We start from the raw sequence: 72089 nt of genomic DNA on the forward strand, positions 1-72089 counted from the left end.
ATATGTGATTATGAATATTGATGCCTTGGTTGTGTGATGTATGAGAAAATGCATGTTGCGATATATGCTTGATGAATGATTAAGGTTGAATTGGTGGGTGGTACCATGTTGATGGTGAGTATGATGATGATTATGTATAATGATGGTTGATTGGAAATGGTATTATTGGAAATTGGGATGAGGAAGGATGTATGATATGATATTGTGTTTGTCCTTTGGCCATTTGATTGAGAAGTGTTAAAATGGTTGGATGTGGTTTTGAAAATTTTGGTAAAGTGTCAATGTGTGAGTTGAGGATGGCTTGATGTTGATTTTGGTACATTTTGATGGATTTCAAAGAAAAGGGATGAAATTAGCATGTTTTGATTGATTTTGAAAAGAGTTGAAAGTGGCTTGTTTTGAAAATGGCACTTTGTGGTTTTGTATGAAAACATGGTTTTTGGGCATACTTTGACGGAACATAACTTGGACTACGGATCTCTGTTTTGTGCCAAGTTTGTTTAAAAATGAAGTTAGATCCGGGATGTCCATGCCGTTCGAAGAACGGGTGAAAAACGATTTAAAATGAGAAAATTATGTCCGTCGGAAGATTGGGGGTTGAATCTGTAAATTCTGCAGCTTTTAACTTAAAAAATTTTTAGCAGAATGACCCTCCGCGCGTAGGCGCACTTGGCGCGTACGTGCCGTTCTTTGAGAAAGCACCATCCACGCGTGCGCGTGGTGTGCGCGGGCGCGTCGATGCGCTGCACCAAATGCCCAGCTATTTTCCTGAGAGTTGTGCCAGAGTTGTGCCATTTTTGTGCCTGGGGCGCAAGAGCACCCACGCATACGCGTGGTTGATGCTCGCGCGTCGTTTTGCTATTTTTCAACCCGCGCGTTCGCGCATATGACGCTTGCGCGTCGATGAGTTTTGTGGCCATCCACGCATGCGCGTGGAGTGCACGTACGCGTGGCCCTGTTTTCATCCCAAAGTTGATTTTTGAGTTTTAAAAGCCAAATTTCATACTTTTAAGCCTCCGATCTCACCACTTATGTCTTAAATCATTATGATATGCCTAGCAATGAGAGAAGGGGCTAGTGAATGTGGTAACTTGCGAGTGAAGCAAGGGAAAATGGATGATCATTGAGGATCAAAGATGATTATGTGAGATGCGAAGAATGGCGGTGGAAGTGCTTGTTATGCCAAGTGCCGAAGTGCCGTAATTGTTAATGAATTGGCTAGTTATGGATTTAACCGTGAGCCGGATGGCTGGATTATTGCCGTGTTACGGTGGAGCCATGATTATGGCTAAGTGTAAATGCATATATGCTGTTGAATGAATTGTGAATGTTTGCACTTCCACCATCGGAGATGAGGGTTTCCCTGGGAGGAAGCAGTGGCTAGCCACCACGTGCTCCAGGTTGAGACTCGAAGCTCTTTCGACCCTATGTCGTAAGTGTGGCCGGGCACTGTGAAATCCCGGATGAGCTCGCCCCCGTAAATATTCACCAGTGAGGGTGATGGATATGGATCATGATTATGATCAAGTTTATAATGAGTATAACTCGAGTTGGGGATGCGTGACAGAGGGACAGTCCAAGGTTAGCTACCAGGACTTGTCGGGTTGGCTCTATAACCGACAGATGATATCATCAGCCACTAGGGACAGGCATTCATCATATGCATACTACATGAATTGTTTGAGATTGCCTATTTGACTGCATATTACTTGCTAATTGCCTAAATGCCTTATCTGTTCCTAATTGTAAATCTCTTGTCTGATATAACTGTGTTTGCTATATTATACTACTGCTGGTGGTTGAGAGGTCTGAAGGAATTGGAAAGGGAAGTATTAGTTAGACTGAAGGATCTTTAGTCAATTGCCACTTACGGTTTAGCTTGTTTATAAGCTTTGATATTCTCTGGAGGAAGTTCTAGGATTGCCTTCGGCTTTCCTCTATTATTATGTATTATATATGTGGAAGCTGTTACCATGCTGGGGACCTTTGGTTCTCACCCATGCAAATTTTGTGGTTTTCAGATGCAGGACGCGAGGCTTCTCGTTGAGGCATGCTGGAGACTTCTGGATTAGCGAAGATCCTTGTTCTCGGGACTCTGTTTTGGTTTATATATCTTGTTTAGATACTTTTATCTCCATTAAACAATACAAACTGTGATGACTCCTCTTATGGGAGATTTTTGGAGAATAGGTTCTCTGTTTTTGTGTCCCTTTGGGTTTCCTTTGGGGTTTCCTTATTTTATTATATGTATATATTACTATGCTCGGACCAGTCATCTTCGCAACCGGATTTTGAATCTTGATATTCCTGTTTTTGACACTCCCTTGTATATATATAATCTCGCGTTAGCTTATCCCTGTTCGTTACGTTATCGATCGGAGTGTTGCGCTTTCGAGTTACGGTTTTTGTTTACCCTCTTTCTACAAAGGCTTCTAGCTATAATCAATCATTCATACTACTATACATACTAAATTTTTGTTTTAGAGGTCGTAATACCTTGCCATCTCTGAATTATGACTTAAGCATAAGACTCTGTATGGTAGGGTGTTACATTATGGAATCAGAGCAGTTCGTTCCTGTAGAGCCTGAGGAATGGACTGACTATGCTTCTGTGCATTCTCTGTATGTGTGTTATGTGCTGTTAGTATATCTACTTGATATAGTTGGCATAAACGTTCATGAGCATGCATTTGGGACTTTGAAGCATTAAACTTCTGATATTGAGACTGATCAACTTAATATCGATTGTTTGGTGTGTATAGGAACCAGATGGCGTCTCGTGTACACGATAGAGGCCGTGGGAGAGGTCGTACTAATGCTCGTGTGCCAGAGATTAACCCTAATGACCCGGTGAACTTTATGACTGCGTTGGAGAACATGGTTGCTGCTATATAAGCCACTGCTGAAGCTCTCGGTCAACAGATGAACAACCATGGAAATGACGGAAATGGAGCTCAAGGACCAATGGAGATCAGAACTTTCGCTGTATTGGTGAACAAATGTGGGATTGCTGAAGAGTGTGTGAAGAGGGTAGCCGCTGAGAAAGAAAGTCACAAAGGATCATTTCCACAGAACCGAGGGAAGAGCTTTGCACCTAGAGGTCTGCCTTTCAAGAGGGGAGGTTCCTTTAGGAGGCCCAACAACAACAACTCCCAAGGGAAAAGGTTTGGGAAGCAGCCTCAAAATGATCAAGCTTGTACTAGGTGTGGAAGTCACCATCCGGGAGCACCATGCAAGGCCGGATGGGGTTTGTGCTACAATTGTGGAAAGGCAGGACATAAGCTCCCAAGGTGTCCGGAGAAGCAGAAACAAGGTGCTGGGGAGGCGCAGCAGACTGGTCGGGTGTTCACCACCTCAGCTAGGGGTGCAGAAGGATCCGAAACACTCATTCGAGGTAACTGTGAAATGGCTGGTCAAACTTTAAATGCTTTATTTGATTCGGGAGCATCGCATTCATTCATTGTATTTGAGAAAGCCCATGAGTTAGGATTGAAGATCGTAACCTTAGGTTATGACCTAAAAGTGTATAACGCTACCCATGAAGCCATGGTAACTAGGCTAGGATGCCCGAAAGTTTCGTTTAGGTTCAAGCAGCGTGATTTTTGTCCATAATTTAATCTGCTTACCGATGATCGGTCTTGATCTTATCTTGGGATTGGACTGGTTATCTGAGAACCATGTCCTGCTTGATTGTTCTACAAAGTCGGTGTACTTTATGCCGGAAGATACAGACGGGCCGGTCGTGGTGAATAATTATTACTTGAATTTGATGATGGTGAACTGTTCTGGAATCGAATGTCAGGGTATCCTGTTGTTAACAGCTGGTGTTTCGGGTGATGATCAAAGGTTGGATCAGATTCCAGTAGCATGTGAGTTTCCGGAAGTGTTTCCCGATGATATTGAGGAATTTCCACCTGACCTAGAGGTCGAGTTTGCTATTGAGTTGGTGCCTGGGGCGGGACCAATCTCAAGTTCTCCTTATAGAATGTCACCATTAGAGATGGCCGAGCTAAAGTCCCAGTTAGAGGAATTGTTGGGTAAGGACTTTATCCGACCAAGTGTTTCCCCGTGGGGTGCTCCAGTGTCACTGGTAAAGAAGAAAGATGGAAGTATGCGGCTCTGTGTGGATTACAGGCAGCTGAACAAGGTCACCATCAAGAATAAGTACCCATTGCCGAGAATTGATGGATCAGTTACAAGGAGCTGGGGTTTTCTCCAAGATCGATTTGCGATCCGGTTATCACCAGATAAGGGTGAGGGGTGAGGATATTCCTAAGACCGCTTTCAGGACTCGTTATGGTCATTGCGAGTACACTGTAATGTCTTTTGGGTTGACGAATGCTCCTGCAGTATTTATGGATTACATGAATAGAGTGTTCCATCCGTTTCTGGATAAATTCGTTGTTGTCTTCATTGACGACATACTAATTTACTCCAAGACTGAAGAGGAGCATGCGGAACACTTACGGACCGTGTTGCGAATTTTAAGGGGGAAGAAACTCTATGCGAAACTGTCTAAGTGTGAGTTCTGGAAGAGTGAGGTGAAGTTTTTGGGTCACGTGGTGAGTAAGAAGGAAATAGCCGTAGATCCAACTAAGGTGGAAGCTGTGATGGATTGGAGGCAACTTACCACAATAACGGAGATAAGAAGTTTTCTGGGTTTAGCTGGCTATTACCGAAGGTTCATCAAAGGCTTTTCGCAATTAGCTTTGTCGTTGACAAAGTTAACCCGCAAAGACACTCCATTTGTTTGGACTCCTGATTGCGAGGAGAGCTTTCAGACATTGAAGAAAAAGTTGATCACTGCATCTATGTTAGTGTTACCTGAGCCAAACGAGCCTTTTGAGGTGTACTGTGATGCCTCGTTAAAGGGTCTAGGATGCGTGCTGATGCAACATCATAATGTGGTGGCGTATGCCTCACGACAATTGAGACCTCACGAAGTTAGTTACCCTACGCACGATTTGGAACTCGCTGCGGTTGTGTTTGCCTTGAAGGTGTGGATGCATTATCTCTATGGGGTTAAGTTCCAAGTCTTCTCTGATCACAAGGGCTTGAAATATCTCTTTGATCAGAAAGAGCTTAATATGAGGCAGAGAAGGTGGATGGAATTATTGAAGGACTACGACTTTGAGTTGAATTACCATCCGGGAAAGGTGAATGTAGTGGTGGATGCGTTAAGTCGGAAGTCGTTATATACGGCTTGGATGATGCTTCAAGAGGAGAAGTTGCTCAAGGGATTCGAGAGTCTAAAAATTGTTGCTCGAGAAGTATCTGGAACCTTGTGTTTGAGCCGATTAGAAATCTCGAGTGACTTTAAGTCCGAACTCCTAAAGGCTCATGAAAATGATGAAGCGTTATGGAAGGTGTTACCGGCCATCGAGCAAGGAAAACAGTGGAGAGTGTCGAAAGAAAAAGATGGGTTATGGAGATTCAAGGGTAGGATCATTGTGCCGGATGTTGGCACTTTGAGGCAAGATATCTTAAAGGAGGCACACAAAAGCGGATTCTCCATTCACCCGGGAAGTACTAAGATGTACCATGATTTAAAGGCGATTTTTTGGTGGCCAGGTATGAAGAATGATGTGGCGGAATATGTTTCAAAGTGCTTAACTTGGCAAAAGGTAAAGATTGAACATCAAAGACCTTCCGGGATGTTGCAACCCTTAGAGGTTCCCCAATGGAAATGGGAAAGTATTGCAATGGACTTTGTGTTGGGATTGCCAAGGACTAGGACTGGTTTTGATGCTATCTGGGTGATTGTGGACCGACTGACGAAGTCATCTCACTTTTTGCCCATTCGGATGACTTACACCCTTGAGGATCTAGCACGGTTATACATAAAAGAGATTGTGAGGCTCCATGGTGTACCTGCTACTATAATCTCTGACAGAGATCCTCGTTTCACTTCGAGGTTCTGGGGTGCATTTTAGAAAGCTTTTGGAACCCGATTAAGCTTGAGTACAGCGTACCATCCTCAAACAGATGGTCAATCCGAGGGGACGATCCAAACACTAGAGGATATGTTGAGAGCTTGTGTTTTGGACCAACCGGTGAGTTGGGATCGTATATGCCGTTAGTGGAGTTTGCATACAATAATAGTTACCATGCGAGTATCGGAATGGCTCCGTATGAGGCCTTGTATGGTAGTAAATGTCAATCTCCGCTATGTTGGTATGAAGCTGGGGAGAAGGTCTTGTTGGGGCCGGAGATGATAGCTGAGTCCACTGAACAAGTCAAGAAAATCCGAGATAGAATGCTTACGGCGCAGAGTCGCCAGAAGAGTTACGCCGATCAGAGGCAGAAGCCCTTGAAATTTGAGGGAGGAGATCATGTTTTCCTGAAGGTTACTCCGACCACAGGAGTAGGTAGGGCGATTAAAGCGAAGAAGTTGAATCCTCGATACATTGGTCCATTTCAGATCCTGGAGAGGATTGGACCGGTGGCGTATCGGATGGCTCTACCACCGCATCTTTCGAACCTGCACGACGTGTTTCACGTGTCACAGCTTCGGAAGTACACTCCTAATGCTAGCCATGTGTTAGAACCTGAATCGGTTCAGTTAAGGGAAGATTTAACGCTTCCAGTGGCTCCAGTTAGAATTGATGATACTAATATCAAACGGTTGCGTGAAAAAGAGGTTTCATTAGTCAAAGTGGCTTGGAGTCGAGGCGGTGTTGAGGAACATGCTTGGGAACTTGAGTCGGAGATGCGAACGAATTATCCGCACTTATTCTCAGGAAATTGAATTCGAATTTTGTGGGCAAAATTCCCAATTAGGTGGGTAGGATGTAAGACCCAGTTAATTAACGGATAATTAACCCATAAATGAGAATTTATTCTAGAAAGCCAAAAATGTTATTTTTATGGCTAAATGTGATAGAGGAGTTTGAGACGAGAATTTCGGTACCAATTTTATAGAAAACGGACCAAGATTAGACCGAACGGGCCAAACCGGGCCAACCAGACCCAAAGTGGGTCCTTGGCCCAACTAAACTAAACCAAAACCCTAGTTTTCAGCACTCTCTCTCCTCACAACACTCTAATTCACGCTGAAATTGATATGGAGGGGGGGAAGAACACTCTCTCAAGTTCTCTCCCTTGGTTGATCTTCAAACCACCATAACTTTTGATCTAGAGCTCCGATCGCCGCACCGTTTACGGCCACGCATTCACCGCGGAGAGCTCTACAAAACCCATACAATCAATTTTGAGGTAAACTACCTTTTTCTCTTCGAAATTCCAGCCCTTGTTTTCGAGTTTCATGGATGAAATATTGAGATTTTGGGCTCTTTGATGTTATAGGACCCAACTCTCTTGAAGGAGAAGGTTAATATTGTCTCCTTGGACCTTGGGTGTGGTAAAATTCTCAAACCTAGTGTAATTTGTTGTTCTATGATGTTTGGATATTGAGATGTTGTGTATGGGTATGATGATTGTGGCTTAGGTTATGTGTATGTGAATATTGGAGCTTGATTGGTGATTTTGGAAAGCTTGGGAGAGGGTTTTGTGTGATAAAATCTGTTCTTGGAGGTGTTGAGACCTTGAGAGCTTGTGGACAAGTGGTTTGGAAGTGCTCCGGTTGAGCTTGGGAAATCGGCTAAGGTATGATTTCGGTTTCTCGTATCTAATATGTAATGTGGTAGGAAATACTTAGGCTAGAGGCCCTAAGATAGGCATTGAATTGATGATGTCGTTGATTGGTTGAGATATATGATGTGATCATATATGTGATTATGAATATTGATGCCTTGGTTGTGTGATGTATGAGAAAATGCATGTTGTGATATATGCTTGATGAATGATTAAGGTTGAATTGGTGGGTGGTACCATGTTGATGGTGAGTATGATGATGATTATGTATAATGATGGTTGATTGGAAATGGTATTATTGGAAATTGGGATGAGGAAGGATGTATGATATGATATTGTGTTTGTCCTTTAGCCATTTGATTGAGAAGTGTTAAAATGGTTGGATGTGGTTTTGGGAATTTTGATAAAGTGTCAATGTGTGAGTTGAGGATGGCTTGATGTTGATTTTGGTACATTTTGATTGATTTCAAAGAAAAGGGATGAAATTAGCATGTTTTGATTGATTTTGAAAAGAGTTGAAAGTGGCTTGTTTTGAAAATGGCACTTTGTGGTTTTGTATGAAAACATGGTTTTTGGGCATACTTTGACGGGACATAACTTGGACTACAGATCTTTGTTTTGTGCCAAGTTTGTTTAAAAATGAAGTTGGATCCGGGATGTCCATGCCGTTCGAAGAACGGGTGAAAAACGATTTAAAATGAGAAAATTATGTCCGTCGGAAGATTGGGGGTTGAATCTGTAAATTCTGCAGCTTTTAACTTAAAAAATTTTTAGCAGAAGAACCCTCCGCGCGTAGGCGCACTTGGCGCGTACGTGCCGTTCTTTGAGAAAGCACCATCCACGCGTGCGCGTGGTGTGCGCGGGCGCCTCGATGTACTGCACCAAATGCCCAGCTACTTTCCCGAGAGTTGTGCCAGAGTTGTGCCTGGGGCGCAAGAGCACCCACGCATACGCGTGGTTGATGCTCGCGCGTCGTTTTGCTATTTTTCAACCCGCGCGTTCGCGCGTATGACGCTTGCGTGTCGATGAGTTTTGTGGCCATCCACGCGTGCGCGTGGAGTGCGCGTACGCGTGGCTCTATTTTCATCCCAAAGTTGATTTTTGAGTTTTAAAAGCCAAATTTCATACTTTTAAGCCTCCGATCTCACCACTTATGTCTTAAATCATTATGATATGCCTAGCAATGAGAGAAGGGGCTAGTGAATGTGGTAACTTGCGAGTGAAGCAAGGAAAAATGGATGATCATTGAGGATCAAAGATGATTATGTGAGATGCGGAGAATGGCGGTGGAAGTGCTTGTTATGCCATGAGCCGAAGTGCCGTAATTGTTAATGAATTGGCTGGTTATGGATTTAACCGTGAGCTGGATGGCTGGATTATTGCCGTGTTACGGTGGAGCCATGATTATGGCTAAGTGTAAATGCATATATGCTGTTGAATGAATTGTGAATGTTTGCACTTCCACCATCGGAGATGAGGTTTCCCTGGGAGGAAGCAGTGGCTAGCCACCACGTGCTCCAGGTTGAGACTCGAAGCTCTTTCGACCCTATGTCGTAAGTGTGGCCGGGCACTGTGAAAGCCCGGATGAGCTCGCCCCCGTAAATATTTACCAGTGAGGGTGATGGATATGGATCATGATTATGATCAAGTTTATGATGAGTATAACTCGAGTTGGGGATGCGCGACAGAGGGACAGTCTAAGGTTAGCTACCAGGACTTGTCGGGTTGGCTCTATAACCGACAGATGATATCATCAGCCACTAGGGACAGGCATTCATCATATGCATACTACATGAATTGTTTGAGATTGCCTATTTGACTGCATATTACTTGCTAATTGCCTAAATGCCTTATCTGTTCCTAATTGTAAATCTCTTGTCTGATATAACTGTGTTTGCTATATTATACTACTGCTGGTGGTTGGGAGGTCTGAAGGAATTGGAAAGGGAAGTATTAGTTAGACTGAAGGATCTTTAGTCAGTTGCCACTTACGGTTTAGCTTGTTTATAAGCTTTGATATTGTCTGGAGGAAGTTCTAGGATTGCCTTCGGCTTTCCTCTATTATTATGTATTATATATGTGGAAGCTGTTACCATGCTGGGGACCTCTGGTTCTCACCCATGCGGATTTTGTGGTTTTCATATGCAGGACGCGAGGCTTCTCGTTGAGGCATGCTGGAGACTTCTGGATTAGCGAAGATCCTTATTCTCGGGACTCTGTTTTGGTTTATATATCTTGTTTAGATACTTTTATCTCCATTAAACAATACAAACTGTGATGACTCCTCTTATGGGAGATTTTTGGAGAATAGGTTCTCTGTTTTTGTGTCCCTTTGGGTTTTCTTTGGGGTTTCCTTATTTTATTATATGTATATATTACTATGCTCGGACCGGTTATCTTCGCAACCGGATTTTGAATCTTGATATTCCTGTTTTTGACCTCCCTTGTATATATATAATCTCGCGTTAGCTTATCCCTGTTCGTTACGTTATCGATTGGAGTGTTGCGCTTTCGAGTTACGGTTTTTGTTTACCCTCTTTCTACAAAGGCTCCTAGCTATAATCAATCATTCATACTACTATACGTACTAAATTTTTGTTTTAGAGGTCGTAATACCTTGCCATCTCTGAATTATGACTTAAGCATAAGACTCTGTATGGTAGGGTGTTACAAATAATAAGAACACCTCCCTGCAATTCCTTGAGAAGACGACCCGAGGTTTAAATACTTCGGTTATCAATTTCAAAGGGGTTTGTTACTTGTGACAACCAAAATTTTTGTAAGAAAGGAATTCTTGTCGGTCTAGAAGCTATACTTGCAACGGGAACTTATTTGTGAAAATTTTAGATCGCGCGAGAGTTTCACACTTTCAAAATGGCGCCGTTGCCGGGGAATTGCAAACGTGTGCCTTATTATTGGTTGTTGTAAATATTTACTTTTTACTTGTTTATTTGTTTTTATTTTTACTTTTTCGTAAATTAAGAGGTTATTACTCTTTATTTTAATTGATTTTTTTTCAAAAATCACAAAAAAAAATTATATCCTTTTCAAAATCTTATCTTATCTTATTTCAAAAATCAAATTTCAAGTTTCAATATTTAAATTCAAAAATTCAAAATCCAAATTTTAAATTTTAAATTTTAAATTTTAAATTTTAAAATCAAACCTTTTCAAAATTTAAATCTTTTTCAAATCTTTATCTTATATTGTTGACTTTTTCAAAATTTAAAAATTCAAATTTAAAAATTTTCAAATTTCAAATTTCAAAATTCAAAATTTAATTTTCAAATTCAAAATTTAAATTTCAATAACCTTTTAATTTAAATTTATTTTTATTTTTTATTTTTATTAGCTACTATGAATTTTCACCCCTTTGGCTATGAGTTTGGTTACAATCATGTTACAAGAAGAGGAGATTACAATGAAAGCTTGGGTCATGGATGGGACAATCAAAGATGGGAGGAGTCACAAGGATTTGATCAACCCTCTTGGCGACAACCACCTCCAAGGCACTATCAACAACCATTCTATGATGCGCACCAAGACAATGGTTATGGTGGACCTCTTCGTGACAATCAACACCCACCACAAAAAATCTATAAACCTCCCCCTCCATGTAATTTTGAACCACCATACTCACAAGTCCCTTACCACCAAACACCACCATATGACCCTAACCTATATCCACCACACCAACCACCATATTAACCACACCCAGAACCACCACCTCAATATTCACCATCTCCATATCCTTATCAAGAAGAACCACCTTCCTATTATGAACCCTTTCTCCAAAATAATGAACCCTCATATCCACCCCAATCTCCAATGGATGACATCCTTTGTGGTCTTCTTCAAGGGCAAGCGAAGATGCAAAGGGATGTACTGGAACTCGCGACTACCTTAACCGAGGTAGTAAATAAATTAGCTTCTCAACATCTGAGCACTCAAAGTACTCCCATGGCTGCATGTGGAGAATCAAAAGAAGAGCGTAGCATGAAGGAGACACTAGAAACTTCGGTGGACAATGAGAAACATGGCTTTGTATTGGAACAAGTGGAGGAAGGCATAATAGTTACAGAGGAAGAAATGGTTGAAGATTTAGGAGATGCTGAACCTCCATAGGAATCGAGAACTGTACAGGATTCCGCCGAGAAGTTTGAATTTGATGTTGAAGAGGGTGTACAACCTCCAAGGCATATCATGGTTGAAGATTTTGCAGAGGTTAATCAAGAGATGGAGATTAAAGAAGAGGAAGCACAACCTCTCATGCCCTTGGTAAGCCATAAAGAAGAGTTTGATTTGGAAGAAAGCTACCAAGAGGAAGAGGTTAGAATTGAAGAAGCTCGCAAAGAGGTGGAAGTTGTCAAGGAAGAGCACAAGGGAATGGAGCTGGAAATCACCTTACCACAGTTGCTGGAGACCTCTTTCCCAAAGCCATCACCATCCATCCCTTCATTCAAGTGGGTAAATCTCTCATCTCTAAGCTTAATTAGCTCACTTGAATATGCTTTGCTTGAAACAGATGGTCAGCTTAGAGCTCTTTGTGGCATTAAGAGTAAGAGGAAGATGGTTAGTGGTAAGAATTGTCCTGCAAGGTTCATTATGGTTGGAAGCTTTAAGTTTAAACGCAAAGGTTGGTGTAGAGCTCAATTGAATGGGTCTGGGAAGTTGTTTGGACGCTTCAGTGAGAATTCTAAGGCTGAACCACCCGGATGGAATCATGATAATCAACTTGATAGAAGTTTCAAGATGAGTTCAAGCACAAACCACCATGAGAAGGAGCTCGCCAATGTCCAAATTAAGAACTTTAACTAAAAGTGCTAGGTGAGAGACAACCCACCATGGTATGATCGTTCCTTTTTCAGTTTTAATTCTAGTCTGTTTTGTTTGTTTTTTAGTTTTGATTGGAACTGGAATCATGCATAACACTCATATTAGTATTGCATTCTGCATACTACATTATAAAAAAATATTTCGCACGCGACGCGACAGCGTTGACGACGCGTCCGCGTCATATGTGCCTCAAGGAAGAAAAGAGATTTTACAGAGAGTCACGCGACAGCGTGGCTGGAGGCGTGCCTTTAGCACAGATTGATCCACGCGACCGCGTCGATGACGCGTCCGCGTCATGTGGGAAAAATGCCTCCCACACGTCCGCGTCACCCACGCGAACGCGTGGCCCTGTGAAATCGGCGTAAACAGGTGTATGGCAGAGAGTTGTGATGGAGTGGGGCTGGAACTATGCTAGAAGCACAAGCCCTGCCATGCGAACGCGTTCCCCACGCGTCCGCGTCATTTTTAAAAGAAAGGTCATTCACGCGTACGCGTCAACCACGCGACCGCGCAAAATGAGTTTTAAACAGAGAGTTGCGCGAACGCGAGGCTGCACTCGCGCCAATCGCACAAATCAGGCCACGCGATTGCATGACCCACGCGTCCGCGTCACCTGATAATTATTGCACACCACCAACTGCATCACTCACGCGTCCGCGTCGCCTGCGCCGCCCAGCTTATCCAAATCAGCGCCAAACATCTTATCTTTTCTTCCCCAATCCTAATTTTTCCTCCCTCCTTTCTTACTTACTTCTTCTTCCTTTCTTTCCCTTCTCATTCTTCTTATCTTTCATTTTATTTTACTTAATTTATTTGCATATTTCATTCATTGCATCTTAATTTTGTTTATATTTTTATTTTCTTTTCTAAATTCATTATTTTTCCTTTGGTGTTAAAATTTTCTTATTTAACTGTTGCATCTTCTCTTGAATTATTTTGGGTGCTTAGTGACTTGTGTTATTCTGGTTAGGTAATATTATTTAAATCAATGCCAATCTTTTATACCTGTATTACTTTTGCATTGACATGAATTTATATTATCTTTCCTTACCCACTCTCTTCCCCATTGTTGCAATTTTTTGCACTCTTGATTTGCCATGTACTTCTACTGTTTTCTCACTTGCATGTTGTAGCTACTATGTAATTGAGACTCTTATTATCTGGCATTAACCCACCCATACTTTACTTATTTTCTTATCTTTATTTCTGGGTTACTTTTCTTCTGTTCCTCCACTTTCAGGATGGCCACCGAGAGGGGAGAGGAAAAACTTCTATATGGAGCAACAGACAAGTTCACCTGCACAATCTTTGGAGAAAAGAAGCAGTTATAGCTAGCAACCCGTCCACATGCACATCTCAGCATGCACCGAGGACGGTGCAATCTTTAAGTGTGGGAGGTCGATACCGACTTCCAGGGGTTAGTTACTTTCTTTTCAACACCAATATTCTATTTTCTTTGTTTGTTCATTGTTGCATTTGCATATTTGATTGCATGTTTGTTTGATTTTATGCATTTAGTTACCACTTGGTTGAAGTAATATTTTCTTTTTCAAGAAACTTTTTATAGCATTTCACTAATTTGAATTAAAATTTTTGTTAAACTTGTTTGAAGAAATATTATACTGGAACATGGTTTAGAGCTCGAACACACAAAACCTGTGAGATTTTTAGCCTATTTGATTGGTTGCATTTTATCAACCAATATTTTATTTTTTTGGTGTGTATTTTTCTCTCTAAAATTGTGATCTTTGTTTTGCTAAATTCTATATTTCCATTGTTTGATGTATGCATGCACTTATATGATTGAGGCCTTTGTTTCACTGAGCTTACATACCCATATGGCCTTACCTTTCATTATCCCTTGCAAACCAATTTTGAGCCTATTTTACCCCTTTATTCTTTACTTTAGCTCATCACTAACTCTAAGCGGAAAACAATAATGTCCTTAATTTGAATCCTTGGTTAGCTTAGACTAGTGAGATGCTTATGATTTAAGTGTGGAAAAATTAGGTTTGGAAACATTTGGTTTGAGAATTGAGTATGTTAGAATTTTATGAAAATGTGAAAGAAATATTTAGGACATGTTCATGCATTCAATAATTTAATCATATGCATTGAGAAAAAAAAAATATATATATATATAGACTAAAAAAAAAGAAAAAAGAAAAATAAAGGAGAAAAAAAAAGAAAAAAAGCAAAAAAATAAGTGAAAGGGGACAAAATGCCCCAAAGTAAATGGTGAAAGCAATGCATATGTACTATACTCAAAATTGGATGCATGAATATGTGAAAAACATGGTTAATGGATAGTTAGATGTGGTATTATGATTACATGGATTGTCTAAAGTTAGGTGGAAAAGTTTAAGTTAATTAAGGATTCAGATTTTAGTCCACTTGACCAAATACAATCCTACCTTGACCCTAACCCCATTACAACCCTTAAAAGACCTCTTGATATGTGTATCTGTGCATTAAATTTTTGTTGATTGTTAGATGAAAAGCAAGCCTTAGAAAGCAAGGTTAGTAGAGGATTGAGAGAATCGAACCTTAAACACATGAGTGATTAGAGTGTATACACTTCCAGTGAGGGTTCGATGCTCGATTCCTTGTTCCCGGCTTTTATGAGCTATCTTCTTCTTGCAAATCTATTTGTACTTCATTTTTATGATTTGAATTAGTGAAATCCAGTTTATGTATGTTCTTGGAAGATTTATTTACTTTTAACCAAGTAGGTAGAAACATTCTGCATGTAGTTGCATTCATATAGATAGGTTGCATTGCATACATTCTATCATTGCTCTTCACCCCTTTATAGCTTCTCTTGAGCTTAGCATGAGGACATGCTAATGTTTAAGTGTGGGGAGGTTGATAAACCACTATTTTACGATTTATCTTGTGCTCAATTGAGTGGATTTTATCAAGTCCTTACCCACTTATTCATAGAAATCGCATGTTTTACGTTTTTCTTCCTAATTTTGTACTATGATTGAAAACATGTTTCTTTGACCTTAATTTTATTAATTTTGATCCTCTCTTATTACCATTTGATGCCTTGATATGTGTGTTAAGTGATTTCAGGGATTACAGGGTAGGAATGGCTTAGAGGATGGAAAGGAAGCATGCAAAAGTGGAAGGAATACAAAAAATTGAAGGAACTGTTAAAGCTGTCCAGCCTAACCTCTTGGTACTAAATCGACCATAACTTGAGCTACAGAGGTCCAAATGATGCGGTTCCAATTGCGTTGGAAAGCTAACATCCGGGCTTCACAACGATATATAATTTGCCATAGCTGCCCCGAAGCCATGCAACGTGAACGCGTGGACGACGCGTCCGCGTCACTTTCCCGCGACCTGTACGTACCAGAATACGCTGGGGGCGATTTCTGGGCTGTTTTTGATCCAGTTTTCGACCCAGAAAACACATATTAAAGGCTATAAAGTGGGGGAATGCATCCATTCATGAAGATGTCTTCTATTATTCACTTTTCATAATTTAGATGTAGTTTTTAGAGAGAGAGATTCTCTCCTCTCTCTTAGGATTTAGGATTTTAGGATTTCTATTAGTTTAGTTCATTTTATCTTCAGTCACAGGTTCAATATTCCTTTTACCTTATATTTCTCTTCTACTTTCAGATACTTTAATGCTTTTATTTGTTAATTACTTATGTTGCCAAATCGGCTTATGAACCATTCATGTTAGGATTTTCTTAATTAATATAATTTGAGGTATTTCAGACTTATGATTGCTTTATTCTATTTATGATGTCTTCAATTTAATTTAGAATTTTCCCTTTTGGCTTTAGTTAAGTAATTGGTAACGCTTGAGTTGTCAAATAAAGCAGCGGTTGAAATTGGGAGTTGCTGATTAATTTGTACTCCAATAACTCTAGTCTTTCCATAGGAATTGACTAGGACCTGAGGATCAAATTAATTAGTCCACTTGACTTAACTGAGTGGGAGCAGAATCCAATTTTCATCACACCTGATAAGGATAACAAGGACAGGATTTCCAGTTCTAATACCTTGCCAAGAGATTTTTTTATTATTATTTTATTTTTCTTGTCAATTAAATTACATGTTCCTATTTTAAAAACCCCCAATTTACAAGACTCATAACCAATAATAAGAACACCTCCCTGCAATTCCTTGAGAAGACGACCCGAGGTTTAAATACTTCGGTTATCAATTTCAAAGAGGTTTATTACTTGTGACAACCAAAACTTTTGTAAGAAAGGAATTCTTGTCGGTCTAGAAGCTATACTTACAACGGGAATTTATTTGTGAAAATTTTAGATCGCGCGATAGTTTCGCTCTTTCAAATAACTTTGATTATACCTAATTTTTAGCTATCACATTAAGCTAAATTATATTAAATACAAAAATATCAAATAATTTTAATCTTGAGTTTTTTATAGCATAATCTCTAATAACTTTATTAAACAATATTATTATTATTATTATTATTATTATTATTATTATTATTATTATTATTATTATTATTATTATTATTATTATTATTATTATTATTATCAAAGATAAAGAGATTCGAACCCGCGTCCTCTTAAGTGAACATGGGAAGACTATGCCATTTATTTGAGTTATAATTCATTGGCAATATTATTATTATTATTATTATTATTATTATTATTATTGAGTGATATATATATATATATATATATATATATATTTAATGAATAAATTTATCATTATTTTTATCTAAAAACGTGCAAAAAATTATGAGATAGTATTATTGTGCAATTAATAATAATTATTTTTTTTATGTGGTATAATTGATACTAATGAATGTCACTGAATAAAAATTTGGTGATGATAATTGTATGAGCATATCTACTTATAATAAAATTAATTTGGGTTGGTCAAGTGATCAGTTCATTCGTCCGATTGTTCGATGACAGACTCTTAAATGAAGTTCAGATCTGTGATAAATTAGTCTTTAACTAATCAATGTTTAAAAACTTATTTAGATAATTATTCTGTTAGAAAATAAATTGTGATTAATTTTATCTGCTGGAATAAAATTTTGAAAATATTTTTGTGTATTAATTTTTTTAAAAAACTAAAATATTCGTTTTTAAAATATTTGAATACTAATTTGGGTGATTATTGGACAATATTGATTCGGTGATTCTGTTTGCCAAAATGGACACTAGCCGTTGTGGGGTTGGTACCTGCAACGTTCAAATTATTTTTGAAAACCAAATACCAAAATTATGTGTCGTAGATTCGACGTCGTTTCGTGAATCCGCACAACCTTTTTAAACCAAACCCTTTCAACAACACAACAACTTCTTCCTCTGATTTCTCTTTGTATCTTCATCTTCTTTTTTGTTTCTGCGAAACCCTAATTTTGATTGGAATACATCAATATTCAATACAATCGTACAATACTATTACGATCGCTATGGCCAACGTTAATGTTCACTCTGAAGCTGCTCAAGATAACAACATTGCTCCCTCAAAGCAGCCTCTTTCCCTGCCAAAGACCGTTGATTCTCAGTCAGTTCTCAGAAGGTTTCTCTTTTTGCTTTTCTAACACATTGTTTTCGATTGATTCAGTATTTGTGCTATGCCGATTTGAAATCTGAATTCCTTCTTGTTCTCTGTCTTTTCCTTTAAAGATGTATTGTTTCATCTTTATTACATTATTCTAACAAGAAAGCACGTTCTTTTTTATGGGTTGAGTTTTCGCAATGGAGTTTTGATTCTTTTGTGTTCCTAGTAAAAAAGATCTTAAAGTACTTGTTTCTTTCTAACTCCTTAATTGTTTTGTGGCCATTGTTAATTGAACAGATTGCAATCTGAACTGATGGCGCTCATGGTAAGAAGCTTATATGCCCACTATATATATAATCTTTCTCTTTGATTTGGAAAAAGATTACTGATTATTGAAGCTTTGTGTTCATGGGAATTTCAGATGAGTGGAGATTCAGGTATATCTGCGTTTCCTGAGGAGGACAACATATTCTGCTGGAAAGGGACAATAACAGGAAGTAAAGACACTGTGTTTGAAGGAACTGAGTACAAGTTGTCACTTTCATTTCCAAACGATTACCCTTTTAAGGCTCCAAAGGTCAAATTTGAAAGCACCTGCTTCCATCCAAATGTAGATGTTCATGGTAATATATGCTTGGACATTCTTCAGGTAGTAATTATGTGAAGATTCCTGTCCTTTCTTATTTGATCAACAAAAAATACAAAGCTTGGTTATGATAGAACAATTCTTTGTTTGTAATAGGATAAATGGTCATCTGCTTATGATGTTAGAACAATTCTGCTATCAATTCAAAGCTTGCTTGGAGGTAAGTTTTGCAAAGCTCAAACACACACTGCTTTGAATTTTAAAAACTGCTTTTTTTTCCCGGTTATTTACTTATCATCTCTGCCCATAACTCAGAGCCAAATATTAGCTCACCACTGAATCCACAAGCAGCACAGCTTTGGAGCAATCAAGAAGGTAAACATATGTTCTTTAATATAATTTGTATGTGTATTTGTGTCTTCGCAGTGAGCTAATAAAGTTGGTTTTTTGCGGTGTTCTACAGAATACAGGAAGATGGTGGAGAAGCTGCACAAACTTCCTAGTGCTTAAAGTTTCAGCTTGAAAGTGCTTCTTTTTCTTTATCGTTGGAGAAAAAGGAGGAGGCGTGGCGGGGCTTTTAGAATTTTTTCATTATTTCTTGTTCACATTTCAGATGTGGCTTCTGAATTTCTACAAAATTATTGTATTAATAAGAATTCCATTATAAATGAAACAAGAATATCATTTTTTCCCACTCTCAATCAGTTTATTTCAGATGTGGAATGCTAATTGAGCAACTTTAACATGACAACCATAATTTGTTAAAGGTACATAACAATTCAAAAAATCATGCATAACCACGGTGAAAAAAACATTATAAATAAGGAAAAATTTAATTATCAATTGTGATGTATTCAAATTAATTTACTATGGTTAAAACTTTCGTCACTCATTTTCGTCACTCATTTTCTCGATTAGAAATGACTTTGTATACGCATCAAAATTAAATGAGTACATTCATTTTCTTGAAATTTTAAATAATGTTAAGCTAGCAAGGGTTTGGGGGTTTCAAAACAATGAACAGAGTAAGGCCAGAAAGTAAATAGCATCTTCCTAAAAACACAATCGTCAGATAACTTTAGTCTAAATACTGCTAAACTAATTAACTAAACATAATTTTGCAGAAACTACGAGTGTTTGCACCACAACGATCAGGCTTTCCGTGATGCTAACTGCCTCAGATTGTACTTGGAAAATTCTTTATATTTCTCAATGACCCCAATCAAGCACACAGTCTGCCACGAGAAAGAAGGCGCATTAGTTATATGCCCAAACGGTACCCAGAGAAAAAGCTACTCTTATCACAAAAAACCACATATGATATACAGTTTCAATTATATTTAAAACAAGAGTGGCTTTCTTACCCTGGCAATTTCAACTATTATGGTCTTATCAGGATTACTGAGATCAACTTTATGAGGTGCAGGAACTGACTTTGCCACTGCATCAATGATTTCCATCCTGTCAACACCAGTATTTGCACGGGCTTCATACAGTACAGCAAACTGCACATGTAACAATTCTCATCATCACAGCAGATCCATCTTTTTACAGTCGTTGAGTATTTTGGAATGCAGGTTCAAAACCAAAAATGATTGAGCTGAAAGATACAATGCAAAGTATTACCTTCTGCGGATTTTGAGTTTCCACTGGAAAGTGCTGCTCCACAAGAGGCTTGATTGCCCTTGAAATTTCCTCTTTTGAAGCATAACATGAGACTTCAATTGGCAAAATTCTCAAAATAAACCTAAAAGTGGGCAATATTGTATCACTGTTTCTCATTTTCTCATTTTTTGTTATGACAAAAGAAACTACATGTACGGTGTACCTTGACATATGTTTCCTCGTCGATGCTGCTGATGTCACTATCTGATGAACTATATCTTTGGGGCTTTTGTCCCCATCTTTCCTTCGCATTTGTACAAATACAACACCATTACAACCTGAATCAAGCTTGAGAAATCGTCTCTGCAAGAAGGAAAAATCAATAGTGAGATCAACAAGCCAAACTTTTGGCAGAGAACACTAGTCCTATCAAGTCACCTTATTCTTGTCTCCCAATTCTTCAAGCTCTTCTTCAATTAACCTATCAATCGACTTCTGTTCCACTTTCTCCTTCGAATTGCATGTTGGGGCATCTGTTTTGGAACACTGTTTCATGGCTGGTGGCTCATCAGCTTTATTTTCAACTTCTCCTTTATCATCATCAGCTTTGTCTACTGGATCAGCATTGGAATCATCGATCTTTGGTTCAAGATCATCGATCTTCAGAGCATCTGATTTTCCCTCAGCTCCATTGCCACAGTTTGCATCACCATCATCATTATCTTTTCCCTCAGTTTTAAGCGTTTTGTCCCCCTTTTCCTCTTCTTCCTGCTGCTCCGCCTCATCGTCACTACTAGAAGAATCAGAATCCGCGAACGTAATCTTTGTATTCATAGGTTTGTTAGGTAATCCTTTAGCACCTGGATTTTCCCCATGAACTAGCTCTTCATAAAACTGTTAAGACAAAATCAACACAGCATAGCATGGCAAATCAAGCAATTATATTATATAATCTACCAAACGTAAAAGCTAAAACGAACATTTGCAATTGATAACAAAAGAAACAGAACTAAATCCCTAAATTAATTTCACGAGTAAATAATTGATGAATTAGTGCTGAGGGGGAAAGGAGGGAAAATACATAGTACCGATTCAAGGATATTGAAAGCTTCACGAGAGGCTTGGTGCTCCCTACCACCGTCGCAGGTGATGAAGAAACCTTGAACGCCGGGACGCAGTGGGTATGAACCCTTCTTCTTCACTGGCTTCTGAGAAAAAAACGAAGTGTAAGAGGGGCAGAGAAATAAAGCGTGAATGAAAAGCAACGGAAGAGAGATGAGCGAAGAGAGGAGACACATTGTGAGGGAGATAGCGCTTCCTCTTCTTGCCGGCGGCGGCGGCTGCATCGGGCGCCATTCTCTTCTCCAACACTTCACTCACTCAATCACTTAACCGCCTCCTTCCACGTCCTTTTATTTTTCGCTTCAATTTCAATTTCAATTTTAAATAAAAAATTATGTTATGTTTACTTTTTTTATTATTATTAGACTATTGCTATTTGCCAATACGTTATAAATAAGAATATTTAAAGATTATTTGAGGTGGATTTACGATTGAAAATTTTTAAACAACCAATTATAATATAAACTAATTCAGTTAATTTTTTTTCTAATTTTAAAATTTAAGAAAATAGGACTAGTGAGGAGTTTTTTTTTTTTTTTTTTATGTAACTAGTATATTTTTTAATTAATTGACTATACTCTAAATTAGTTTCTTAACAGAATTTTTTTACGATTAATTGATTATAATAAAATAAATTTTTATAAAATTTCTAGTGTGAAATGTAGAAGAAATATCCTCTATTATGGAAGTAAAACCTGCTTCTATTCATTAACATCTTATTTAAAAATATGGTTGAAATCCAGATTAAATTCTTTTAAAGTGATAAAATTAATAAAATAAATTTTATATTATTTACATTATTTGACATCTTTCATTGAATTTTTAAATAAAGATCAACATAGATAAGTTGGTTATTGACTTGAAATCGGCGGCCTGCAGTAGCATTCCTCGTTGTAGCCTTCGGTGCAAATTTAGGTAATTGTTCAATTATTTTGCCAGAATTTTGAGATTTTTTTTGGATTCTTTATTACTTCTCAATGAAAATATAGTAACATTCAAGTAAAAATGCACCCTTTTTTTTTCTTATAGCAGCTATCGAGACTTTCCTAGCCAAGGAGTGAAACGTAATGCTTAATTAGAGAAGAGAACGATTGTGAATTCGGATTAGCTAAATTTTGGGATACTCATATTTTTTACTTAGTTGTTTATAATTCACATTTTAGTAGAGGTATTCATGAAACTGACAGGCCTACTTTAATTTGAGCTGAGTTTAATTCTAAAAAATACTGGTTTTATTTTGGCCCAACTCAAAAGTAATTTGAAATAAATAGAACTAAAATTTGATATAAAATTAGTATATATAAATTTATAAATTTTATTTATTAAAATAATAAAATTTTATTTTTAAAAAGGAAAAAAGGACAAAATTATACCTGAAAGTTTATACGCTGGACACAAATACACTTAAATTATTTAATGAGTCACGCGTGTACAGTAATTATACATTCTGGAGAACACAATCACCATTCCGGCCATCAGCGTGTGGCGTGGTTAGTTTGAGTGGACACGTGACTCTATTTACTCTTTGCTGGCAGTTCAGATGGAGTGAGCTGGCCATTTAGTGCCAACTCAGAAAAACATTTTATTTTAATGATTAATTAAAATAAACTCTTCGTTCTCTTTTATCTTCAGCAAGAAGATGCTCTGTTGAAACCGTAACACCTTAACCAATAACTAAGAACATGGGCTCACTCTAGGAAAAATCGAGTTCTTTATCCCTAAATTGTGGCAGCGCTCTTAGTGGCGGATCTTCGTTGTTGAGGAACAAGAAGAAGAAGAAGTTTGAGTACAACAATGGCAAGTGTTTGCACGGAATTGAAGCTGTGGTACTCGAGTTTGGAACAGAGTGGAATCCAGACAGATTATTTCTGCGATGTCCTCTGTGGGAGGTAGGTTTTGAAATTGTGTTTCTTCTTGTTACTAGCGTTAGGTTTTCATCCTATTGTTTCCTTCTTCACCCTCTTTCGATTGTTGTCTCAAATTTTTAGAGTGCTGAACATCGTTGTGAGTATTTATTTTGTTTGGCTGGACGAAGTAGAAGAAAAAACAAGAAATATGGGGACAGAGGTTGTATCTAAAGAAAGGCCATTGAAACAATCATACCAGAAGATGAATGAGCTTACAGAGTGTGCCACCAAATTGGAAGAAGATGTGCAACAGTTACAGAAGACAGTTAATATGATTAGGGGTGAAATAAAGTTATTAAGAATATGGCTATGGGCATTTGTTTTGGGTTGGGTTTTTGGGCATTATTGATTTGATGATATATGCTCAGAAGTGAAGATCATGTGTAATCAGTTTCAAAGTTGCATTGAATAAATGGAAGAAAAAAAAAGTCCTATTTTTTTGTAAATTATATATTGTAAGTGGTGTAACATCAACCATTGACATCAGAGAAAAATGTAAACCTGTGTAAATTAGGGACAAACAAGCAATTGTAATATTCAACAACTTTTTTCAACTAGAAGTCTTTGCTTCATTGTAATAACAAAATAGTCAAAGTAGTGACTATAATCACTGAGTTTTCAAACAAGGCAGAAATACGTAATTAAGAAGCAAAGTCACATCGTATATAACATATCACATACTACTAGATTACAAAAAAAGGGAAAAGGTTTATGATGATAAACAAAACAGCTTTGTCCACAAAATTCTTCAAATAGCCTAATAACCAAAAAACAAAACATGCACACGCAGTCTTCATTAAAGGTTCTATGTCCCTTGTATGGCCCCACCTTCACTTAGGCCAACTTGGTCAGTTGCTGTAGCTAGGCCATTGGTTCTCCTAGAAACTCCTCTTGGGACCAGTTTTGATGGTCTTGGGCCCGGATTTGATTGTTGTCTCAGACTTTGAGTTGGCATAAACTGTTGAAACCTCTTCCTCATCATTGCTGGGCTTGCAGCATTCATGGTTTCAGTTGAGACCATAGGGTTAGACTTGGGTCTTGGAGCTGTAGCAGCATCATTAGGGTTCTGTTGTTCGGGTGCATTAGTTGGAGTGTTTTCTTGGGGTGGTGGTGGCTGTGCAGGATTTTCAGTGGCGGCAGCAGCTTCCTCTGCTTCCATAGCTGCTACCTCATCAGCCATATCAACCTGCTTTTTTTGACAACTCCTACTATTGTGGCCACTCTACAACATATAAACATTATTGGTGTAAATATAACATTATGAGTGTGTTCTAGAAATAATACATAAAACATGATATTCATACCTCACCACAGTATTTGCAAATGATTGTTCCATATCTCTTTTTAAGCTTATGCGGATTGGAATTTGGCCTTGCTTCATTTCTCTCCTTTCTTCTCTTTTTTGTTAGTCTGCCAATGGGTGTCTTGTAATGAGGGGGCAGTGGAGGATAGCCTTCAGCTTTATCCAAAAATTCTTTACTTGGTATAGGGTTGATGTTATGTTGATATGCTGAGTTATATGCAGTCATTCCCAGCCAATTATGAATCTGATCTTCTGGCCTACGACCCCTTTGAGCAAGTGCTGCACAAGCGTGTCTGCAAGGCAAGCCTGTGAGTTGCCAAAATCTACAAGTGCACTTATGATTTTCCAAGTCAACAGTAACTTTAGTAAGATGCTTCTCAACCTCATATATTTCTCCATTGTCCTCCCCTGCCCATGTGGGAGTCCATTTGTTGCTTTCTTCCTTCTCTCTCTCAAGCCTACTAAGTTGTCTTGGTACAACAGAACCAACAGAGCCACTTAGAGACTTTTTGTTCCTTGCCATAATCCTCATGATATAAACTCTGACTTCTTCTAACATTATGATTATTGGCTTGCCTCTGTACTTGAGAATCTTACCATTGAAGGTCTCACAGTTGTTGTTAGTGACATTGTCCACCTTCGGCTACTCACTGAAATGTGTCTTTGTCCAAGTCTTTGGGTCAAGTCTATCTAAGTATTCACAAGCAACACTGTTGATTCCCTTTAACTTCATCATTACAGCCTCAAACTCATTAACAGTGGTGGCTCTACAACATTTTCAAACTGCTCCTTTCAACTATTTATCCTTCATTCCTTCCACATTTTAGTGAAGTTGCCCCAAATGTGCATTGCACAATAACGATGATGCACTCCGGGCATAACCTGCTCCATGGCTGATTGGCTGGTATGAGACCCTATAGTCACACAAACAACAACAATTAACAAGTTGAGTGAGCCAAATGAACCAGAAAACAACAATTAACAATTACCTTCTGTTGGTCACTCATGAAGTCCCAACCATACACCCTATACTCCTATAGTTTTCCAAATCACGATGCAGGAGTTCTAGAAACCATCTCAGTTATCTCTTGTCTCTGAGTCAACAATTGCATACACAATGGGAAAGATCTGATTGTTAGCATCTTGTCCCACTGCTGTAAGCAATTGGCCACCGTAATAACCTTTTAGGAATGTACCATCCAGTCCAATAAATGGTCTGCAACCTTGTATGAAACCTTTTTTGCAAGCATCAAAACATATATAGAGTCTTTTGAAAATCGGGAGGGAATCAGGCATAGGGATAGTGTCCATGTAAATAGTTGCTCCTGGGTTAGCTGTCAACAGGGCAAGGATGTAATCCCTCAACTCAGCATACTGCTTCCTCTCCCAACCCTCAATATTCTCCCTTGCCTTCTTCATTGTCCTCTGTATTTTCTTGTAGTTGATGGTTACATTGAACTCTCTCCTAAACCATGCCTCAGCTTCAGCAGTTTTAAAGTCCCTTTGGTCCCTCAACTTCTCCTCCAGCTGTTCGATAACCCACTTTCTATGAGCTTATTTGTTGGTGTGGCTTCATGCACAAACATGTTGGTTGACAAACGTCTTTACTTGAAATCTCTTTGGTTCATTAGACCTTGAACAGTAGATAGTCCAAGGACAGTTGGCTTCACAATAAATTGCCTTACATTTCATAGGTTCCACTCGGCTAAACATGATATTCCTTCCAATTTGTATATTAAACTTCCTAACTGCTCTTTTGAATTGGTCCATAGTTTCAAATTTTATCCCCAGCTCTAAATGTACTGAGCCAAAAGCAGCATTCGGGTTCCCTTGAGGCCAAACAATGCGTTCTGCCTCATAGTCATTATCACAATCTAATGAATAAGGGTTGTGCAGCTCCTCAGACTCATATTGATGGTAATCTAGGTCAGAGTCATCATCATCACTCTCTGAAGAGTCACTGGTTACACGAGGGACAAATATTTTTGGAGCTTCACCTATGCCTCTTTGCACAAAGATCTGTCCACTAGGAGCTGGCCTCTTGTAAGAATTTCTTCTGTTTTTTTGTTTTGCTCTTGATTCCTGGGTAGGAACCTCATTTTGTACAAGATTGGGTTGTGATTGAGTTTCAGCTTCAGAATGTGTTAGTGGTCCAATTTGAGTGGTTTGGGTTTGGGCCACAGGAGGTATGCGTTGGGCTTGGGCCACATGTGGTGTGTGTTGGGCTTGGGCCACATGTGTTGGATTAACTTGGGCTGTGGGTGAGATTGTTTTGGACTTGGGCTGTGGGTGACATTGTTTTGATGGTTCAAATTGTGTGATTTTTTTGTTGTCTTTCCCTTGGGTTGGTTCTCTTCATTGAGGTAATGATCTCTGGGATGACTTCTGGCCTACTGTTGTTGTTAGTTTTCTTGGCCTCAGAATTCTGGCTGGTTTTTTAGTCCTTTGTGCCCTCTTCTTTATCCTCCCACTAGGTGATTTCACGCTATCTGCATTTACATTGGATGGTTCTGTTTCAGAGGTAGGGACCTCTTCTGCATCTATGTCAACCACCTCAACCTCAGTTGGAATGTCTACCGTATGCTCCCAATACACATGTACCACCCTATCATCTTTTCTAATTGCATCCTCATACATGTTCACCACATCCCTATCAAGTCTAAGTAGCTTAAGAGCAACACCACCTCCGACATCAGGCTTTTTCCAGTAAAAATCCTTCCAATGAATATATCCCAAATCCTTGAACAACCCCTCCATGAAAAACAGATTCAGCGTATCCACATTGACTCTCGGTATTAAGGACACTTGACCACCACTGTATACTGTAACCCCTTTTGAATTTCTCTCTAACCTCCCCCTATGGTGATACACGAGCGTGTGTGACTTGACATCTATGAAGAAAACAAAACCCTCATAATCACTACTAAACCCAGAAAACCCTCATTTTTTTCGGACAACCACAAACTAGTAACTAAACAAAGATCTAATAGCATGTTCGATCATAATAGGTGCAGTGGGAAGTTCAAAAGATATTACCTTTAGATTGTCGCTGACTCCAATGCGTAATCGTCGTTGTCGTGGTGTGGGTTGTCCTCTTCAAGTAAACTAGTAAAGTATTCCTCCAACGATCAAGTGAGTCACCACTTCAGAGCAATGTCATTGCCTCCCTGCTAGGACTCTCTAACTCTCTCAACGTGCAAACTATCTTACATTAAACACCAATAGACCTTGAAGGTTCATAATTCCATAAAAGAGAACGAAGGGTCAGCCTTAATTTTACCTAATTAATCATTAAAATAAAATATTTTTTCTGAGTTGGCACTAAATGGTCAGCTCACTCAATCTAAACGTGCCAGCAAGGAGTAAATAGAGCCACGTGTCCACTCAAACTAACCACGTCACACGCTGATGGCCGGAATGGTGATTGTGTCCGCCGGAGTGTATAATTACTGTGCATGCGTGACACATTAAATGATTTAAGTGTATTTGTATCCAGCGTATGAACTTTCAGGTGTAATTTTGTCCCTTCTTCCTTTTAAAAATTAAATTTAATAAATATTATATCATATTATATTAAAATAAATTATTTTAAAGTAAAATAATATTATATAATATAAAAAATATTAATTAAAATATAAAAATATAATATTTTTTTTTTTGGTGACTAAATAAGGAAAGAAACAAAGCAAAAACTATTCTAAATCCGAGCGGATGATTCGTTGGAGATCAACACTAGGCTCAGACCAAATAACATGATTAGAGTTACTCTTGGCACCATATTTAGCCATCCAATCCGCAGCTCTATTTGCTTCTCGGGACACCCATTCAACGTGAACAAGCCAAGGACGAGATAAAAGCTCCTGAATCTTGTGAACCAAATCTGTTACTTCAGATGGATACCCACTTGTAAGCTCATGCATGATGGGCAGAATGTCAAGGCAATCTGTTTCACATATAATATCCTTCAAACCGCAATCCCAAGCTAAAACCAGCCCCCTCCAAGCAGCAAATAATTCACATCTGATTATAGACCAAGGGGGAATGCTTCCAGAGCAGCCCGAGATCCAATCTCCCTTAGAATCTCTAATAATACACCCAAATCCCGCTAAATTTGAATCCATATACAAGCTTGCATCACAATTAACTTTAAAACTATTGCCTACCGGTGGTTCCCAACACAGGCAATTTCGGAGAGACCTAAAGGCATTGTTTCGATTCCTGTAAACCTGTAAGTCCTTGGCGGTAATTCTGGCCAAGGCAACAACCTAATTTTATTCTAAGATATATTTTTTATTATTAAAAAAAAGATTTCGGATCGAATCGGATGATTCGAAGATTCGAAGCATAATCCGAACCTAATCTAAAAACAGCACCGAATAAAAATAACAAATTTCAATATGACAAAATATGTCTTAAGTTCGAACCGAATCTTAAACACTTCTACTTCTTAACGTGGTTTCTCTTTAATTTTCCATTGATATTAAGGAATATCTTTCCTAGATTAATATCTTTGTAATTCTGTTTTCTAAATTTTAGCCCGTCAATTATCAAGAAAAATTAACAAATTAATTACTCTAATAATTTTTCTTATTTTAGAAAAGTTTTTTCTTACAGGATTAAAATAATAAAAATCACATATGATAAAAATTACAAATTTAATAATAATTAACCCCACATTTTATTATTTTATCAATCTTTATTTTAGAATTTTCTTTCATATATTAAAAGTATTATAATAAAAATAAAAGAAGAAATCCACCAGTCGGACATAGAATTCTTATATTTTCACTCCCATAAAAAAAAATTGAAAAATTGTTGCTTCCCATGAATACAAAAGCAAACTTGAAGGCAACATTTTTTGGAAGGAAACAATATGTATATTCAATTTCAAGCTTAGTCACTCATTACCTGCCCTAATAATGGAGGTATTACACGCAGATGATCTCAAAGATACGAGAGATCAATGCATTAACACAAAACCATCTAGTTAAAAAATATGACAAGAATTATATAAATGGATAACTTGGTCAAAGAATAGACGAAACATTCCCTTTATACAAAGATATTAAATATGGAGAATAAATTCTGATTTACAGGGCTATACGTATATATATAAAAATATATATATAGCAGCTGTACCCTCCTTTCTATCCACATCTTTAGGATGAATACGAGGCAGCAAGAAGTGCAGTTCCAATGCCTGATCCATCTTCTGTGACCTTTATAATTACATGCTTAGCAATTTCTTCACCCAATATCTCGTTCAGTGCTTCATGCAAGTACTCACTAAACAAACTATAGCTAGAATACAACCCTCCTTCGATTGCCACAACCGTTCGCCTCATCTTCGTGTTGCTTCTACCCCGGCCACCCGTAATGCCACCACTGCCGTCCCTACCAATCTTCTTCAGGATGCCAACAATACCAGCTGCCGCTAATCGAGCCGCTCTACGGGTGACAACGTCACACACCTTCACCACAATTTTTCTTGCCTTCATTGGAACTTCTGGTATCTGTAAGGACAACCAAACCCATCAGGTAACTTGTTGCTGTTAGATTATGGGGACAAAAAATATGGTGTTTGACTTGTTTACCTCGAAGACTTCTTTAAGGATTCTTGCTACTTCCCTCAAGTCAGGCGAATTATCCTCGTGCATGGCGGCCATCAAAGGAGTCCTGAAACTCATTAGAAGAAAACAATTGGACATGGAACATAATAGGCTTTTATAATATACACCACAATTCAGAACAGAAATGATAATTGTCAATTCCAACTTTCAAGAAAATATCTCTCATCTTCATCAGTTAAAGGGTATTTTCTCTCTTCAACAAACATACCTCAGTATGAAAGGGATCTTAAGCTTGGGAGAAATAAGTTCAAACATATCCGACTCCATTGACATCCTGAGAATGACTCTCCTCACAATATCACCCAAATACATTCCTGATATCATTTTCTCAAAACCCTGCACCAAAAACTCCATCAAGTTTAGTCATTGCACATTGAGGTTTGAGCACTAGGAATCATAAGATGCAGAACCTAACCTGGTCATTTGGATTAGGACTCTCGGCATCTAAATCAATGTCATATGATGTTCTCGGCAAGTGAGATGACCAAAAGTTCCCCCACTCCATGTTGACAACCTTTAATAAAAAAAAAGTTTGTAGTAAGCTAAAAAAATAAAATAATAATAATAATAATAAAATTCAAATAGAAGGAGGAGCAACATACCATGCGTCCTGATGCTGTAAGAAGACCCTGACATTTGATAATAGCATCAATCCGTTCCAAATAGCAGGCATTTGTACCAGTACCAATTATAATTGCAGCAACAGTATCTGGATCGTGATAGTGCCCAAGAGCTAATGTTCCGACAGTGTCATTAACCTGATTAAAATGAACACAAAATTATGGTTTTTAAATTAAGACAAATGAAATGAAACAAAAAGAACATACATTTGATAGCGCACTAACTAAATACAAATTAACAATTAATCCCCAGCCTCAAAGTAGAGAATTTAAGTCGCAACGTGGCTTTTTGAAAAAGTAGCAATTCACTTAACACTCCTTCTATACCATCTACAATTATAAAATTATTGCAGGGAATTGAGGGAAACAAAAATAACACATATCCTACAAGAAAATGAATATCTCCTAGAACCTAGAAAAACACGATTTATTGGAGATGCAAGCGATAAAAAATCAGAAGACATCCTTAATCACACTTCTTTAACAAACATAACTGGCATTCTTTTGCTAGTAATACAGGAGCAAATGGACAAAAAATGAACAATAATCATAAGGGGGAAAAAGGAAGTTTCTTACCAAGGCTGCCACATGCACATCTAGCCCTTTTCGCGCCAATGCTTCCTGCAAACATGCAGCAACATCTCTTCCTACCTGACAACAAACAACTTCCTATCTTAATAATTTTAAATATAATTCATCAAAATACAGCCTGAAAGACATGTGCAACTTGAACAGGATCTTTATATCTATTTTAGAAGACTAATTGCCTTGTTATCTATTTTTTAACATAGAGCAGATTATAATCTTGCTTTGAGACTTATATCAAGAATAAGCAAAGATCAATATTTAAATTCCACCAAACAAATTTAATACTTTATGTTTATATCTTAGAAAGAAGTTTAAAAACTAATTATTACCCTGTTCAGGATAATGCATCCCCCCCCCCTTTTTTTTTTTCCTTGAAACATGTAAAAATAACCACCAAAGTATGTGACCAAGTTTTCCCATGAGCAATAAGCAAGAAATTATGCCTTTCACAAAGTTCCCTATCATACAAACTTTACTTATAGAAACTACTTGGAAGTTAAGCACTAACCATATTTACAACGGAAAAACCTTTTGTCCATTTGATTAAAATGCCTGAGGAAACTGACATTTGTTTTACGGGAAAAGAGAAAGTAAATCCAAGTTCCCTTCGGTTAGTAGAAATATTGGAACCATCTCCTTCTTTTGCAATGAACTCCTTTAATGAAGATGCAATAAAATCAAAGAGCTCCTGCATTCAACAAAAATAAAATAAGATATACTCCTGTTAGTAAAACAAAACGAATTCCAGACACCTAGCATTTTAAGACTTTAAATTCAACTACCTCGCTCGTGCTAGTCATTAGATGTTCAGGAATAGGTTGTCTTTCTACATCATGTTCCAAGACAGAAGATCGTTGACCATTTAAATGAACCCGCAAGACCCTAAAATTTGTACCCCCAAGATGTAGTGCATAATATGTTCCTCTTTCGGTCCTGATATATAAATACACCACTTTTGTATTCAGTTGACGAAATCCTCAAACAAAACTAGAAAGTTATGCACAAGCATGTTGATAATGGTAATATGTAAACATCATTGTCTTTTACTTTTACTAAGTAGGAATTGTTCCAGTAGTTGAATATTTTAGACCAATAATACTCAAAATAAGTAAACATATCTTAAAGCAAACAACAACCTATGAATTGTATAATCCATTCCCAGCCAGCATTAAAATTTACTTAAGTTAATGATCATAATAATGTGATTTTTCAAGACACCATTGTTCATACAAACTTATTTGGTGATGGAAAAAGCTGCTAAATGTGCTTAGAAACAGCATTTCCACCTATAAAAGAAACCCAAATGCTTGAAATCAAAATACACCAAAAACAAATATGCAATAAAAATGTGTAGTGGAAACAGCAAACAAACAAACAATAAGTAAGTGGACAAAGCACACAGCTGGACACATTTATTGCAACTTGCAAGCGCGTAAGAGGGACACAAGCCAAAAACTATGGGGAAAAGCTCAGACAAAGGCAGCTACAACAATAGAACCAAAATACAAATGAGAGGGGGTTTAACAAAGAAGAAATCAAAAGACAATTACTCAAGAAACCATATTATCACCAAAGCAAAAAACTTAATGAACAACAATAACAATAAAGAAATAACAAAACTTTATTCAATGACACAGTTAATCAACCAAAAAGGGGGAACGGAATCAGAAAGAAAATGAAGAGGAAAACACAGAAAAGTTACCCATTGGGGAGATTATCAACGAAGGTGAGAAGCATTTTGAGCTTGGAACCACCTTCGGAAGCTAAACCAGCGTGCATCTCCACAGCCATGGCGTCCACCACCTGCTTCAACCTCCCAACTGGCGTATCACAACCTTCCTCAAGTTCCCTCAACACATTCACCACCTTCCTCCACTTCCTCCTACTCTTCACCCTCCTCCCAACCACCACTGCCGCCACCGCGCACGCCGCCACCGCCACCGTCACCGCCAGCCCCACCGCCACTCTTCCCATCTCCTCCCTCCCCCCACCACCACCAACCCGATCAACCAAACACAGAAAGAAAACTACATCTTGCCTTGCCGCCACCCCGCTCTCCACTGATTATTCCCAACCATCACAAAACGGCGCCGTTTCACCATGCAAAAACAAAAAACCAAAAAAAAAAAAAGAAAGAAAAAAGAAAAACGAACTCCTCTGAATATTATATATGATTCTCTAAACAAAAACTCTGCACCGATGTGACTATTCTCCAGCGAAACAAACAGAACTCGCCGGCGATTGAAGTATCAGATTTTCCGGTGAGTGTTACCGGAAAAGTGTAGAGAGAGAAAGAGAGAGAGAGACTGAGACACACGGCGGCTCCGCACTCGTTTGGAAATTAGGATGTGTTGTTGGAAGGAGGACCGGTTTGCCCCCTTCACACTTTTTATAAGGCTGTGTGTAATTACTGATTTGCCCTCCTACACTTTTCAATTTCTCGGATTTGTCACGGTATCTCTTTTGCCAAAGAGATCTTTTTTTACCGTTTATGACAGATTTTGAGGTTAATGACTCCTTTGACTTCTCACCTCCCTCTTTGCTCTCTTTCTCTCTCTCTCTCTCAATCACGCTCTTTTTTTTTTTTTTTTCCTTTTTCTTTTCATGAATCTCATCACTACATATTCACATGCCATTCTCTTTGTCTTTTGAATTACTAAAATTGTTGTGGCTTTGAACAAACAAACTACTATGTTGCGTAGTATATTAATTAGTGGTGGGACTAACATGCAAAATTATGAGGTGAGGGGTCAAATTGTTATTTTAATAATAGTATTTAACCTTTCAATAATGTAACATGCAATGCTACATACACCAAGTAATTAAGTATTCCTCTTATTACAAAATTAAAGACTACTATATATGAATATGATTTGTATGAAATGAAGTTAGAGTTGGATATATATTATCTCTTGTCTCATTAAGAAAGACTTCTTCTTCATTGAGCAACAAATAAAACAGGTATATATGTATGACTGTGTGAGATGACTCTTGGCCTTATATTAGTAGTGACAACTATTACCTTCCATTTTAAATTAGAAGAAGGTATAGCTACTACTTAGCTAGGGTATGATTTATGATCACGTTGATGAGCTCTATTTGAAAGTAACCAGCTTGGAGTTTTTTTTTTTTTTTTTTTTCATTTTTTAATAATATCCTTTCATTGATGAGCTTAACTACTTTTAAAAGCTATTACAATTTTTAATCTCAATACACCTCATTCATTCATACATTCAATTAGCTGAAGGTTTTTCTTTTTGAAATTCAAATTTAGAGCGAACACGCTTTTTTATTTTCTCGATCTCAAAGTTAAAATAATAATAATAAGGGACTCCCTAATAATAATATCAAGATGTATCTTAGCTTTATTATTCTTTTGTTCTAAAAGTTTTTTTGGTGATGGAAAACAAAGATTATACTGTAAATTAAACTATCAAAATTATTATTTATACACTAAAATTAGCCATTAGTATATTTATGTATAAATAGTTAAATATATATATATATATATATATATAATTTAATTTATTTTTAATTTATATTTTAATATATATTCTATACTAATAATTAATTTTAGTAATTGATTTTAGTTTATACTAAACATGTTAAACTATATATAACTTCGAACGGGAAAAATAACACACGCTAAATGGTTGGTTCTCTACTTCTCTATTACAGAAACTATATATGTGACTAATTGTACTATATACATTATATACATCAAAATTAAATGATGACCTGTATTAACAGCATGTTGTGTGATTTCCAATTTATACATATCAATGAAAAGTGATGTTTGGAAAGAGTTGCTTAGATCGTCGTACATATTAGTTGATCAAGTTATATGTACTAATTAAAGTCTAATATTGAATACTTAACTATTTATCAATTATCATCATATATGTACCCGCTCTGTTATTTTATTAATCCCACCAACCCCATACAAATTCAATATATAATTAAAATCAAATTAAAATGTTGTCAATTGCTCTCCAAAATGTGTTTATGACATTGATTTTCTTTTTTTAACAGTTTAACTAAATATAAAGCAATATCTGGTAGCTAGATAGCTAATTAAGCTGAGGTTAGGTGGGTGCAATGGAAAGCAATAATAGAAACACAACACTCATTAGATATGTGAGCGGACCATGAGTTAGTTCAAAATGATTCAGTTAGTATTTCTCTGTGTTTTTATCCTATTGTATAGGGAGACAAAATAGGTGTGTAGAGATAAGTTAGTTATAAAGGGTTTGTTTCATTAGTTTTGATCCATCATGTTCTAAATAGCAACTCTAGCAAAAGTGTATATTTGATGCTCATTATTCTAGATGTGTGTGTATATATATAAATTTTGCCAACCATGTCTGTTTTTCCAGTTTCGAAAATTTTAAAAAATTAATAAGTGATATTTTGAGAATTATAATCGATTTTTGTGAATATATGTCATACACCGTACCAAATAAATAAAAATTTGACTTATACCTAAAAAATATTAATAAAATTAAGAATGCTAGTTAAATAAAATATTCAAAAATTGCTTAAATAAGAATATTTTATTTATATACAATTTTAAAAATGATTTTTAAGAATATATAACTTTAAAGCTTATTCTTATACACTCTTTTTATTTGTTAATTATATTTTATATTGGTAATTCAAATTAAAAAGGATAATGTACAGATTAGGTTAAACATTTTTTTGTACGACTATAAAAAAATGAAAATATATAATCTATTAATTTATTTGTTATCTCTAATAACAATTTTTTTTTAAATACTGCATTCATTATTTTTTTTTTAGAAGCGCATTAAAATTCATCAACTTCAAACCAACAGTTTGCATGAATATAATGTCTTGTATTGGTTAATAAAAAAAAGTTTTGTTAACAAGTATCTTAAAAATGATGTCTTAAAATATGAAAATAAAATATTATAATATCTGATGTATAAAAATGCTACAATTATTTGTTATTAAAAAAAACTGTTATTTATTTTTAACAGTGATCCTTCATCCTTGACAATTGACATAATTGAATATCCTAATAAAAATAAAGTTAAAGCAAAACGAAGAAGGACAACTTGGTAATCCCACAGTCAACTAGCAGTCCACAACATTGTCATTGCAAATCTCACGCACGGAGACCAAGAAAATGATGGTCATTTTATTCAACGTTCAAGTCTTAAATAAATAACAAAAGGGTAAGACCGTCATTTTATATGAAGTCGCAGTGGCTTCTTTCCCCCTCTGCTCTGCACACTGCACCTCCTTTCTCGCTCAAAAATCTATTATATATTATTAAAATCAAATTTTTTCGATTAATAATATACCTGACGTGAGATATTTTTATTTTTATAATTTATTTTATTTAATTTACTTAAATATATTAATTAATTAATTAATTAATTGAGATAAATATTAAATTATTTAATATTTTATTTAACAATATTAATTATAACTAATAATTATAATGAATTGATTTTATTTTAATTTATATTAATTTTTTAGCATTATTATTTTGATTAATAATTTTTAAAAATATCATAATTAATTATTTATTTTATTTATTTTAAATAAATATTAAATTATTTAATATTTTATTTAATTATATTAACTCTATTAAATTAATTATATTTATTATTTGATTTTATTTGAATAAACAAATTAATTTTTATTTTATTTTAATTTGTATTAATTTTTTATGTATTTTAATTAATAATTTTTAAATTATTATAATTTTTGTATCATATATTTATAAGATATTATTTATTTATTTATTTTATTGATCCAAATAATTATAATTAATTTATTATATCAATTATTTAATTTAATTAATTCAAATATACGTTGTCCGATTTAATTTATTGTCACGTTAATATTTGAGCCATTATTTAGCAAAAGTTATTTTTTATTTTTTTTAAACTTAAATATTTTGATTCTAAATTTTTTATTTTTATTTATTATTTATTTTTTTAATATCAAATTTAATATTTTAATTAATATTTTTTTGCAAATTATTGTCTAATAGTTATATGTTCACCATCAATTATATGGCCGTGAATATTTTTTTAATTTATTTTAAAAAATAAATTTTTTTCTTTCTCTTTTTATTTTATTTATTTTTGTATTTCATAACTTATTCACTATAAAAAATCATATATACTAGAAAATAATCTCATTTTTCACCAATTATTCTTCTATTTGGTAATATTTTTTCCCTCTTATAATGTATTATCTCTACTCTTTGAAAATTTTTATAAACTATAAAACACTTTTATTCATTTTATTGTACTTTATGTCTTTATCTCTTCTATTTTTTTATTTTGTTCCTATTTATTTAAGTTTTTATAATTTTTATTATAAATTTTATCATTTTTATTTCATACAAGTTTACTTATTATAACTTTTTCCGTGCTGAGTCTTTTCAGTGATTTAATTATATTTCTTATATGCATAATTTTATTTTTTTATTTAAAAGATTGAATGATAAAATAACATTGATGAAGGTTGTTTTACGTTTTCTTCTTTATCTTTTTGGTTTACATCCTTTTTTTGCAGCTATCATGGGTAATTATATACAATAGTGTTTATGAATACAGAATAAATATAAATTGTATCTTATAATACTAAATTAAATCTAAATTAATCCCAAATTAAAAAGTTATGTTGATTAATACAAATATTATCGTATTTAATTTAACTTATTTGTACTTAATATAATTAATTGAAAATGAATAATAAATAAAATTAAAAAATATTTAAAAATATAAAATATTCATAATTACTTTAAAATAGATAACGAAGTAAGTTATAGAGTATTATTTTATTTGGATTGTTAATAAATATAAGAATATATAGAAGATTAGTAATTATATTATAATATGTACTGAAATAAGTTTTATGGTATTTGGATTCTTAATATAGTTTTATAAATGAAAACTTTGCACAAAAAAATTGTTAATAAAATTTTATAATCTCTATATTCATACTTATTTGATTTATGTATTTTATTTTATTTTGCACAAAAAATTGAGATTTACTTTTTTTAATTATCTTATATTAAACTATTAATATAGGATTGTCTGGTAGTGAAAATTCAAGGTGTCATGCTAAAGAGAATTTGAGAGTTGAACATTTTATAATATTCTCTAAACAGTTAGTTCATGTGTAGTCTCTCATTCAATCATTTATTTTTTTTCAAGTAAACTTTGCTTTTTAAAACAACTTCTTTCTTCAATTAATTCTCCTTCATCTTCTACTTTAATATTTATTTCCTCTTCCCCTAAAAAGTATCAAAAACCTAAAATTTTAAATTTGAATGGCAAAAAAAGGGTATAATTATAATCCAGCATTCATTGTTCAGTTTGTATAGTTGCTTCAATGTCTTTAATATTTTCTGACAACTCCTCTTATTCTCTTTCACTCCCAATAGTGTTATTCACTCTTTCGTTTCAATTAATTTTCTCCTTTTTTTACCTGTTTTTCTAATTTTTTAGTGAATTTCAAATTTTGAATTTAACTGCCATACATCATACGAATCACTCTTATTTATAACCCCTTAATTTTATTATTCACTGCAGTTTTGTGGTTGCTCCTCCATTTTCTTATTTTTCAATTCGTTATCGTGGTGGTGATGGAGGGCGTTGTAAACAGGTAGTATATTTGGAACATTTGGAAGATTCTCCAGTAAGCTTCTCGGTACATTTTTCTCTCTCAAATTCATGGTTTCTTTTCCGTTTTTGTAACTGGATTTACGTCAAATCTTGAACTTTTTTGTTTTTGTTTTACTTTTCTTTTTGCCTCCTATTATACCGCAGCGTGGTTACAGTTGTTACGCTTGGTGAAGAGCATGGTGGTGGATACAGGAGAGGAGGCAATAGTGGTGGTGCTTGCTACAACTGCGGTGGCATGGGTCACATGGCCACGGAGGAGAAGGTAGTTCATCTTTTTCTTTGCTGCTAACTGCTTTTTCTACGATCTCATAGAGATTAACATTTTGTCTTCCTAGTATGATATCCCATTACCCCTTCTTTCCATCTAATTAAATTGTATTGAGATTATATTTTGGAGAAGTGGTAGTTGAGTTTGTAGCAATTTCTGACCTAAAAGCTTTTATTTTCCAGCTCTTTTTGTTTTTTCTCTGATTCCTAGCGCAGTGTTCAGAAAACTCATGGCCAAGTCTAAAAACAAACTTTGATTACTTTCGATTCCATAAATTTTCAATTTTGAGATTTTTCGTTTGAGGTTTTTCAATTTTTTGTTCCATATTCTGAAATTTTGTGATTTTAATTCGATTTTATTTTTTCGCTTCAGTTGCATTTCGACTGCAATGTGAGGAATCCAACATGGACGTCGGTTATGTATAGGGTCTTCATATGCATCATTTGCTCCGCTGTTCATAGCATCTTCGAAGTGCATATTAGCTTCCTCAGGAAGGTTTCTTTGCTGATTGTTTAAATTGTGATGATTTCATGATAAGTTTTTTCGTGGATGTTGGCATTAGAAATCTGGTAAGACAAGTTAAACAGCTTGCTCTTCTTGCTTGACACACTGGTAAGTAAGTGGAATGCATTTCAACTGTCTTGAAGAGGAGGGCATGAGGGTTGGGTTCTTTAAGATGTTATATATGCAATGTTTGTTCATCTGAGCTCTGCCTCTACCATTCAGTCATCATTTATTTATGGTATTGTAAATTTTGCCCTTTGGCTTTAATGACTCTGACAATTTCTTCCTTTAATTTCTCTTTCAATACTAACTATTTCTTATTCATTCTCACCTACATTTATTTTCCACCTCTTTAGACAAGTAAAAAGAATACGAAACTTCAAATTTCAATTTTGAATTGAAAAAACAAGTATATTTATAATCTCCAATTTTCATTGTTTACTGTATTCAGTCGTTCTTCTGGCGCTTGCTACAGCTGTGGTGGGGATGAGCCATATGGCCAGGGATTGCAACCAAGGAGGACGCAGATGTGGAGGCATGCACGGCGATGGTGGTGGCAGTGGATCCGCTAACAACTATGGGGAATCTAGGCATTTTACAAGGGACTTCTAAACAAGCTCTTTGAAAACAAGGTTTGATCACTTCTGATGTCCAGATTTTCAATTTTGAGATTTTTGGTTTGATGTTTTTCAAGTTTTTTTTTTCCGATCTACTATATTTTTACTTTTTGTGATTTTTAAATTCGTTTTTTATTTTTTCGCTTTAGATGTGTTTCGATTGCAATGTGAAGAATCCAACATGAGCGTCTGTTACGTATGGCTTCTTCATATGCATCGATTGCTCCGCTGTTCATCGCAGTCTAAGAGTGCATATCAGCTTTTGGGTACATTCCTCTCTCTTAAATTCACGGTTTTCTTTCCATTTTTGTAACTGGTTTACTTCAAATCTGGACCTTTTTTTTTTTTTTGCCTCATGTTATATGAATTCATGTTCATAATACTGAGAAAACTCGAGTTTTTAGCTTCTCAAATTTGTTGTTAAAGTATTTTTTAGAAGGAAAATGGATGGGTGGATGAGAGTGTCATTTTGAAGCATAGCAACTTGGAACATTTTTCTGGCTTTATCACTCTGCAGGCTTCCTTCCTCACGAACACCTTTTTAATTTATTTTTATTTTTAAATAACTTTGGCTAAAATTGATCAGAGCAGTGAACTATTTGTGTTTGAACATTAGCTCCTGAGGCATTGATATGAACAGAAAGCTTTCAGCTTATTTTGTCTTAGTTAGGTATTTTTTTCAACCGCTGATGTGTGCATGTGCCTTTGAAGTATATGCATACTTCTAGAATTTTTATGTTTAAATTTTAGTAGAAATTATTGTCATAAAGGATGCATTTATTTGTGATTTTGGGGTGCAGAAAGTACCTTTCTTTTTTTCACAATTTTAGTATTATTTAATATGTGATTGTGGTATAGATGTTGTGGATGCATGCAACTTTGGATGTGAACATTTGAAAATGTTACTGTATCTTAAATACTATGCAATGTGCATTTTCTGACTGAACCCGTGAAATTCAAATTTCATATGGACTTTTCTCTTATATGGTACAAATGGGGATGGATTTGCAATTAGCAAAGCAGTAGATAAAATTAAAGGCATTCATGGTAAGTTGCTAAATGAAGCTGAGGTGGTAGCAGCTATTGAAGAGAAAGAAACTCATGCTTTTGAAATTAATCATTCTCAGGTAATTTAGTTGTGAGCTTTACAAAGATATTGTTTTGTTCTTTTACTGTTATACCAATTCTTTTTTTTTTTTTAGTTTTCCATCATTATTATTATGATTTGTTGATACTGTAAAATAATTTTTACTACATGTAACAATTATTTGAATTATTTGTGCACTTTCAATCGTGGTTGAAGCTTGAGTTTACATCAATTGGTGAAAAAGACATCTTTGATGAATAAGGTATTCTTTGGTATTTGATTGTCTTCAAAATTATTTATCTTTATTGATTCTTATTGTATTTTTTTGTGATTTATTTTTGTATAGTTTAACGGTATACCAAAGAGCTACAAATTCTTATATTTTCCTAATAAATATAATTTAAAAATGTGAATAATAAGTTTAGCAATTAGTACAAAGAAACTATTGGGCAGATTTTTTATCAAAGGAGGTGCAATAAGAACATAGGATTTTCACCTTACAAGTTTGTGATTGGTAATTAGTTGTACTCTTATTTCTTTTTCCTTTTTTGGTGCTTCTGTGTGTGTTTGAGCATATCTATATGCATCGACTGGATAATTAGGAAATGTTATGAATTTTGGAGATTTAGTTGACCATTGATAGAAAAATGTTATGTGTTGGATTATCATATGACCATTTGTATTTAGATCCTCTTTATTAGGTTTTGTGCATTGTGCATCCAGTTTTTTTTTAAAAAAAAATAACCATTTATGTTTTTAAAATAATTTAGGATTAAGAAGTTCTTGAAAGACTTGCTCATGTGATTGATAAATTTGATATCATTCAGTAGTTGAGCAATTAAGTGGACAAGAAGATTCTATATATCTATGTGTTCTTTTTTATTTGTTTTTGAAAGAGTTGTGTGCTAATTTTGATTTGTCTATATATTGTATTTTTAATTTTTTTTATTTGAGGGATATAATTTTGGCTTTAAAGATTTTTTATTATCATATTAAATTAGTTTATAACAATTTATAGAAATCAAAATTTTGCACCATCTGTTTTTTTGGATAACAGGTTTGGTTTCGTAGCACAATTTTTTTTTTTTTTGCAATTTTGGTTTAGTAGCACTTGCCTTTTTCAGATTTCGATGGAGGGAAGAAGTAATCTTCAATGCTTTTAAATAATTTACTATACAAGTGATACAATTGGTATCCCGAAAGAGTAATTTGAGAGGCTTCTCAACTTCAATCCATTAAGAAGTAGTCTATATATACAAATTAAAATTTGTTGTATCATTCATTTTCATTGTAAATATAACGAGAGACCAATATTATTTCTAAAGTTTATAGAATATATAAGTATATTGTTGACATATAAGTAATTATTGACACGAGTATTAATGGTTTAGTTTGAATCTAATCACTAATAAAATGGAATACCATGCCTTGGTATTTATTTTTAGTATGGTAGACATTTTGCAGTTTTTCTTGCGAGATTGAAATAAACGGAACAAGTTAAATACATATTTTAGTACTGTAATAATTATGGTTGTAATTTTTAACAAATTGTCTAAAACTTTAATAGAAATACAATATGATTTTTAATATTTTATAATTTATCTTTTTAGTATATAAAAAATTAATACATGTTTAACATTTAATTCTTTTAACTATTATAAAGATAATTAAATTTATAATTCAATATGCATTATGTGTTTTATGGAGATAGAAGAAGAGTGTATGTGTCATTTTTCACAAATGGATGATGAGGAGAGTTTTCTGGCACTGATGCATTGCTCTAGAAAAATTCAAAAAAGCAAAAGGCACGGTGCTAAATTTACGGACAGGGAACCGCTTAGTCTTTTTATCTGGTCGTCGAGTAAGTTGGCAGATATAAAATAGAGCATATTACAGAAGTTGGGTGTGTGTAGGACAAACTGGGTTAAAAAATTATTCTACCATATTCACATTGCTGTTGTGAAGTATGAGACGTTTGTGATAGGGTCCAATGAAGACATGCAGGTCTTGTTTCATTGTCGACGGAGTTTTTCGGAGGTTAGAATACCCGAGTTGTTTGCGAAGTTGAAACATGGCGTTGACAGCTCTGGGGCATCGGCGCTGAGTCCTCAGTCGACGACGATGGGTGGTGCTTCAACGTCAATGCCGGTGGTAGCACCTTCCAGTCCGATCCCCGATCCTCCATGTGTTGCGGTTGGTACTGCTAGTGTGTCTCGTGGTGTTCCCGATTTTGAATTTGAGATTGGACCGGATCGTGTTGAAAATCCCATGCGAGATGTTGATTCAGCCGATGAGCCGGTCAACATTGTTGGGGACAGTGATGATAATATTCTGAGCATTAGACATACACCCCAAGGAGCATCAGGTTCCGACACACAACAATATCCTCCACACTTGTCAGCGTTGAACTTGAAAGCCATAGGCGAACAGCGGGAGGTCGGGCAACCTATGTGGGTCAGGATCTGCACGATGCAACCGCTCTAACAAAATTTCAGATTGGCCAATCTTTCCAGAGTAAGGAGGAAGCCATGCTAAGTGTAAAGGATTACAGCATCCGGCGTGGAGTTGAGTACAAGGTGATGGAGTCGGACCATCTCAAATACCAAGGGAGATGCAAGAAGTTTGGAAAAGGGTGCACGTGGATATTCGTATCGCGTTGCGGCTACAAAAGAGCACTTGGGAAGTTAGGAAGTACAACAGACCGCACACGTGTTTGGCTACATCCATATCGAGCGACCACAAACAGCTTGATTATCATGTCATTTGTGCAAGGATCTTTCCGTTGCTCAAGGCGGATGCGTCGGTTATGATTAAGGTGTTGTAGGAAGCAACTGAGGCCACCTATGGTTTAATGCCTAGTTATAGAAAGGTTTGGATGGCGAAGTAGAAGGCAGTAGCACAAATCTACGGGGATTGGGAGGAGTCTTATGGCGAGTTGCCCCGTTGGATCCTTGGGGTGATGTCCACCATGGAGGGTACGATAGCTCTTCTGAAGATCTTTCCGGTTAGAGTGAGTGATCAGGTTGATGAATCAACTGTCTACTTTCATCGTCTCTTCTGGACATTCCAACACTGTAAACCGCTAGTCAGCATCGATCTAACGCAAGGCGATAGTTTATAACCCTTTGCTCTTTCCCATCGTTTGGAAGTAAGTAGGCAGCCCACTTGAATAATATTCATCCGTTATAAACTGAATGCCTCACACGACATATAAAATTTTACAAAATTCAACCAAATAAATAATACCTGGATGCCAACAGAAATGAAAAATCATCAAATCCATAGGGCCTCAACGAGGGAAACCGCCAAAATATCCAACTCTGTAGCAGCTGGAGAGGACCCACCAAGTTGGTCACATTTCTATTCACCACCCGACATATGCATCGATATAACCATACCAACGCGGTGGACCCCCAACTATAACTCCCCATGTCGTCAAGGTTCGCCACAAAGGGCAACCATCGAATATGAACCCAGTTTGCACTCTTGTCCCCAAATAACTGAGTGGATAACAACATTGTGATATAGGCACGTGCGTATATGCGAACAGTATCCTCGGTCGCATCTGCTGGCAACACCCAAAACCTCTCATGAAACCATGTGAAGTGGACGGTTATATTCTTGACCTTATTTGGTAGTGGCAGCTCACCGAATAACTCTTGAAACCATTCCCAGGCTGGTCGGCCACCCTCGATGAAATTTTCAAACTCTGCAAGGCAACCACTAACAGCATTTCCATCGACAAGCAACCCAAGCTGAAACGCCACATCTTGCAGCGTCACTGTGCACTCTCCAAAAGGCATATGAAAAGTATGCGTCTCGGGACGCTACCTCCCAATGAACGCACTAACCGTAGGCTCATCTAACCAGAACCAACGACTGTTTAGCCTGGCTAAGTGGTACAAACCAGTCCTTCTCTAAATAAGATATGATTCTGTCATGCATTGGCATATTTTGTTGCCGCCTCACACTGTAGATACACCTACTTGGCTGCACCATGCATGAAAGATATACACGAAGTAGTTAAAATCTACATGCTACATGAAAAAATCCTAACTAATTAGACCGAATAAATAAATAAATATTACCACACAATGACACAATTAAACAATTAATTAATTAAATTATTATTCAATTATCAAATCAAATTGTTAAATCTTTGATTTATTACATACTTCAAAAACCAGTTATAAAATTAAAAGCCGATTTCTAATCGATTATAAAAAATAAACACGTTTTCAACAAAAACCCATTTCTGAAAAAAAATCAGTTTCTTAAAAAGCCTATACTTTAAACCGAATAATTGAAATTGGAATCTTAAAATTATTTTTTTTAAAATTTTATTCTAGTTCCGTTTAACCGAACAAAAACCGATTTTTAAATCAGTTTGGTTTTCCTAAAGAAATTTTAAAAACCATGGATATAATTTTAAATCTAGTTTGTTGAGTTCGGTTATCAATATTTTGGTTTTTGTACATACATCCTTACTACATTTCACATCCTAAGTAGCACAGTCTAATACTCAAATATAAAGGTTACATTAACGTTCTAGCTCTTACCCCCTACATTCTATAACCTATTTAACAAATGTTAATACTCAGATAAATTAAACAAAGCTAATCTCGTTGGCAATGGCACTGGGAATATGGGCAACACCGTTCAGTCGGTACAAGCTCTGTTCGTCTGCCATGATCTCTAACTGAAGGTCAGCGATCAAAAACCTCAAATTCACTCTCCAAGTGCTCCTCCCTCTCTCTAGCCAAACCCAAAATTCACACAAATGAGGAATCCGTGACTGCATACCACGATTTTTATAGACACACACTCTACGTAAACCGCTACTGCTTCTAACGGTTTACGTTCAACACTCAATACACATAAATCGCTATTGCCTATAGCGGTTTATGACCAAACTTCGTTCCACAAAAACTGCTGTTGCTTATAATGATTTCTGTTATGCCACCAATACATGTAAACTGCGACTGTCAGCAGCAATTTACGTTCTCCCCTAATCCGCTACTACTAATAGCGGTTTCTATAGAATTATGAAAAAATGTATTTACGTCTTGATATTTAAAAATGTGTAATTAAATAAATTTTTTCTCCACTTAATGTATTTAAGAAAATTGCTCATAAAAATGAATATGCATATAAATTATTTCATTAAAACATTGGTATAATATTAATTCTCACTTAATTTATTTGTGTGAATACCCTAATGTCTATGTGCTTGTTGGTGGTTGTAATATTTTAAATTAGGAGTATATAGATATTTTTATATATTATTATTTTAAAAAAATAATGTTACATAATTAGCAAATAATATTATTATTCTAAGTTATTATTTAGTTAATAATAATTTATATTCATATTATAAAAATTTATACACATAATATTATAATTTATATTTATATTTATTAAATTTATACGCATAAATTACTATAACTTGTATTCATATTTATTAGAACATATATATATATATAAATTAATAAAAGTTATTTATTAAAAATAATTTAATATTTATACTGATTAAATATTAATCAAAATTAATAAAAAAAAGTTGGCCTCCAAAATTTTATGTTAATAAAATATAATATATATTTTTGGTGACTAAATAAATTATAATATTTAGATATAGCTTTTGCTATTTTGAAAAAATAAAAGAAAGTTAAATAAGAAAAAAAAGAAAAGAAAAGAAAAAGAGAGAAGCGGCGACGGTAGCTGCGTATTGGGTTCCGTACAATGCCAGCTGGCCTCTGCTATTTCCAGCTGTGCTCACAAACCCACAACTAAAGCCTGACCCACACCTTACTATAACAAACTAATTACTAACCACCGTTTTTAAACCCTAACATTCTTTATTTTTCTTAATTACTTCAATTGGAAAAATACATATTTAATATTTATACACTTAAATGTTAAACTTAAGTATTACAATCAATATCCCTCTCTCCACGCACCCATTTTTATGATATGTATGTATAAGTATTATGTGTACCAAATAAGTGTATAATATACCATCAATAATGATGTATACTTATATGTAAAAAAAATAAATTATTATTCAATTATTGTGGGTAAAAATACATATTTCATATTTCGTAAAAAAATATTATTATAAACAAATTTAACTATTAGTATATTATAGATTTAATTATTTTATTATGATATATTTAATTGATGATTGATTATCTAAGGATAATAGTATGTGATTAGTAAACATTATCATTTTGAGTCCGTACTTGGCTAATAATAATTTGTATTTATATTTATAAGAATTTATACACAATAAATATATAATTTGTACCTATATTTATCAGAATTTGCATATGAGTTAATACAATATACATTCATATTTTTTAAATTTTGTACACATAAATTAATAAAATATATTTATCGAAGACAATTTAATATTTATATTTGTCAAATGATGACCAAAATTACTAAAAACTGTTAGTTCTCAAGATTTTTTATTATTTAATTAAAAATATATAAATCATTATATATAAATATATAAAGATATAATAATTAATTAATTTTTAGTGTATTTATAATATTTTTATGTGTTATATACATTTATAATTATTGCAAGATGCTTTACTGGTTATCAATATGGAGTTGTTGGTTTTTGTTAAAAAAGAAAAATGTGGGGCGAGTTAGAATAAAAGAAGATCTAGGTCTCTTAACATACATAAGATCCTGTGCATTTCTTTTGAAATAAGCATTTTCCAATATTCACTTCGAAATGAAAGTTCATCCCATACATATATAACGCTTTTTCATGGGAATGATTTTTTTTTTTTTTTTTTTTTGGAAAAAACATAACTACTTATAATATGGTCATCAAGCATCGGTTATTGTTCTGCTGACCCCTTATCCACCACCAACTTCATCCTTGGCAATCATCCACCACCATTGTTGCAGCTGTTCATTTCTGGCCGCAGCCTCTAGTCAATTGTCAATGATAATGTATAAGAAATTCTTCATAGAAATTCAAATTACCTGCCAAACGAGTTATAATTTATAATAAAAACACGTTTGGCAAATTTATTATTGAAAACAAAAAATCTTTTAATGATAGAATTATGAGAAGTAAGATCAATTTACACACCAATAAGCATTCATTTTAATGCATAATATGAGAAACCAAAATCAACCGATATAGAAAAATATTAAGTGAATAAATTATTTTTGTAATCAAGGATAATTAATTTTTTTATGTTTTTCTTTATTTGTCTCTTTTTGTAATTAAAATTTTTAGTTATCAATTTTTAAGCTATTAGATCAAGTTGAATTTAGGTATCAAAATAATTTATTCATGCAATATTGCCGAATTATATATTATTTGAGGATTATTAATTCAGATCTAGAAAAAGTTACAAAAATGTTAATAAAATGAATATATCTTAATAAAGCTGGTAAAATTTATTTTTAAGGTTTAGTTTTAGAAAATTAGTTAAGAATATAAATATAGAAAAAAATTTATTAATATAAAATATTTTAAAACTTGTAATGATATTAAAGTTTAATTAGCTTCACTGAATTTTCAATTAGATCTTTATATTTTTTTTTTTCAATTGGAACCCTATACTATATTAGATTTTGTAATTAAATCCTTATCGTGACAAAAACATTAGATTTAACAGAATATTCTGTTAAATTATACAAAATATTCCGTCAAGTGTTAGGTATATTTATTTTGTTTAAAGAAATATTTCGTTAATTCTAATATTTTTGTCAATTCTAATATTTTTGTGACGGCAGGAATTTAATTATAAAATCTGATATGGTATAAGAATTTAATAAAAAAAATTACAGAGACCTAATTAAAAATTTAATGAAACTAGACCGATAGAATAATCAAATCCGAGATTAACTATATAAAAAATTGGATTGAGCTAACAAAATCTTAAAATTACTAATTAAAAGATATTAAATGTAAAAATTTATATTAAAAAGCAAAAAATCGTAAATTTTTACAAGTATTTATTTTATAAGAAATGTATAAAAAATATGAAAATTATAAAAAAACAAATTACCTTAATTAATTCCATTGAAATACTTATTTAAAAGAGTTTAGTTGCATACGTTCTAAAAATATATATTAAGATTATGATTAATAGAAAATTTAAATTATTTATTTTAATAAATGTGTCACAAATATACTAAAAATGTAAACTTATATATATTTTTTATAAAACTTTTTCTCATTTATAATTTTAGTATATGCTTTTAAAATACATGTGGGCTAAATTCTGTTAGAGGAAAAAAAGAAACTTTGATATTAAATTTATCTGAATAAGAGCTGCTAAAATTGTGCATGTACTAGAATTTTTCGTTGTTAGAGTGAGTTGTCACTTGTGAGGAAATGAATATAGGTGATTTGATTTTGTCGCGTGAGTCACGAGATTTTTGAAGAATTGGAGTAGTACTATCAGTCTATCACTATGACTCTATGATGGTTAGATACTTAGATTGCAGTAATTTAAAGAACCAAGTCGGTAGTAAAAGGAATGATCGCGACCGTACATTTATGAACTGTGTTTGGAACAATAAAGCTACTCCAGTCTCAGTAGTTGACTTCACTGTTATTAAATTTTCATATACCTTGCTAAAAATGTATTTAATATATGTTTTCAAAATATATTTTAGACTTTTAGTTAGATTCAATTATATTATATGGGAATATGGGATTCCCTTGCCACTGTTTAGGCTATGCCCTCTCATTTTAACTTTTAAAGCACGTGCTCAGTATTCAGTGTGCCCTACACCTTAAAGACACAAAATAGACTGGACCTTCCGTTTCCCTTTGGTGGGTCGGTCCATCTGAAAATGACACAAAAGTTACTACTACTTGCAATATATATATATACGCTATTAAACTACTCAAGATATTTGGCACAATCAGAAGCTTAATTAATTAATAAAAAGACAAACGGCATTCAAAAGATATGCTTTTATGTAATCTGCATGTTGAAAATTTCATACCTAATTAGGATTTCTTAAGCTTGTAAAATACCTCAACTAGCAATATTTTGTTCAGAGTACGGACAGAATATAAGCTTTAGTTAGTAGTCTTCGCCCTGCGTCATAACCCACAAGCCAATGGGGCCATTATGGATGGAATTGTAATGTATGCACTATTTTAATTTATTTTTGGAATATTATTAGCACACTTTTTTGCCGTATTTGTACATACTTTTTCCATTTTAGCCCAACAAAGCCCATTCTCTTCTGTCCAGGACTTGGAAGCAATATTGCCCATCAAATCCATGGTGGTCTCATGGAAGACCCAAAACAAATAGAGAGGAAGATCAAAGTAATACCAAAAAAAACAAAAAGAGGAATGTCAAAGATACCCAAAAATAAAAAATATAACTAGCTTAACTGTTGAGTAGCCAGTTCAATTATCAAGTGCAATTTTTTCTCGTATATGTAATAATTTACTAGTTGGCAAATCTTTAAATAAAGCTAAAATTTACAAGGGATTAATATTTAACCTGCCCGGATTGAAGATATTATAGAAAAAAAAATTAATAATAGTAACGATAATAAAAAAAATTTAACCGCAAATAATCTAATTTCCATTCTTATAAAAAAGGTGATATAGTTTTGATTAGCATTGCATGAAATTTTGCAAAATTACAATTTAGTTAGCATGTAGTGGACATCTTTCTATCAACTTTACACATCTAAAAATCAAACACGACACAGAGAATTTTCAGACTTTGCTTTTTATTTGCTTGTTTGTTGTGTTCAGCCAAGCAAATTTGAATAGTGAGTGATAAAAGAACAAAATAAGCAACAACAAAATGGCTTGCATACTAGAAAATTTCTTAAACATCTCAAATCACAGTGGAGCAACTGGATCATAGAACTTCATCAGATCAGAATGCATAAATTCAGGCCAAAGGCAAAACGCATGAGATCATCGATCTAACTTGGTCATGTTCAAAGAGTTAAGCTGGTACTCAGATTCCAGCCATTCATTACAATCCACAAGGCTTTTCTTATTGCCTATTTGACTGGCCATCTTCAGAGCTTGTATGAGATGCGTCAAGTTGTTTTCATGTGAAAATGATAATTGATAACTGTTCCATGGAGGATAATCTTTGCCAGTTATTTTGAAAATCCTATCGGCATCTGTGTATTTCTTCATCAATATCCTTCCATATCCAATCATCTATCTCCACCTTCACTTCTTGCCAACAGAATATAAAATTTGTTAAAATTATTAATGCCGATGAATGAGCATCTGACCAAGCTAAGAGGCCAATCAAACAACCTCTTCAAACAGCTAATGCTGACTTTTGAGTTTTGACATAGCTCTAGTAAAATGCTAGGGTATTATATATAGAACACTAGTGCTTTCATTTCTAGCAATCTTTCAGAAAATGGACTTATCATCAATGCCTCATTTATATGTTCCCAATGCCTTGTTGTTCTTCTTTATTTGCAAAATGATTGATAAATTCTGATAAAGAAAAGTTCATGGTTAAAGGCTGCACAGCAATTTTTTTATCTATGCCAGAAGAATTTTCTGACTGCAAGAAGCACCTCTTGAAATATTGTGAAGCATCTTCCACTTGGCTGCAAGATACAACTTAAATCACTCCAAATAAATAACGACTAGAAGCAAACTGAAAACTTACTTTCCAGCTCAAGTTGTACCTTGAGGAATTTTGGACCAATTTCTGCAGCCAGCATACAATCTTCTATTGCATCTCATAATACAAAGAGACATGAGGTTGCTATAACACAACATTATTGCCATGCAAAAGCTTTGAGATGCTTTTTTAGAGGTACATTTAATTCCTTGGGTGTAACAATCCTCTACCATAGAGAAATTCCCAGTTTTATAGTCCCGAGGTGGCATGATGATGAATTAGGAACCTTCATATTCGAAGCGACGTTGTAGGTATCATGGCCACTTTTTACCAATCGCCCTAGAAGACTGAGCGAGCATGCATTGGTTTTAGCTTCAGCTGCTTTAAGAGCCACACCACACTCGCGCACCTACAATAATTAAGGTCTCTTCCACTATTTAGCATAGTCAAACCTCCAACCCTAAACATTTTGACAAAATATACATAGTGAAAATTCAGATGGAGTCAACTTTATAACTAAAAATCGTTAAATAATTTAATTGATTTGACTAAATTTTCAACTAACAGCTTTTAATTATTAACTTTACATAAAATTTGACTTACTATCTAATAATTATTAGACCAAGCCCTGACGTGCAACCGTATTAACTAGTGTTGTTATAAGTGGCATCGTCAATTGAGTCAAGACTTTAGGACTGACACTAAATCCTTTAACTTAATTTCAGTCTACAGTCCTAAAACTATAGAGACATATTGTATAAGACCTTGGTCTTAATCAAATTTTAAAAAAATAATTAAATAATTATGTAGAATAAAAAATTAATATTATTAAAGAAAAAATTTAGTATATTAGAGATAAAAATGTATAATTTATATTTTATTTTATATGTATAAAGTTCTTTTTTTACTTTTTTAAAAATTTATCTACTAATCATTCTACAAATATTTTATGATGAATAAAATTTTTGAATTCGTAATGTAATTCATTTTGTTAAAATTCACTTTTATTTTACTTGATTTGGTAATTTTTCTTAGAGTAATGTATTATTTTTATCCTCAATATTTTCATTCTATTTAAATTTCTAATGTTTTAAAATCGTCTTAATATTGTCCTACCATCAACTCTGTAAACAGATTACTAATAGTAGGATAACATTGAGACGCTTTTAAAACATTATGAACTTAAATAGAACGATTTAAACGTTAGGACAACTTTCAAACTTATTCCAAACATTAGAGACAAAAACTATATTTTTTTTAATAGAGTTTCAAATCTGTATTTTATAAACAAAATAATAGTTTAAACGGCAAGTTAAATGTTTAAAGGTTTAATTATTGGGTTGGTCTCTATAGTTTTACCAAATTTACAATTAAGTTTTTATATCTTTTCGGGTTCCTACACTGTTTTTAATCTTATAATTAAGTCATTCTTAGTATAAAAAATGTTAGAGTTATCTAAATATATCTCCACAAATTGAAGGTATCACAAATCACAATTAAGAACGTAATTAAACTTTTTACCACATATTTTTTGAAAAAATTGTTTCGTTAATGTTAACGTTTTTGACATAAAAAATATCTAATTATAAGATTAAAAATAATATAAAAACCTAATTAAAAATAAAAAATATAAAAATTTAATTATAAATTTAATAAAATTAATTATAAAAACTAACAAAATAATTAAAATATGTTTAAACTATAAACTCAAGTTTCAGACATCCTTTTACGCATTTACGTTTTTTATATAAATTTATAATTTTATTCCATGTATATAGCAGCAACCTTGCTGAACTTATTTCTTTGAACTGTTTGCATTCTTAATTTTGGTATTGTTTTCTCAATGTTAATTATGTCATCAAATTCTTTTTTTAATAAATAAAATAAATACTGAATTTATAATTATTGACACGTCTGAATAAATTTATATTTAATTATTTATACACTTTATTATATATTTTCTCTTCAATGCAGATGAATTTTTTTCAACGTATTTCATTCTTAATAAGTTAATATAGACGAGATAAATTAAAAATATTTAGCAGTGTTTTAAAGAAGTCGAAATGAGGATCTGATACATATTTAAAGAAATCATTATATGTGCACATGATATACATGAAACAATAATTTTCGGTTATATAAGAAAGCTTATGTTGTGGCTTCGTTTCAAGAAATATTATTTGTAGTAATATGTTGTATTAAATAAGATATAATAAAAATCCTTTTTTAAACATGTATCTCATTTCCAATTGGGACGAAATTGTTATCAATATGTCTGGTTTCTGATATAAACTAGATATATTAAGAATGATGACAGTGTTTTATTTTATATGCAGACTAAAAATACTGCTAATTGTTTTTTATTTATCTTGTCTATGGCAGGAACGAAATATGTTGAGAAACAATTCGTTTATACTTATTAAACTTTTATGTAATTTTTATTTGTTATCTTATCTTTTTTTTTTTTTTATTCTTTCGAGTCTAATAAATCTAAAATTATCGCGCTCTACGCGCCTTCTATCATTGCATTCTATGGACCCTCTATCATCGCACTCTACCGCCTTCTCTTATCGCGTTCTATGCGCCTTTTGAAAGTAGTTGTTTGCTCTCTCTCCCTCAAGTCTTTTATGTTTATGCATCACGGCGCCACATGCGTCTTCTTCAACTATTTCATCGGAACTCATCCAAACTGTAGATTATTGATATCTTTCATCTACTAGTTTGCAGGAGCATATTAAATTCTTGTGTTATTTTTATTTGTTATCTTATCTTTCTCTTGTAGAAAAAAAATGTTATATTTATCTTTTTTTTAGTTAGTTATACTTATCTTTTTCTAACAAAATCATCTAGAGATTCTCGTTATTTTATCTTATTTTTAAAATTCAAAATTAATTTAATAATTAGTATAAATAGATAATATTCTTCTCCCAACCATAACAACAACACAATAAAAAATTTTTATCATTTTTTTATTCTTTTACAATTTTATTAATACTGAAGACGAAATATGTAATAAAGTGTATAAATATAAATTTATTCACACGTGTTTATAATTGTAAATTTAGTATTTATTTTATTTATTAAAAAAAACATCAAAGCTAGTTTGATTTGAGGATGAAACCAAGAGTAAAATACTATGAATTATTTGAAGATGAATACCTATTAGAATTTTTCTTTTATGATTATAATTTTTGCTAATATAAATTAGATAAAGTATATATTTTGTCTTTAATATTTTTGAAAAATTTTAAAAATATTTTTAATTTTTAATTTGATTTAATTTTGTCTCTATTCTCTACTGTTTAAAATAAATATTAATTTTATCTTTTTTTTTATGGTTAAAATTAGATAAAATAATTTTTTTTTAATTATGTCTTTTAACTCTCTATCATCTATCAATTTCTCTCATCCCTCCATCTTCTCTCACTGCATCACCTTCTTCATCAACATCAATATAATTGTTTCCATCTCAACAACAACACGAAAGAGGTTGTGTCGCAGAAGAAGAAAATGAAGGAAGGATGAGAAAGATTGATAGATGATGAAGGGGGAGTTAACATGGATAATTAGAAAAAAAAATATTTTAACCAATTTTGATCACTAAAAAATTTAAAAAAAATGATAAAATTAATTTTTATTTTAAATATTAAGGATAAAATTGAGATTTTTTATTTTAATAAATAAAATTATTATAATAATTACTGGAATAAATAATTTTAAAAATATTTAACGAAATAAATATTCTTTTCTTATCTCGTTTACAGTAATTTTGCATGTATCTCGTTTACAGTATAAACGAGATAAGACAGGTGGACGCGAAACGTGTATATCTCGTTTACAGTACATGTATTTTTTTAAAAAAAAAATTGAAAATAATAAAAAATATTAATATTAATATTATCAATAATCCAAATTTTTAGCATGCAATTAGTACATAAAAAGGTTGGTAGAAGAAATTAAAATAGATATGTTTCATCAATTAATATTTAAAAAGTTGGTGGGATAGTGGGAAGAGAATTGACACGGTTATCTTTCACGTTATCTCCTACTATCCACGTGAAAGATAACAGTTTCAATTCTCTCCACTGTCTCATTAATCTCTCCTAAAACGATTATTTTTATTTTTCAAATTTAAATCAATCCAATTGGATTATAATTTAATTTAAAATTTTTTAAAATGAATATATTTGATCAATTAGTACTCAAAAAGAGTACATAACAAAATTTTAGTTTAAATTATGATCCAATTGGATTGATTTAAATTTGAAAAATAAAAATAACTGTTTGCCAATTGTTAGGAGAGATTGACAGAGATAGTAGGAAGAGAATTGAAATGGTTATCTCCCACTCTCCACTGTCCACGTGAGAGATAATCGTTTCACATGCTCTTCCCACTATCTCATCAATCTCTCTTAATAATTGGCAAATGATTATTTTTATTTTTCAAATTTAAATCAATCCAATTGGATGATAATTTAAACTAAAATTTTTTATGTACTTTGTACTAATTAATCAAACATATCTATTTTAAAAAAATTTAAATTAAATTATGATCCAATTGGATTGATTTAAATTTGAAAAATAAAAATAACCGTCAATTATTAGGAGAGATTGATAGGATAGTGGGCACTAATTGATCAAACATATCTATTTTAATCTCTTCTACTAATCTTTTTATGTACTAATTATTGCATGCTAAAAGTTTGAATTATTGATAATATTAATATTTTTATTATTTTCAATTTTTTTTTAAAAAATACATGTATCTCATTTATAATTTACATTGTAAACGAGATATACACGTTTTACGTCCATCTGTCTTATCTCGTTTACATACAAAATTATCTCTTTTATAGTATAAACGAGATAAGAAAATAATATTTATTTTAGTAATTATTATATTTATTTAATTTATAAAAATAAAAAATCCAACAAAATTAAAACAAATTAAATATAAAAAATATTTTAAAATATTTTTAAAAATAAAAAATATACTTTATCCTTTAAATTATGTGCCACTTTAATGTCTTTATTGAATTTGACAACAAATAATTAAATACACGTAGGTTACTGGTGGGAGAGGCTACTCAATGCAAATCAGTTTATGTATATATTAGGCATCTCTATGGACTATGGGAAACAGTTTACCACTAGCCACAAAGTATCTTGTTTGGTAAGATCAATTATCATGTAAACAATATATAAAATTTGAGTAAATAGCTAATTTTGTTTCTGAAGGATGACTTATTTTTTAAATTGGTCTTAAAAGATATTTTTAATTTGTCTTTTAAAAATTTTAAATTAAACGCATTAGTTCTTCTGCCATTTTTTTTTGTTGACATCACTAAAATTTATTAACGTGACATGTTAAGTGATACTACAACACACACATAAAAGTCTTAATTGATTATTAGCATAATAAATTTATAAAATTAAATCAAATTAAAACATAATTAAGGAGAAAATTTGAGGCATTAGAATCTCTCAATTTAAAATTGATTTAATCCAATTTTATAAATTTATCATATTAGCCGCCAATTAGGACTACTAAGATGTATGTTATAGTGTTACTTAACGTGTTATTAGCAACAGAAATGATGAAAAGGCTAAAAAAATTGACTTAAAATTTTTGAAAGATGAATTTAATTAAATTTTATTTTCGAAAACTAATTTGAAGAATAAATGATCTTTTGGAAACTAATTTAACTATTTAATGTATAAAATTTTAAGAAAGACTTAATTACTATCCTTATAGTTGAATTCCGATATTGTATAAAAATTTAACAAACGATATACATACACTGAAAAATTAATAACCAAATTAGTTACCATATTTTAATCTATACTCAGTACAAATAATTAATATAGTGATTAATTGTGTGTATTCAATATAATGATTAATTTTGTGTACAGCCAAAGTAGTCGGTAAAAAATAAATAAGAAGTTAAAAGGCTAGAAAAGTTGGGCAATTGGGCAAAACAAAGTGAGAGAAGGTTAGAAAGTAGTATAAATAAAGCATAGGCTAGGACAAAGGGGCTCCATCATGCATCATCCCATAAGACATAACATTGAAAAACCAACATATCAATGAGTCTGATAGCGAAATGAGTGTGATGCCAATTGTACAATTGTTCGTTTAATGTCAGCACCATGTGACAGCAGCAGGTGTTCCCCCCCATCTTTCTTTCTCTCTCTCCTTTCCCATGTGGACCTTGCATTCCATTGCTCTCCACAATACCAGACAAACTCTTTTTTTATAATATAACATTTAATTATTTAACTTAAGGCATGAATATCAAAGATATGCATCATATGCATTGTCATATGAAACTTGGTTTAAATTGCTGAGGACTAATCACAATGATAGTCCCACAAATGCCCTCTTTAGGCCATTGATTAATTGACCAATCAGCCATCAAAACCTAGTTGTCAAGTGTTGTACATGATTAGCTATGATTACTCATGAGTATAACCAATAATGAAGGGGGAAATAAATGAAAAAAGAACAAAAAACAAAGAAGTACCAAAAAATAGCAACTAAAAAGAAGGTGAAAATAAGTTGTCTATATTACAGTGAGTAAAGTGAAACTAAAATACAATACTTGGTCCAGCCCTAAGTCTGGTCAAACAAAAAAAGGAAAAGCAAAATAGTCTTATATAAACTAATATGTCTGTCAAAGTATGCAATATGTATTGCTTGCTGTTAGTAGTATGTATTCATGATGATGATGGTGACCCTCTTGATCCCTAGTAGCTAGTCTTGTTTTAATCTAGGTGTATTCAGCTATACATCTAGAAGATACTTTCTTCTGTATGCTTCTATAAATCTGCATGAAGAAGAAGAAAAATCATTTAGTGGAAGAGGCACTAATTTATCAGATCATAAACAAATTCTAAGATGACTTCTACTACTTGTAAATAAATAAAAAGAAAAAAAATATCTTACCCTAAAAATGATCCCCTGCCAGCCAGTTCTATTCTTACAACCTACAGTTCAAATTTTGAAGCCTAAGAAATATATATCAACTAGTCAGTAGAATTGCATCCACAACCATGATGCAGGGGATGATAGTGTTACACACTACATTTAGCAGTACCTTGGATTGTAAAGAAAATTAATGAGAAGTAGCCATTTCGCCGGAAGTGGTTTCCTGTTCTAACTCGTTATGAGAATATGTGCTTGCCGAGAGTGCAGCACTCTCGTTGACATCTGCCAACGAAGAGAAATCCGACACGTTATCTCCTGCTGCTTTTGTTGGTGAAGCAAAGAAACTATCTGGAAGGGCCTGCTCCACGCTTCTTTAGAGCCAAGAAAGCATGAGATAAAACATGATATTAGAAACTTGTCATGAAATACACATTTAGGGTTAAGAACTTAAGATTAAGGCAAGAGATACCTAAAAGCCTGAATCACAATGCAATAGGAATAAGATCTGAAACAAAGTCAAGCACCATACCTGTTATCAAGATTTTTCACTTCCACATTAGCATTTGCATTATTCTTTTCACTGCTACACTCAAAACCACCAATGAAAGCCAGGCCCACTTCTTTCTGTGGCTGTGGCTGCTCCTCCTCCCCCTCGGCAGTGCCTAAAGAAAGGGTATAACTGAGTCCGCCCTGGTAGCCTGCAGTGTGAAGCATTTCAATAATGCAAAGAGCCTAACCCATGTTAACTAGAATCATTCCATAGAGTATCATCGATTGACTAACCTGTAAGGTCTCCTTTAATGTTGTTTTGAGAAGAAAGATCAGCAGTGCTAACTTGTCCATGAAGTTGATGGGATAAGGGCGAAGGTGCACCGACAGAGTGACTGCGCTGATGATGATGATGATGAATGGGAATATTCTTGAAATCTGGAAGCTGCAGATTCTTCAGCCTTCGTTCCTGAAGGTCAATGACCTGCTGCAATTCAGCCTGCTCCTCGAGTTTTCTTCTCAACAAGATATCATGCGGATTATATAACATTCTTGCTCCTGCATAGAACAGATCCAGTGGAAAAGAAAATAGAAACAGCATGATGAGACTCTTAACACAAGCAAATGCATACACATTAGCTTTCTAAGAATAAATGCTCCTTCCACTAAACAAAGTGCAATTACCAAGATGAAAATCATAAGGTTCTTTGGAGTCAAATCTAGGACTTAAACATGGTGAAAAGTCCCCCCTCTCTGATTGCTGTTGCTGCTGTCTCCTGGATACATCAATATGAATAATATTAATTGAGGAATAGCTAGATATAAGTCAACAAAAGAGATGATATGAACTTACTTGTCAGGGATTTTCCCCTTCTCCTTGTAGGGCTTGACAAGTACGCGTGAATCACAGATAAAATGAGGGTTCCCCTTGGATAATATGAGCCTCACTGTCTCTGGATAGACAAAGGTAACAAACCCAAACATTCGCTTCTGCTGGTAGGGAATCCTCACGTCTTGCACAGGTCCAAATTTGCTTCAGAAGAACACAAATAGCTATTTAATAAAACACCGATTAAACCAATTGAACCTGTCTATTATCCCAAGAACTTAATAAGTAGCCTGCTCAAATTTCCTTTGTTTGTCTGTTGTAGACTTTTCCTCTGATAAACAATAGTCATTGGAAAGCTGAAAACAGTTCTAAACTGATTCTTAATTCGATAATACAACAACTAATGATTGTTGAAGGGCTATTGCAATACCCCAGATGCAAACTCAAATCCATCAAGGGTGACAAAAGTAACAAGTAACTCTCTTGTTATTAGAGGCAACAAAACTGGGGCCTTCTAATAGTGGAGAGTCTATGGTATGTTTTACCTGAAATACTCTGAAACATCTTCATCCTTAAATGAGCTTTCAGCTGGAAATGTCAAATAAATCTGTCGCGAAGCTGAGTTAGGTTTTTCGGCTGAAATCATGGCTAGAAACTCATTCCTTTCTGGCCTGCCTCGGCCAAAGTTGTGAAATTCTTCACCCATCATATATGCTGTGGTGGCAGCTGCTCTGAAAAGGCAACAATATATAATAATTCACAAATAAGAACAAAAGACAGCAAACAGAACTGAAGGGATCTCATCTTAAACAATTAACAAACCTCTGTGGATCATTTTGCTGCATAATCAGAAAATCAATGTACTTGTCATATGAGGATGGTGAAGTTCCAGCTACAAGCTGTGAAGCCATTAATCTCCGATGATGTTCAGTCTTCAACCTCAGGAACTCCTCGTGCTGTTCTAACCCCTCAAACCTACTAGGAGAACCAACAATGGCACCAAATGAATCATTCAAAGCACCATGCACAAACTTACAATTACTCCCATTTTTGCAGAAACCCCTTGCAAAGTAAAGGCATGGCTTATATCCAATTCCAGGGCCACCTTCCTCCAACCCGAAACAAGCATCACTAGCAGAGTAGCTCCTCCTGTGAAAAGGAGCATCCCCGTTGTTGAGTGATTGCAAATTCTGACCACCAAGATCCAACACTTCCTCATTTCCAAGGAACGGGAAATACTCATCTACCTGCTGCTCATCAACAAAATCACCACCAACAGGGTTGCAATCACCGTTAACACGAGGCGAAAACGAAGGAGACTGAACAGCAACACTTCTAATATTCTCATAAGATAGTAAAGGACTCGACTTTGGACTAATGGGGTTATTTGGGATCCCAGAAAGTGGCCAAGCAGAAGAAGAGGGTGAAGATGGGTTCCTCGCAAAGTCAAAGCCATTAGAAGCTACTAATCTGGGAGAGGACTTGGAAAAGGGGTTGGTGGAAGGTCTTGTTATGGGGTTAAGAGGAGAAGGCGAAGAAGAAGGTGAAGAGAGTGTCAAACCCAAATGGGTCTTCACCCTTATAACTATGTTGTGAAGAACAGGGTCAGGGCTACAAGCCAATCGAACTAATTCAGAGTCTTCCAAGTTCATCAGAAGATAGCCCATGATTTTGGAGGCATTTTCAGGCTCAATGCTTTTTATTTTCGAGAGAACCACATTCGTGGCTTCATAGGAAGACGAAGCCATTAAAAATAAAATCTTGGAGGAGTTGCTTGAAAGAACTAACGATAATAATAATGGACGCGGCAGCGGCGGCGGCTGCGGCGGTGGAGAGTTATCTGGTGACTCCTTACCTGCAGTAGGTTTAGCTGTGATGTGAATAAGCTGCGGAACAAGACAGAAACACACACACACACTCCCACTCACTCACTCACTCACTTACTCTCTCTCTCTCTCTCTGTTTTGTTTTTGTTTTTTTTTTTCTCTCTCTCTGTGTAATCTCTCTCTCCTATCTTTCGAGGGTGAGACTTGAGAGCGGTGGATTTCCGAGATCCACTACAATACAATCATGGATAATCGTCAACAACATAAGTGTTTTTATTTTCGGGAGGGGTTCGGGTCAATAACATAAATCACACATGAATTATGTAGTCTCCTCTTTCAAAATGGTGATATTTTCAAAAAACAATTATTTATTTATTTATAAGTCGATTGATAAATTTGTTGAGGGAAAAACGGAATTTTTTTCGATTTATGTTAATGAAAACAAAGTTCATCGATATATTTAACTTTAACAAATAATTATAATTATGTATGGTTGATTTATAATATTAATAATATACAACACTTTTTTTTATGAAGGATATTTTTTTATATTAATTTTTTAATATTATTTTTACTTAGATGCTTAAAATAATTATGCACCATACAATACTAGCATAAAAAGATTGATAATCAATTTGTATTGGATAAATAGTCAGTTTATTTATCCGTTTAAACAAATATCAAAAATTTAAATTCAATTTTATTTATATAACAATTTATTATCCTGTTAGATTAGAAGATATCATAAAAAATAAAAAAAAAATATTATAACAAAATTGAAATACTTTAAAATAAGAAAATAAAATTTTTATTAGTACTAAATTAATTTGAAGATCTACCTTAAGAATAAATAATTATAATTATGTACGATTGGTGTATAATAAATAATAATATATGATAGTTTATTTTTAAATAGGAAAATAAAATTTTAATTAATGCTAAATATATTTGATTTTCTATTTTAAAAACAAATAATTATACTTACACATCATTGGCTTATAATATTAATAATATACAACAATTTTTTTTAATGATATTTTTATTTCATATTAATGTCTTAACATTAATTTTATGTAATTGATTATAATAATTATATATCCATACAATAATATTATAAGAAAATTGATATATTTTAAAATAGAAAAATAAATTTTTTATTAATAATAAATTAATTTGATGATCTATCTTAAGAACAATGAATTATAACTATGTATGATTGGTATATAATAAATTATAAAATATTCGAGAGCTTATTTTTAAATGATAATTTTCTTTCATATTAATATTGTTAACATTAAGTTACATAATTAATTAAAATAGTTATGTATTCATACAATAATAATATAGTAGGATTGATAAACATTATAATAGGGAAAAATTCAATTATTGCTAAATTAATATGATTAGCTATTTTAAAAACAAATAATTATAATTATGCATTATTAGTTAGAAAAAAGCGCTAATACAAATTTTTAGTGCACAATAATATATTTTTCTCTTTCTATATAAATATTTTATTATAGATTTTTTATTTAAATAAATATTTTAAAATGATTATTTACTAGAATACGCATGTATATAAAGCTTAATAAAAATACGCATGGCCAACTCGTTAGTACCGCCGAAACAAAATTAGCCATCAACTGATACTGGTCCGCGAGATGGAGTTAATCATCAACTTAGTCCACACACCCGCGAAATGGAGACCAATGTGTCAGGACCATCTCGGTTGCGCCAAATGGATATACCATAAGTCTGCAATTATGTCGCTCCTTCCTCTTGCGAAATGGCCACATCAAGTAGGACACCCGCGAGATGAGACCGAAATTGAAAACAAGGCCAGATTATTTAAATAAATTGATTGGACGCCAAATTTAATAGATTTTAACTTTTTTAAACAATAGACGTGTTTGTAATTTTTTTATATTTAGATAAATCGTTATGGTATATAACGGTTTTCAAATTGAACTGCTGCAGGATATAACTGTCTATGAGAAAATAATGGATACATTATTTGTATATTATTGTTATCTAAATCTCACGGATAGGTTAAAGTAGAGTGAAAATTTTACAGATAAGTAAAAGTAGAGTGGCCAGAAGGGTTTTAAATTTATCTGTTATTTAAAAAATTCTAAAAAATGTGAAATTTAATAATTAAACATGTATTAATATTTTTTTGACAACATTAAAGATAGTTATAATATAATTAACATTTGACAGTTAAAATAATAATACGATTATTTATCAAATAACAAAAAAAATATTATACTAAAAATCGAAGGAGGCGTTAGGTATTGGTGCATTATTTTATCTTCTTTGATTTTTTATTTACGAACTAATTACATGATACTTAAGAATTGTGTCTAATTTTGTGTTTAGCTTAATTTTTAGAACATATTTTAAATTTTAAAGATTTATTTATTTTTATATTTTTAAATTAAATATTAATTTATAATTTTGTTTAACAAATTAGACATTAATTTTTAAACACAATAGATCAATAACAATCACCTAAATAAAAAAAATAGAAAGTACAGTATTAATATTCTTTTTGAATATTGTACTCTTATTATTGTATAGAATAAAAGAATATTGTACTCTCTATTTTATTTATTTATAGGTGGATTTATAAATTTGTTTATTTTTTTAACATTATTTTTACTTAGTTGCTTAAAATAATTGTGCATCATACAATACTAACATAAGAAGATAATTAATTTGTATTAGTTGAGTAGTCAGCTTATTTATTCATTTAAATAAGTATAGAAAATTTGAATTCAACCTTATTTATATAACAATCCATTATCCTGTTTGATTAGAGAATATCGTATAAAACAAAAAAAAATAACAAAATTAAAATACTTTAAAATAAGAAATTTTGTTTATTAGTACTAAATTAATTTGAAGATCTACCTTAAGAATAAATAATTATAATGATGTATAATTGGTGTATAATAAAAAATAATACATGATAGTTTAGTTTTAAATAGGAAAATAAAATTTTAATTAATGCTAAATATATTTGATTATCTATTTTAAGAATAAATAATTATACTTACGCACGAGTGGTTTATATAATATTAATAATATACAATATTTTTTTTTAATGATGGTTTCATTTCATATTAATGTCTTAACATTAATTTTATGTAATTGATTATAATAATTATAGATCCATACAATAATTTTACAAGAGAATTGATATATTTTAAAATAGAAAAATAAAGTTTTTATTAATAATAAATTAATTTGATAATCTATCTTAAGAATAATTAATTATAATTATGCATGATTAATGTATAATAAATTATAAAATTTTTGATAACTTATTTTTAAACCTAGTTTTCTTTTATATTAATATTTTAATATTAAATTACATAATTAATTAAAATAATTATGTATTCATACAATAATAATATAGTAGGATTGATAAACACTATAATAGAAAAAAATTTAGTTAATGCTAAATTAATTTGATTAGCTATTTTAAAAACAAATAATTATAATTATGTATTATTAGTTAAAAAAACGTTAATACAAATCTTTAGTGCAACAATAATACATTTTTTTCTTTCTATATTGATATTTTATTATACCGTTAATAAAAAAATTTAGTACAACTAATAATATTTGTACGGATAATTAATTTTTGTTATTAATAATATACAAGTATATGAAAACTAACTCACTATTTATTATAAGCGGCATTTTTTAACTTAATGATTGGAATTTTTATTTTTTAGTTATACTAAAATTTAATATAAATAAACTTATAAACTAAAAAAAACATATTAAAGAAATTAAAAATAATGTATTCAAATTAAATAAAAGTAATAAATAAATTTAGATCACATTTTAAATTTTTCTAAAACTAATCTAATTAAATCCTAATTTTTTATTACCAAATTATTTAAATAATATCTAAACTATTTAAATTTGGACTTTGGATAAATATATATTAAAATAATTTTCGTAAAGACAATTAAATGAAATAATGTTATTAGTTTGAACATTTAGAATCCTTTCAAAATTTAAACAATTCTCTTATTAAGTAAACATCATCCGCTATCGATATAATGCGACAGAATAATATAGAATACCCATACCGAAAAATTAAATTGACTTTTATTTCTCTCAATGACATTGCATTGACAAACGGTTGAGTGATAGTTTCTGAAAACAAAATCACAGTATGTTAGAAAAATATTGTGTATTATTGAAAATATAAAAAAAAAAATTTTAAACACGATGTCAATTTTTCAAATTGCGTCCTAAGTCTGACATAGTTCTTCGAAACTGAACCTAAAACGAGGAAATTCAATCTCATTATATACTCTACTTCGAAGATTTTCTAACAGATATAAAAATTATGGAGGGGATGAAATTTGACTTGTATAATTCTTTGGAAGTAATTGTTCAATTAAAATCCGAATTTTTTCTTAAAAAACTAATTTTACCTACATCTTATTAGGTTGGTCATAATATATAAGTATTGTTCAATAAAATAAATAAAATAGAGTTCATTATCTCTTCATTAAACTCTTACATTTATATAATTAGAATCCATATCAGTGGATATAATTTAAAATTGTTTTAACGGACGTGATGCATTAATAAAAGATTGAAAATTATTAAGAATAATTGTGTTGCAAGGTTAGATTAAAAAATTAATTTTAAGTAAGAATAATCATCAAATGATCAAAAGAATAAGGGTATGACTTCTAGGGGTGTTCAAATTTAAATCGATCTAAATTAAACCGTTCATCCAAACCAAAAATCGATTAAAACCGCATCAATTTAGATTTTATTTTTTGCAAACCGCTAAATCGGATGTCGGATCTACTTTTCATAATCAATCCAATCCAATCCAAACCACACACATATTAGGGAGAGATATCTACACCCTTATAAGGCATGCTTCGTTTCCCTCCCCAACCGATGTGGGACCTTACAATGATGGTACGTATGCTACCACTCATGAGAAAATTGCACAAGTAGCTGAAACATACTTCAAGGATATCTTCACATCGATTAACCAAGCTAATCTGGCACATTCATTCGAAGATTTTGAAACCAAAGTTTCAGTAACTATGAACAGAAAATTAATTAGACCGGTCAGTTTTGATTAGGTAAAACGTGCAGTCTTTAGTGTTCACCCTCATAGCATCCCTGGTGATGATGGATTTACGGCTAAATTCTTTCAATTCTACTGGAGTTTGGTAGGGGAGGATATTTTTAAGGCTGTCCACAGTTTCTTTGTCAGTGGTAGATTACTAAAGAGTTTCAACCATACACAAATCTATCTCATTCCTAAGATTTATGATGCAAAGGATATGACACAGGTTAGACCCATCAGCCTTTCCTCAGTTGTCTATAAGATTATTTCTAAAGTACTAGTCCATCGGCTACAAAAATTTATGACTTCACTGATCAACCCTAATCAAAGTGTCTTCATTAAAGGTAGATTGATTTCAGACAATGTCCTAGTCGCTCATGAATGTATGCACTATCTAAAGACAAAGAAGAGGGGCCTATCGAGTGAAATTGCTGTTAAATTGGATATGAGCAAAACCTATGATCGTGTTGAATGGCATTTTCTTTGGTTTATTTTGGAGAAGCTGGGATTTAAATCTAGGTGGATTGGTTGGATACAATAGGTAGTGACTACAATTTCTTACTCTGTCATTGTTGAAGGTCAACCTTTTGGTTTTTTTGAACCAAATAGAGTTATCCGTCAAGGAGACCCTCTATCTCCATACCTTTTTTCTTTTCTGTACAGAAGGATTATCCTTTTTGCTAAACAAGGCAGAGCAAAACGGTTTCATTAAACGTATTCAAATCAATCGAAGATGTCCTATTGTTAATCATTTATTGTTTGCGGATGATGCAATCATTTTTTGCAAAGCGTCAGAAACCAGTTGTGAAAATATTCTCAATCTTCTCCAGTCATACGAGGGGTTCAGTGGCCAAAAAGTTAATTTGCATAAATTAGCTCTATTCTTTAGTAATAATACTCCTCCGACTGCTCGATTACTATTGGCTCGGAAATTGAAAATTGATCATATTGGTGCATAAGATAAATATTTGGGTCTTCCATCTACAGTTCAAAAATAAAAAAAAGGCCACCTCCGGAGAAATCAAGGACAAGGTGAGGAAGCGAGTTCAAGGGTGGAAAAGAAAACTTCTCTCCTCTGCAGGCAGGCATGTTCTAATCAAAGCTATTGGGGAGGCTATCCCAATTTATTCATTATCATGTTTCCGTCTTCCTGATACTTTAATAAAGGGGATTCACAACATACTCTCCCAATTTTGGTGGGATAAAAAAGGTACAGAGCGAAAAATGGCATGGGTTAGTTGGAATACTATGACAAGACCGAAATTGGAAGGTGGACTAGGTTTTAAGGACCTAGGGGCTCAGAATTTAATGCTATTAGCAAAATAATGTTGGAAAGTTATCTCTCAGCCACAATCACTCCTATCCAGACTCCTCAAAGGTAAATATTTTCGATACAGTTCTATAACGAATGCAGAGATCGGAATCGTACCTTCGTGGGGGTGGCATAGCATATTGGAAGGGTGTAAGGTTGTTGAAATGGGGCTGGTTTGATGAGTTGGTGATGGATCCAATATCCGAATCTTCAGTGATCCTTCGCTTGCTCCTCCACATCCTTGTGTTGTTTTTTCATCTGAAACTTCCAATCTACAAAATCAACCACTATTGATGGTCAAGACTTAATACTTTCTAATGGTCAGTGGAATCAAACTCTAATTAGAAGTATTTTTTCTGAGGACACTAGTCAGCATGTTCTAGCAACAATAATTGGGGGTGGAGAAGATAAAATTTATTAGGCTCTTAATAAAAGTGGTTTGTATGAAGTGAGTATTGGGTACTATGTGACTTATGGGTTCTCGCATCCTCCCATTGAATTTTACCCAAAGATTATGAGACAACGAAATTTGTGGCGAGTCTCACTCCTCTAATGCTGTGATAGAAAAGAGAGGTACCAGGGGAATCAATACTCTCAGCTGAAACAGGGCGTCTGTCTTCAGGCAATCTGCTGCTTGAGAAGAGGCTGCACATGAAGGAGAGGTAGCATCATGATATCATGAATACGATTTCCTCCCAGGGGATTTAGGCCTTTGAAGATGATGGACAATTTACTCTTTCTAATCTAATGGCATAAGTATCAAAGGAAGAACTGATTGACCTATTACTAGGTTATGTCCTTTCATGCAGTGCGAGTTAGGTTGAATTTATCCTTGAGATTGGACGCAAGAAGGAATAGAACTCCGAAGCTTTGGTAGCGAAAGAATATTTTAGTACGGAGCTTTACCTTTTTTACTCCTCTAAAGGGAGGGCAAGGTGATTTATCATTGACCATTCATTCTGTAACGTTCATAAAGCCCTTCCCCTTCCTCCTACAGTTTAGGAAGATAGCAGCTAGAAAGACGAGAAGTATTGGGATAACTGAATACTTTTATGCCTCTATCAATGTAGTAACCCTCTTTTTTTAATCTTAATTAGAAAGCGGAGTAGCTTGCCGAATCCAAAGTGTCTATCTCCGCCGCCTCTGATTCTTATAGGAGTTAGGATTCTTTCCTAGTACCAAAACTTACAGGAAAAACTAGGATAGGCTGGCTCTTATATAATATAAATAAGACTCTTAGCTTACTCTTCTAGAGCTAGAACAGGGGAATTCAAGCCATCTAAGCACTTTTTTTCGATAGGCCGGCCAGGCTGACTATTATCGAGTTCGCTAGTCATTCCAGGCTGAATCTTATGGTAAGTTCTAGGGAAGGCCTATAAAGCTCTCAAGATACAATAAATAGAGACCGATGGCATCTGACTTTCAGTTGAAATAAAGTCAAGACAAGAAGAAAGTCTAGCCGGAATAAACTACATGAAAGCAAGCAGAGGAAGCGGAGAGGTACTTGAGAGAATGGAGGGCGGATTTCGTAGTGCTTAATCGTGGTTGGGACATTCCTTCTTTTAAAAGAAGACTACAGGACGAAAGAAGAAGCTCTTACATCGGGTAAGTAGACCGCTCGAATAGGCTGAGAGACAAACCGTTCGGTAGGGCGCTTTGATGCTTAGTCAGGGGAAAAACGAATTCTTTAGATAAAGGCTTGTCCCCAGGTGCCTATCAAAAGTCCTAAGCAAAGTGGTCTCCCTTCGAGGAACGTAGCGACTGTCAAGAACAGCAAAGCGACCAAGTCAAGCTCAAGGAATGAAGAGCTATTCAAGCTTTTGTCCTTATCTACTTTCATTTAGACTAAGGTGTCAATGACACCCTTACCTCTTCTTAGTGACATAGAAATAAAGACTAGATTGAGTAGTGTTATTCATTCCATTTAATAGAAAGCAGTTGCAAGCTCCCTCTTTATATTCTTCAAAAGTATGATTTACCAACTAAGACAAAGTGAGCTTAGGCAAAAAAACTTGCATCAATCCCGATTGTCGACCTTAGCAACAAGTAACTTGCACGACCAGCACAGCACTAAGGGAGACGAAGAGAGTTTTCCGCGTCCGTCGATCCAGTAGAAAAAAGTAAGATGAAAGCCCATTAGAGTCATCCTACAAAGGGTTTATGGATCACTGCTTAGTTTTAAGGATTGCTACGACGTCACTTTACCGGTACAATAATGGTTAGGGACTTATTTTTGAGTCCTTTATTAACATTAACTGAAGACCAAGCCAATCTCGATGAAAAATAGAGAAATACAAGTACATCCCCTTGTTCTGCCATTTGACTTTCTTTGAATTTCAACTTCTTATCTCGAGCCTAATTTTTTTAATATAAGAAATTTTTTTTACCCTCGGGACAAGATTCAATCATACACAAATAGCCAGGCGATCTCATACACAATAAGAGTTGGTTCTAGGGACAAAGTAGCTTAGTTGAACATAGTGAGACTAAGGGACGAAAGGTCAAACCCAAAAATGTGCAGGCGAGACCCAGCAAGAAAACTTTTTCGCGCGAAAGCTGTTGCTTGTTCCATAACTTGCTCCTCCATTTGCTGGGATGTAATCATCGCGGAGTCATTGGTACTAGATAGACCATAATCATTTCATACGCTATTTTGGATCTGGTCTGATCCTCTTGTGAAGAGGTACTACCAGCATTTCTCCTTCTCACGTAATGTCTTGAAGACGGCTGGCTCGTAGATGTTCAGCCTCCAATGCAGAAACTTTCACAGATAGACTAGCAAGCAAGGTCCTCAGCACTTACTATGACCTCGTCCCTTCTTGCTTCCCTGCTGAGGAGGTTGGGATTCCCCTTCCATACATGTTGATAGCAACTTCCTCAGTCATGCCAGACATGCTTGCCCACAAGTAGTCTCGCTCCCACGAACCAAGCTCGAACCAGGCTTCCTCGAAGCAAGGCTCTGATACCACCTTGTCATGGATAGCAGCTGAAACTTTAGGGTTCATTTTGCTTAGTGCACTTGAATTAGCTTAGTGTGAAAGGAGTTACGGAGCCCTTTTTCTTTGAGGCGCTAGAGAAGTTCTATTTTAAAGCTAGACAAGACAACAGGGGAAAAGGAAGGTAGGTAAGATTCTCACCGAGCCCTAACGAACTTTTCGGATGATCAGCCACACTGGGACTGAGACACGGCCCGGACTCCTACGGGGGGCAATAATAAATACATATAGAAAGAAGATATTCTCTAGCCTAGAGGAAAGAGAACAACCACAGGAATGAGGAAACTCGTAGAGGGATGTTGATTCGAGCAGGCAGCTTAAGGAACTCGGCAAAATAGCCCCGTAACTTCGGGAGAAGGGGTGCCCCCTCACAAAGGGGGTCGTAGTGACCAGACCCGGGCGACTGTTTACCAAAAACACAGGTCTCCGCAAAGTTGTAAGACTATGTATGGGGGCTGACGCCTGCCCAGTACCGGAAGGTCAAGGAAGTTGGTGACCTGATGACAGGGGAGCCGGGGCGACCGAAGCCTTGGTGT

At 33.8% G+C, this 72089-nt stretch overlaps 4 protein-coding genes across 7 annotated transcripts; 1 reads left to right on the plus strand and 3 right to left on the minus strand.

Moving 5' to 3' along the window:
- Positions 1 to 17731: 17731 nt before the first annotated feature.
- Positions 17732 to 19221, plus strand: LOC107643136 (ubiquitin-conjugating enzyme E2 20). The gene is made up of 6 exons (XM_088488742.1): positions 17732 to 17961; positions 18241 to 18268; positions 18365 to 18592; positions 18686 to 18749; positions 18845 to 18904; positions 18993 to 19221. The coding sequence occupies exons 1-6, from the start codon at positions 17852 to 17854 to the stop codon at positions 19037 to 19039; spliced, it is 537 nt and encodes a 178-aa protein (XP_088344868.1). The 5' UTR covers positions 17732 to 17851; the 3' UTR covers positions 19040 to 19221.
- Positions 19222 to 19460: 239 nt separating this feature from the next.
- Positions 19461 to 21567, minus strand: LOC107643135 (THUMP domain-containing protein). Of its 2 annotated transcripts, none has more exons than XM_016346707.3 (7): positions 21431 to 21567; positions 21223 to 21342; positions 20573 to 21028; positions 20358 to 20497; positions 20156 to 20276; positions 19894 to 20034; positions 19461 to 19764 (listed from the first exon to the last, which is right to left on the minus strand). In XM_016346707.3, the coding sequence occupies exons 1-7, from the start codon at positions 21488 to 21490 to the stop codon at positions 19681 to 19683; spliced, it is 1122 nt and encodes a 373-aa protein (XP_016202193.1). In that variant the 5' UTR covers positions 21491 to 21567; the 3' UTR covers positions 19461 to 19680. The 2 variants fall into 2 exon arrangements, with proteins under 2 accessions (XP_016202193.1, XP_088344867.1); XM_088488741.1 differs by having other exon boundaries at positions 21223 to 21339; positions 21431 to 21537.
- Positions 21568 to 29453: 7886 nt separating this feature from the next.
- LOC107643137 (hexokinase-3) lies at positions 29454 to 33666 on the minus strand. Its single transcript, XM_016346709.2, has 9 exons — positions 33007 to 33666; positions 32087 to 32237; positions 31813 to 31992; positions 31293 to 31367; positions 30699 to 30854; positions 30512 to 30610; positions 30305 to 30432; positions 30061 to 30142; positions 29454 to 29979 (listed from the first exon to the last, which is right to left on the minus strand). Exons 1-9 carry the CDS (start codon positions 33276 to 33278, stop codon positions 29626 to 29628), a joined length of 1497 nt encoding a protein of 498 aa, XP_016202195.2. The 5' UTR covers positions 33279 to 33666; the 3' UTR covers positions 29454 to 29625.
- Positions 33667 to 58578: 24912 nt separating this feature from the next.
- LOC107643139 (zinc finger CCCH domain-containing protein 55) lies at positions 58579 to 62478 on the minus strand. 3 transcript variants are annotated; one of them, XM_016346713.3, is made up of 9 exons: positions 61126 to 62478; positions 60849 to 61034; positions 60328 to 60507; positions 60159 to 60250; positions 59769 to 60032; positions 59515 to 59683; positions 59155 to 59356; positions 59004 to 59044; positions 58579 to 58884 (listed from the first exon to the last, which is right to left on the minus strand). In XM_016346713.3, the coding sequence occupies exons 1-7, from the start codon at positions 62049 to 62051 to the stop codon at positions 59173 to 59175; spliced, it is 2001 nt and encodes a 666-aa protein (XP_016202199.1). In that variant the 5' UTR covers positions 62052 to 62478; the 3' UTR covers positions 58579 to 58884; positions 59004 to 59044; positions 59155 to 59172. The 3 variants fall into 3 exon arrangements, with proteins under 3 accessions (XP_016202199.1, XP_016202198.1, XP_016202197.1); XM_016346712.3 differs by having other exon boundaries at positions 59004 to 59065; XM_016346711.3 differs by having other exon boundaries at positions 59004 to 59356; positions 61126 to 62439.
- Between the last annotated feature and the right edge of the window lie 9611 nt (positions 62479 to 72089).

The sequence above is a fragment of the Arachis ipaensis genome, chromosome B5, assembly GCF_059453495.1.
Source record: "Arachis ipaensis isolate K30076 ecotype BB chromosome B5, ASM5945349v1, whole genome shotgun sequence".
NCBI lineage: Eukaryota > Viridiplantae > Streptophyta > Magnoliopsida > Fabales > Fabaceae > Arachis > Arachis ipaensis.

Bases quoted from the DNA above. Each gene is read 5' to 3' on its own strand.
- LOC107643137 (XM_016346709.2), bottom strand. From the start codon at position 33,278: ATGGGAAGAGTGGCGGTGGGGCTGGCGGTGACGGTGGCGGTGGCGGCG. The intron at 31,993-32,086 runs GTAGTTGAATTT...TGTTGAATGCAG, and splicing joins TAATGACTAGCACGAGCGAG to GAGCTCTTTGATTTTATTGC. The intron at 30,143-30,304 runs GTATGTTTGTTG...AATGAGTTTCAG, and splicing joins AAGATCCCTTTCATACTGAG to GACTCCTTTGATGGCCGCCA.
- LOC107643139 (XM_016346713.3), bottom strand. From the start codon at position 62,051: ATGGCTTCGTCTTCCTATGAAGCCACGAATGTGGTTCTCTCGAAAATA. The intron at 60,251-60,327 runs GTAAGTTCATAT...TGATGTATCCAG, and splicing joins AAGGGGAAAATCCCTGACAA to GAGACAGCAGCAACAGCAAT. The intron at 60,033-60,158 runs GTAATTGCACTT...TGTTCTATGCAG, and splicing joins ACCTTATGATTTTCATCTTG to GAGCAAGAATGTTATATAAT.
- LOC107643135 (XM_016346707.3), bottom strand. From the start codon at position 21,490: ATGGCGCCCGATGCAGCCGCCGCCGCCGGCAAGAAGAGGAAGCGCTAT. The intron at 21,029-21,222 runs GTACTATGTATT...TTGTCTTAACAG, and splicing joins CTTTCAATATCCTTGAATCG to TTTTATGAAGAGCTAGTTCA. The intron at 20,035-20,155 runs GTAATACTTTGC...TTACATGTGCAG, and splicing joins AAACTCAAAATCCGCAGAAG to TTTGCTGTACTGTATGAAGC.
- LOC107643136 (XM_088488742.1), top strand. From the start codon at position 17,852: ATGGCCAACGTTAATGTTCACTCTGAAGCTGCTCAAGATAACAACATT. The intron at 18,750-18,844 runs GTAAGTTTTGCA...CCCATAACTCAG, and splicing joins AATTCAAAGCTTGCTTGGAG to AGCCAAATATTAGCTCACCA. The intron at 18,905-18,992 runs GTAAACATATGT...GGTGTTCTACAG, and splicing joins GCTTTGGAGCAATCAAGAAG to AATACAGGAAGATGGTGGAG.